Source organism: Piliocolobus tephrosceles, chromosome 1 (assembly GCF_002776525.5).
Source record: "Piliocolobus tephrosceles isolate RC106 chromosome 1, ASM277652v3, whole genome shotgun sequence".
Lineage (NCBI taxonomy): Eukaryota > Metazoa > Chordata > Mammalia > Primates > Cercopithecidae > Piliocolobus > Piliocolobus tephrosceles.
Window position 1 is genome coordinate 199,284,538 of NC_045434.1, and position 70,503 is coordinate 199,355,040.

Below are 70,503 nucleotides of genomic sequence, written 5' to 3' on the forward strand. Positions count from 1 at the left end.
AACTGCTAACATCTCAACTTGCCAGTTTTTGGGTGCTGCGCCCTGGCAGGAATGGGCCCAGCCAAGCAGGGGAGACCAGAGAGCACCAATGGCCAACACTGCTGCCTGGCTGTGGAGGCTGTGCTGTTCCCCCTGGAGACCTGACAAGTCTGTGGTTCCCACAGGAACAGGGTTGTCTTTTGAGCCCCCAGTGTCTGGTTTCATTCATCTCAGATTTGTTATTTCACTCATCTCTAATAAAGGATTGGGGGGTCAGTTTCCAGTGGTTTCATTTATGTGATCTAAAGAGCAACAGGGAGGGGAACGGAACCTTGGGGCTTGAAATTCTTTCTCTGGACCTGGCAAGGGAGATGGCCTGATGTGGAATAGTGGTTTGTAACCACAGTGTTTTGCCCTAGGGAACTTCTGATAAAGCAGAAAACAGTTTTGACTATTCCCAACTGGAGGGTGCTAGTGGCATTTAGTGAACAAAGGTCAGGGATGCTCCTAAACATCCTGTGGTGCACAGGTCAACCCTCCATAGCAATGCAGTATTCAGTCCAAAATGTTAGTAATGCCAAGGTTGAGAAACCCTGGAAAGAACACTGGACTAGGAGTCTGGAGACCTGAAATTCTAGCTCTCCCGTGGTCCTTTGCCACTGTCTCTGTTGACTGCCCCTGAGAGAAGGATTTGGGAGCAAGTAGCTTATCTGTGAAATGATCCCAGGAAGCATAATGAGGGAATAGAGAAGTGAAACAATGTCAAAGAGCAATAAAGAGCTAGGTGTGGTGGTGAGAACCTATAGTCCAGCTATTCGGGTGGGAGAATTGCTTGAACCCAGGAGTTCAAGGCTACAGTGAGCCATGATCGCGCTACTGCACTCCAGCCTGAGCAACAGAGCGAGTCTCTGTCTCTAACTCTTGATGAAGACCTGTGAGAAACAGTATTGACTACAACATGCCTTCACGTTGTCCCACTGAGAGTAAAGAAACTGGATGTTTTCCACCAACTCTGGTTTCTTGCTGGTTGGGGGTGTCCTTTCTGAGGGCATCAATTTCCTATCACCCCAAAGCTCCTAATCAGAGAAATGTGGGGAGCTGTCCAAGGTGTGTCCAGGAATTATCTTCCAGTGACCTGCAGGGTGGATAGGTAGGCAGAGGGGATATGATGGTATCAACAGGGTCCAACCCTGAGAGGATCATCACCCTCTTTAGGCCTCAGTCCTCCCATCTATACAATAAAGAGTTTGGACTCCATGTTTTCTTAGGGTCCTTCATACCCGGATGTTCTAGGTGACCAGCAGCGCACCATGCTCAGGTCACACAGCTTAGGGTGGGGACTGGGTAGAAGTTTGAGAAAAATTCTTTTTTTTTCTTTTTCTTTTCTTTCTTTTTTTTTATTTATTTTTTTATTTTTATGGCTCTGTCTCCCACACTGCAGTATAGTGGCGCAATCAGAGCTCACTGTAACCTTGAACTCCTGGGCTCAAGCAGTCCTCCTCCCTCAGCCTTCTGAGTAGCTGGGACTATAGGCCCATGCCACCGTGCCTGGCTTTTTAAAATATTTCATAGAGACGAGGTCTCTCTCTCTTGCCCAGACTAGTCTTGAACTCGGCTCAAGCAGTCCGCCTGCCTTCAAGCAGTCCTCCTGCCTTGGCCTCCCAAAGTGCTAGGATTACAGGCATGAGTCACCAGTCCTGGCCGGTTTTTTTTTTTTTTTTTTTTAAAGGCAATCCTAAGTAGCCTCAGGCTGCTGAGGTTGAGTCTCTTCAACCCAGAAGGGCTTGGCTGGGATTGGCCAAAAGGCCTCCCAAAATCCCAAACCATTAGAGTCTAACCTCCCAAATGTGACTGGCAGCGCTGCATGCTCAGGTCCCACCCACTGCCTCTCCCCAACACTCCTCACCTCTGTGCTGCAGCCACCCCAAATTTTCAGTTCCTCCAACACTGTCAGGCAGGCCAGGCACCCTCCCATCTCTAAGCTTTGCACATTTGGAACTCACTCCAAGAGAAGAGGACTGTTTTGTTCCTCTCTGGATATCCAGAACAAGAAATGACTGGCACATATTAGTTGCTCCATAAATATATGTTGAATGCCTCTTCCTTTCTTCCATGAACACTCTTCCTCCTCCCCTCCATGGCTGCTGTGTGCTTCAGCCCAACGTTTAAACTTCGTTTCTTCAGGGAAGACGACACCCTAAGTAGTGCAGGTCCCCTCAAATGTGTCCTTAAGGTCCTTCACTGCTTCCTGCCCTTCACCCCAGCTATGATAAATACATTCATTGACCATGTCTGTTTTTGTTTAAGGTTTCTCTTGCCCATAGACTGAGTCGCAAGCTTTCTGGGACTGGGTCTGTCTTGTTCATTGCTTGGACATTCAATATGTATTTGGTGAATGGATGAAAAAACCCACTCTGTCCTACCTTGATCCCAGTCACAAAGCAATTAGAAGACAGGTGTCCACACCAAGCTGCCTCTGCGGCCCAAGCTGAAATGGGGTTCGGTCAGGAAAATTGGGAGATTTCACTTGACACCCCAACCCCAGCTCCCGCTGTCCCAACCTGCACACCCTGTGGACCACTTTTCATGCCTTCCCTCCAGGTTCCTGAGCCCCACTCCCATCACAGGAAGATCATTTTCTGTCCATTAAACTCATTTAGCAAGAGAACTGGGTCTGTAGGAGATATGTGGAGATCACTGGAGATCATTCCATGGGAAGGCAGATCTGTGCATGGCTGGGGCAGGTAGACACAATTGTGTTTCCACCACTCCACCAAGATGACCCTTCTAAACCCAACCCCACTGAGGGGGCACTGGCCTGACCTGGCAGCGTTGCACCTGGAGGAGTATTTCTCAAAATTTGGTGCACTTAAGAATGAATTTTATCTGTAGTCACAGCACTTTAGGAGGCCAAGGCAGGAGGATCCCTTGAGACCAGGAGTTCCCAACCAGCCTGGGCAACATAGCAAGACTCAGTCTTTACAAAAAAATTTTAAAAATTAGCTGGGCATGATATATGACTCCCGCCTGTAGTCCTTGCTACTCAGGAGGCTGAGGCAGAAAGGATCACTTGAGCCGGGGAAGTTGAGGCAGCGAGCGTGATTGCTCCACTGCACTCTGGCCTCAACAACAGAGGGAGACCCTGTCTCAAATAAAAATAATCTCCCCGACAAACTCTCACTACTCAAGAGTGTAGTTCTGGGACCAGCAGCAAGCCCAGCACGTAGGAACTTGTTAAAAATACAAAGCCTTACTAACAAAACAGCCAGCAAACTAAGTTTTAGGTAGACAGAGGCAAACAGGAGCCTGGATACACGTGGCATGCACAGGCCGTGTGCAGGATGGAGTGAGTGCAGGTTAAAGCAGAGCTGGATTTAGTGATCTACACACACACACACACACACACACACACACACACACGGGATTCGAGCGCACCGAGTTGTCTCCACTTGGGCATAGGCGTGGAACTGAGTCCTCCCGTTTTGAGATGCAACGGTGCAGATACCCGGGAGCCCAGAACGCTTCCCGCGGCCCCTGGGACACCCTCGGGCGCCCCCGCGACCGCCGCCTGTGGCCAGGTCACAGCCTCCCAACTTGCCAGAGAACCCTCCTTCCCAAATCTCCCTTCGGTCCCCCGGCGTCCCTGGAAGCGCCGGAGGTGGAGGGTCCCCTCTCTCAGCCTCGTCCCTCCCCTGAGGCCCGACCGGCCGGCGCGGGCAATCAGTGCCCTGGCAAGTCCTTGAAGTCTATATTTAGTGCCCGCCACCCCTCCCCCGCACAGTTGGAAGGCGGGCGGTGGGGGGTGGGGGTGGGGAGAGCCCCGCCCCCGCCGGGCGTGTGTGTCGTGTGTGTTTGGGGCCCGCGCGGGTTGCGCGCCCTCCGCCTTCGCGCCTCCTGCCCCCGAGGCCCGACTGCTGCCCCTGCGCCCCTCGGCCCGCCGGGCGTCGCGGGCCAACATGGGCCAGGAAGAGGAGCTGCTGAGGATCGCCAAAAAGCTGGAGAAGATGGTGGCCAGGAAGAACACGGTGAGGCTGCAGAGTTTGGGCCACGGCCCCCGCTCCCGGGAGGCGCGGGCGAGCCCCGGATTCCGGGGTGGGGACGTACTGGCGGGGCGCGTACGGGACTCCAGGACCCGAGGGAGGAGCGGCTGGTGCAGGGCCCAAGGCCCCTTAGGGACCCTTGCTGAGTACCTCGAGGCGGGTGTGTGTGTGGCCCAGGACGCCAGGGGGATCTTGCGGGTCCCAGAGGCGCGACTTGTGCACGTCCCTTTGGACGTGTAGGGTTCACCCTGGGCAGCTAGTGCGGGGCCCAGGAAAGCGGCCGAAGAGAGCTGGACGTGGGAAAGGACTTTGGGAGTCCCAGGACTTGGCGTGTGCAAAGCCCGGGGAACAGCGGCGATGGCGGGGGCGGGGCTGGGGGCAAATCCTGGTGGCCCGAGAAGTGGCAGAGAAACTTGGACTGAGGAGGGTACTGAGCTGCATCCCTGCACCGCGGAGCGGGTCTGCGGGAGAGAAGTAAAAGGCTGTGGATCCTGCGACCCCACAGCTTGGGGCATCAGGAGCAGTTCTTTTGGCAACGTTCCCTTTCCTTGGCCTTGGGGTGCGGCCCGGACGGGCGGGGGCCGAACAGGTGCGGGGGCCCGCGGGGCGGGGGAAGGGGGCCGGGCTGGAGGCCTGTGCAGCGAGGGTGAGGGCAGAGGGAGGAGCGGGCTCGGTGGGAGGTTGGGAGGAGGGCTGACAGCCCTACCGGAGGGTCCTGGCCAGAGCGCAGATCCAACTGGAAGTTAATGTTTGATCTTCCCCGTGATCTTTGCCTGGAGTTGGCGGCCGACTGGTCGCCTGGCCAGAGCAAATTTGGCCTTGGGTCCTGGAGGGCCTGGGCTGGCCCTGGGAGGAAGAAAGGGAGCCTGGTGAGCATGACTATCCCACCTCCCCACCCTGTCCCAGGGTTCTCTTCCTCCCACCATGGGTAGCCATGTGCTGCAGCCACCTGCACTTCCAGGACCTAGGAGCCTGGGAAAGGAAGAGACCCTAAGAGAAGTTTTAGAGCCAGGAAGAGTAGCCAAGGCCCAGGGAAGGGTCGCTGGGACCATGGAGTGGCAGGGAGCCCTAGAGTGGACACTGGGCAGTCATGAGTTGGTGTCTATATAAAGGCCAGAGCCTCAGTTTCTCCATCTGTAAGAAAGAGATGAGATTATCTGCCTCTGGAGAAGGGATGTCACTAGATTCTTGTCTCTGCTGGCAGTGATGAGGATTGGAGAGATGAGACAGAGATGTAAACCCCTTAGTAGGACTCAGACCAGTGCTTGGTAAGAGCTGGCGAACAAGACCTGCTTCTACGCAGCCAGGTCCAACACAAAAAGGTACAACACAATCCTGCAGAGTGCTGGGAGCTTCTCACCCGACAATCCCAACCTCTATGCTTTCCCCATTCCAGACTCCTCCACAATACTCAGTACAACTGAACCTCAAGTCATGGGGGGCATTTTCTCAGCTGGGGTTGGCGGAGCCCAGCCAGAGATTCTGAGCCAAATTCCAGTTCGAATAGACAGGTTATCCCAGCCCAGCTCCTTACTGACCCCCAAGCTTGGGCCAGGAAAGAAATTCTGGGCCTCTGGGTAAGAGGGGTAGAGTGGGGATGCCTAGAGACCCGGGGACAGGCAGCCTGCTTGGGGTAGAGCTCTGGCTGAAGATGAAGGAACCTGCCATGGCCTCCCCCTCACTCCTTTTATGACCCTAGGCAAAAGCCACTCAACCTTCCCTCTCTGGGCCTCGAGTTTCCTCTTCTGTGAAGTGGGAAGAGGAAATGGTGTCTTTTGGAGATGGATTCCTGTGGAAGTGCCTAGAGCTGTCCCCAGAAAAGATGGAAGTCTGGCCGCAGGGTCCCTGCAGCGTGGAGCCAGTTTACAGCCACGTCTGCGCCTGGGCTCTTGGCAGCATCTGGGTGGGCACGGAGCTCTGGGCGTCTGGCCGAGAAAGGTGGGGCCTGCTCTGGGAGTGAAAGTGGACCCGCCCAGCGGTGGTTAGGCAGAGGAGGACATACTTCCTGTAATAAGACGGATCCTCCACGTTGCAGCTCAGGCCTGGGGTTTACTGCCAATTGCTGAAGTCTCAGCCACTTAGGGCTTTGTCACATCCTCTGAGCATGCACTAACAGAAGCAACTTCAAACATACAACAAAGTGCCTACGGTCACAGCTACACACACACACATAGCTATAATGTGCAGCTACAACACAGCAGTTAAACAAGCAACTGAACCTAACTGCATATGAGACACGGCTACTGACACCAACATGACAAGCATCCTGATCCATATGACCCACATTGACCATTAGAGTTACAGAATGATACACAAAGACAGCCACACACGTGCGCACGCAGCACAGCTACACCCAGACATGCAATGCTACAGACTTAGCAAACAGCCACATTTATACATTCAGATGTTATAACACAGGCATCATCCCACAAAGGCAAATAGACACAGCTGTGCCTGAAGCTGCATATTCACAGCTCCACACTTAGACCAGAGACATTGCTGGCTGCAGAACCCATATGTGTATTCAGAGAGATACACCCAGCAACATTTGCACAAGGCTTTGTGAACCCAGCTACAATCCAGGCTCATGGCTGTTCTCCTCCAATATGACCCAGTTATACAACCGTGACACACGAGGCATATACCCAGTGGGGAGGTGGAACTGGCATAACACTGATTGTTGCATTTTCAGGAATTTTGCAACCTGGTAGTTAAACACAGCAATTGTTTAAAAAAATTACATTAGCTGCTTACAATTAAATAAATTATATTAAAAACAAAGGTAATGAATCCTCCAAAATAATCACTTCCTGATTATTTTACTACGTTGTACTGTCATGTATGGTCAGAGGTAATTTACTTCTATTGTTATCTGTACGGTGGAAATGCTATAGAATGGCGTGGTACTGTACATCTCCTCCCAAAACTTCCTTCAGTTCAGTGACAGCGTGTTGGTAGCTTGAAATTGGCCATGGGATGAGTGTTTACACCACAAAAATTGGCAAACACTATAGGTCAGTTGTTTTTTTTTTCCCCCTTGAGAACTGGTTGTTAAACGTTGACCAGCACACCACTGCACTTACCCATGTTGATATTCCATGATTGTGTATGTGTAGACAGATCTATGCCTACGCTAACACAATTTGTATAGTGGTTAGAGCCCAAAAGGCCTGAGTTGGAATCCCTGCTTGGCTCCTTATAAAGCATGTGACCTTGAGAAAATTACTTAACCTCTCTGTTCCTTGGATTGCTCCTTGGTAAACATGGGATAATAATTCTGTAAAAATGGGAATAATACCCAGGACCCACCTGATAGGGTCATTGTGAAACTTAAATGAGATAATGCAGGTAAAATACTTAGAAGAGTACTCAGTACATAGCAAGTCTTTAATTAATGTTACACTTGGAGTTGTGCGCCCCCAAGTTCACATGCACACACATCTGCAGGTCACGCCTCTGAAAACATACCGCAAACCCAAGTTCTCAGGGAGGCTAAGGACTGACAGAGGGCAGCTCTTGGGACATGGTCCAGGTCCTGGCAGGGTGGGGATTGGCAGCTGGAACCATGAAGCATGGGCCAAGGATAGTAACATACAGGACACAGTCAGCTGGTGCTCCCCAGGGAACTGATCTCAGGACAGCAGGCAGGTATGGCTTCTAGGAAGGGGTTGGGGGAAAGGAGAAGGCTGAAATGGGTCAGAAGGTGTCCAGGGCCTGGCAGCTCACAGATTTTCAAACCTAAACCTTCTTTTTCTCCCTCCCGCCTTCTTTCTGCTTTAATCCTGCACAAGTTCATCCACTCAGGAAGCACTGGGCTCTCTGCTGAGCCCTAAGGTCTCAGAGATTAAAACGGTTCTCTTTACTTGAGAGAAGTCAAAGTATCTGTCCACACAAAGACTTGAAATGAATGCACCTAGAAGCTTTATTTTTAGCAGCCCCAAACTGGAACCTATCCATAAGTCCCATCAACCAGTGAATGAATTTAAAACATTGTGGTAGACTGAGCGTGGTGGCTCAAGCCTGTAATCCCAGTACTTGGGGAGGCCAAGGCAGGAGGATCACTTGAGACCAGAAGTTTGAGACCAGCTTGGGCGACATGGCAAAACCCCATCTCTACAAAACAATACAAAAAATTAGCCAGTTGGGGTGGTTCACACCTGTGGTCCCAGTTATTCGGGAGGCTGAGGTGGGAAGATCACCCGAGCCTGGAAAGTCAAAGCTGCAGTGATTGTGCCACTGCACTCCAGCCTGGGCAACAGGGTGAGATCTTGTCTAAAAAAAAAAAAAAATTTTTGGTACAATACATACAGTGGAAAACCACTCAGCAATAAAAGTGAACTACTGATCCACAAGACAACATAGATGAGTCTCAAAAATCATTATGCCGAAATAAGCCAGATAAAAAAGGGGTTTTGCCCTACATACTCTTTATATAAAATCCTTAAAGATACAAGGTCACCCATAGTAACAGAAGGCAGAATTGTGGTTGTTTAGGATTGGGGACGGGGAGGGATGGATTAGAAAGAGGACAGGAAGAAGCTTTTGGGGCTGGTGGCTGTGCTTTTATCTTGATTATGGTGAGGATTCCATGGGTGTACAGGTATGTTGAAACTCATCAAATTTTACGTTGTAAAATATGCAGTTATTGTATGTCAATTATACCTCAATAAAGCTGTTTTTTTGTTTTGTTTTGTTTTGTTTGAGTTGGAGTCTCGCTCTGTCACCCAGGCTGGAGTGCAGTGGCGCCGTCTTGGCTCACTGTAACCTCCATCTCCCGGGCTCAAGCGATTTTCCTGTCTAAGCCTCCTGAGTAACTGGGTCACTGGCATGCGCCACCACGCCTGGCTAATTTTTGTATTTTATTAGAGATGGGGCTTCACCATGTTGGCCAGGCTGGTCTTGAACTCCTGGCCTCAAGTGACCCACCCACCTCAGCCTGCCAAAGTGCTGGAATTATAGGTGTGAGCCACCGTGCAGGCCAAGCTGTTTTGTTTTGTTTTTTAAAAAGCCCCTAGTCCTCACCCTGCGAAGTTCACAGTGGGGAGGTAAGGGAAGGACGCTACAGGCACACGAGCAACAATAAGCCAGAAAGGAATTCATTTTGGAGGAAAGATGGGGAAAGGGGAGGGCATTCCTGGGAAGAGGCACAGCAGAACCAAAGGCTGGAGGTCAGGAGCCTGGCTCAGAGGGTTTGAACCCAGCAGGTGGCGGGGGATGAAGTTAGAGCATCGTCTAGGACAGAATGTTTCTTGTCTCTCTCCTTCCTTCTGCTCCTTGCCTGTCCTTCGGCCACGTGTCTGTATTCTCCTCCTCCATGTACCAAGACCACACAATAGTTAGAGAAGCCCGGGCAGGACCCGGGTCCCAGTCCTCACCTTGTGGTCTCCCACAGGAAGGGGCCCTGGACCTTCTGAAGAAGCTGCACAGCTGCCAGATGTCCATCCAGCTACTACAGGTGGGGTGGCGGCGGGAAGCCTTGGGGCAGTGCCTGGGAGGAGAGCTGGTGGGTGAGGGAAAGACGCCCAATGGGGGAAGGTGGAGTCTGGGAGGAATTTCTGAGGGGAGGCCGCGGGGGTGGGAATCTTGAGGTGCAGACCTCCCAGGGAGGGACTGAGGGGGACACAGGGGCATCTTGGCGGCAGAGAGGGTACCTTCTAGGTGTCAGGGACCTCTGGGCCTTGGAGCAAGACTGGTTTGCTTTTCTTGAATACTCCAATTCCCAAGGCCCTGGGCCTATGGGATCCAAGAGGCCAATGATCCAGGGAGAGGGAAAAGTCCCCCATTTAAAAATCCCTGTGTGGCCCTTAAAGTCCCCAAATTTACCAAAAGCTCCTGGCCATGAAAAATGAGCACACACAGATGCAAGGTCTCATAGCTGGAGCTGCTGTCTCAGTTGAAACTGGAACTCAAAGGCACTAGAGGGAGCTGGCCACGGTGGCTCTCGCCTGTAATCCCAGCACTTTGGGAGGCCAAGGCGGGCAGATCACCTGAGGTCAGGAGTTCAAGACCAGCCTGGCCAGCATGGTGAAACCCCGTTTCTACTAAAGATACAAAAATTAGCTGGGCATGGTGATGGACACCTGTAATCCCAGCTACTCGGGAGGCTGAGACACGAGAATCACTTGAACCTGGGAAGTGGAGGTTGCAGTGAACTGAGATTGCACCACTGCACTCCAGCCTGGGCAACACAGCGAGACTCCATCTAAAAAAAATAGACAATAGAGGGTTGGGAATAGGAGGGGTCCTGACAGTCAGCCAAGTGCCACCCCCAACCCTAGGTGCAGCCTTTCACCAAAGCCACAGGTATCCTCCATGTCAGGCTTAGCCCTGGGCCCTTGACCTCGTGCAGAGCAGGGCCTCAGTTATAGTAGTGGGGTTCTGATCTCAGCCAGGAGTTAGGGCTAGGACTCTGGGGATACAGGTTGGAAGGGGAGGTGGTGGTAGAGCTGGGGCAGGACCTGCCAATGAGGGCAGCCATTTCTGTGTATCCATTCCCCGATCATGCCTTAACCCTGTCACTTTGCAGACAACCAGGATTGGAGTTGCTGTTAATGGGGTCCGCAAGCACTGCTCAGACAAGGAGGTGGTGTCCTTGGCCAAAGTCCTCATCAAAAACTGGAAGCGGCTGCTAGGTGAGACAGGACAAGGTTGACTTGGGTCCTGTTTTTCTCCTAGCACTTGGGACAGGACTGGGCCTGACTTATAGCCAGCACTCAGTGTATGTCTGTTGAGTGACTTAATCAGTGACAGATGGCCTCTGGATCTGGGAGGTAGCTAGTGGGGGACTGCCAGTGTTTGTGTACATAAGTGCAAGATTCGTAGACTTGTGAGTTTTGTGTACATGGGACCCTTATGTGTTTGTGCTCTCACGCATTTGTCTATATAATACACATTGACATACATACATTTATCTGAATATGTGCAGAGGTGTGTTTGCCAATGTATTTATGTCCCCGTGTGAGAATGCATATTTGTACACACGGTTCTGTTGTACGTGCATTTGTGTGTAAATGTGTTTGTGTGTGTGTTGGGAGTGTGTGTGCAGCTGTCCTCGTCCCTGCCCTTTGCTCCCTGCCCACTAAAGTCATGCTGGATTCTGCTGAGACAGAGCTTAGCTGAGGGACAATGCCACCCTTTTGTTTTCAGACGCCCCTGGACCCCCAAAAGGAGAAAAAGGAGAGGAAAGAAAAAAAGCAAAAAAGAAGGAAAAAGGGCTTGACTGTTCAGACTGGAAGCCAGAAGCAGGTCTTTCTCCACCAAGGAAAAAACGAGAAGACCCCAAAACCAGGTATTCTTTTCTGGGATGGAGACAAGCTGACATTTTTCACATCCTCTGCCAGCAGTTCTGTATATATTATCTCATTTAAACCTCACATCCTGGGGAGGAAAATATTGGTATTATCTCATGCAGTGCCCCCTCTGGGGGTCTTCTTTGGCTCAACCAGACGTTAGACTCACAAGACCCAAATAGGCCATAAGTAGTACTGGCTTTGCCTAGAAGGATGCAGGGACAGGAAGGAGTGCGTCTGCAGGAGGGCCTCCAGCATTCCTCTACAGAGAGTTCCCATAGGAGACCACACAGCAGTCTAGAGCTCTTCTCTGGCCCACCCAGGCAACAGACTGGGTGCAGGGAAACAAGACCACAGTGGGTGTGTACCTCACATCCAAATCTTGTAATAGTCCCAAAGACAAAGTTTCCAAGACGCTAGCAAAGGCAATAGCCACTTATAAGATTCACTGCACCTGGTGTGGTGGCTCACACCTGTAATCCCAGCACTTTGGGAGGCTGAGGCAGGAGGATCACTTGAGCCCATGAGTTTGAGACAAGCCTGGGCAACATGGCAAAACTCTGCCTCTACAAAAAATACAAAAATTAGCCAGGTGTAGTGGTGCACACCTGTAATCCTAGCTGCTCTGGAGGCTGAGGTGGGAGAATCACTTGTGCCCGGGAGATGGAGATTGCAGTGAGTTGAGATTGCGCCACTGCACTCCAGCCTGAGCAACAGAGCAAGACCCTATCTCAAAAACAAACAAAAACCAAGACATATATTATAAATTAAAAGGATCTCTACTTTCTGTATTATACAATAAAAATTTTAAATCTGAATTGTTAGGGTTTTTTGCAATGATCCTGTACTGCTTTTGAAACAAAATAATAATAATAATGCGTTTAAAAACTAAACAAATAAGAATGATAAAAATCTGTTGTAGAAAATAATGGAAGGCCGGGCACGGTATCTCACCCCTGTAATCCCAGCACTTTGGGAGGCCAAGGTGGGTGGATCACCTGAGATCGGGAGTTCGAGACCAGCCTGACCAACATGAAGAAACCCCGTCTCTACTAAAAATACAAAATTAACTGGGCGTGGTGACAGATGCCTGTAATCGCAGCTACTCAGGAGGCTGAGGCAGGAGAATCACTTGAATCTGGAAGTTAGAGGTTGCAGTGAGCCGAGATTGCGCCATTGCACTCCAGCCTGGGCAACAAGAGTGAAACTCCATCAAAAAAACAAAAAAAAAAAAGGAAAATTTAGAAAAGTAGAAACAAAAATCACCCACATTCCCACCACCCAAAGACAATACCACTCTTGATGTGTTGGTGTGTGGCTTTTCTCTCTGTTCTCTCTTTGACTTGTTTTCTATAGTCATCCCCAATTTTAATAGCCTGCTTTTTAAAAGGTAATGCCTGTGAGATGGTTTTGGCACATTTTCTATGTTCCGTTCCTTTCCTTTGCTTATTTTGCAAGTGTATCCTACTTGGAAAAACCCTAACTGGCATCTAACTTTTCACACGAGTGTGTTTTCTTTACCCAAAGGGGTTAGAAGTGTGGCAGGGGGGAGCCCCTGACCATCTCCACAGTGCCTAGCACAGAGTGAACATTTACTGAATATTGCCAGCCCATTTGTAGCAGCATGGTCGCCCACCCTGTGGATTACCTCCCGTTCATGCCCTGGCTGGTCTGGCCATGTCTGGAGCACCTGTGTGGTTATGAGAACCGTGGCAAATAAAGGACCAGGAGCAGGAGAGCTCTTGTGAGATGAAGTTGAAGGACTAGAGGCTGAACTACTGGGGAGGGACCAAATGGGATTTGGGACTAATCTGTCATGTGGGGAGTGTAGGCATTGAGGTAAAGGTGGCAGCCTGAGCATATGCAGTTTTTGTTTTTGTTTGCTCCATCCCCAAGCCCCACTAAATGAACGGTAAAGAGGCTAGGCGCCATGGCTCATGCCTGTAATCCTGGCACTTTGGGAGGCCGAGGTGGATGGATCACCTGAGATGAGGAGTTTGAGGCCAGCCTGGCCAAGATGGTGAAACCCCATCCCTACTAAAAATACAAAAATTAACCAGGGGTGGTGGTGCACGCCTATAGTCCCAGCCACTCGGGAGGCTGAGGCAGGAGAATCGCTTGAACCCGGGAGCAGAGGTTGCAGTGAGCTGAGCTCCCGCCACCGCACTTAAGCCTGAGCAACAGAGCGAGACTCCATTAAAAAAAAAAGAAAAAAACAAAACAAAACAAAACAGTAAAGGAATTTCTTTTAAAGGCCTGTATGAGGACAACAGGTGTAGGAGAGGTAACAAAGGAAAAGCAGAAAGCCAAGTTCTGGGCTGAACTTGGTCACTTATGGCCTTCATCTCTGAGACTCAGTATTATGGCCTGAAACACAGACATCATTTTCTCAGTTCTTTTTTTTTTTTTTTTTTTTTTTTTTTTTTGAGGGGAGTCTCGCTCTTTCGCCCAGGCTGGAGTGCAGTGGCGCGATCTCGGCTCACTGCAAGCTCCGCCTCCCGGGTTTACGCCATTCTCCTGCCTCAGCCTCCCGAGTAGCTGGGACGACAGGCGCCCGCCATCTCGCCCGGCTAGTTTTTTGTATTTTTTAGTAGAGACAGGGGTTTCACCGTGTAGACCAGGATGGTCTCGATCTCCTGACCTCGTGATCCGCCCGTCTCGGCCTCCCAAAGTGCTGGGATTACAGGCTTGAGCCACCGCGCCCGGCCTCATTTTCTCAGTTCTTTCTTCTTAAAAATAAAATGTTTTATTTGTAATAGTCTTTAATTATATTTTAGTTGTTTTTGTTTAGCTATTTTGTGTTTTTTATAATACAGATAATTACTTGCTCATTGTAGAAAATTTTAAAAATACAAATAAATAAGAAAATAGGCCAGGCGCAGTGGCTTATGCTTGTAATCCCAGCACTTTGAGAGGCTGAGGCAGGTGGATCATGAGATCAGGAGTTCAAGACCAGCCTGGCCAACACAGTGAAACCCTGTCTCTACTAAAAATACAAAAATTAGCTGGGCCTGGTGGTGGGTGACCGTAATCCCAGCTACTCAGGAGGCTGAGGCAGGAAATTACTTGAACCTGGGAGGCAGAGGTGGCTGTGAGCCGAGATCGCGCCACTGCACTCCAGCCTGGGCGACAAGACTACACTCCGTCTGAAAAACAAAACAAAAAAAGAGATAAGGGCCAGGGTCTCTACCAAAACTACAAAAATTAGCTGGGCATGGTGGTGCGTGCCTGTAATTCCAGCTACTCGGGAGGCTGAGGCAGGATAATTGCTTGAACCGGGACCCGGGAGGCAGAGGTTTCAGTGAGCTGAGATTGCACCACTGCACTCCAGCCTGGGTTACAGAATGAGACTCTGTCTGAAGATATAAAATAAAATAAAGTAAAATAAAATAAACGAAATTATCATTTATTATCTAGAAACAAGCACTCACATGTAATTGTGTGTATATACATCCTGCTAGACTATTTCTATGCATTACTACCTGTAAATAGGTGTAAAATACCTATTTGTTTTAATAAAATTGAATTACACTCGTATACTATTTTGTAAACTTTTCACGTACATACATGTATTCATTTCACTAGCAAGGTGTGTTTAATGTAAAAAGTTTAGAAAATCAAACACAAGAAGAAAATAACAGAAATGACCATTGTTAACATTTTGATGTATATCTTTATAGTTTTTTAAGAACATATAGGCCAGGCCAGGCTCAGTGGTCACACCCTTGATCCCAGCACTTTGGGAGGCCAAGGCGGGCAGATCACTTAATGTCAGGAGTTTGAGACCAGCCTGGCCAATATGGTGAAACCCTGTCTCTACTGAAAATACAAATATTAGCTGGGCATGGTAGCGGGTGCCTGTAATCCCAGCTACCCGGAAGGCTGAGGCAGGAGGATCGCTTGAATTTGGGAGGCTGAGGTTGCAGTGAGCCAAGATCACCCCACTGCACTCCAGCCTGGACAACAGAGCGAGATTCTGTCTTAAAAAAAAAAAAAAAGAAGAACATACATATGGGCCAAGCAAGGTGGCTCACGCTTGTAATCCCAGCACTTAGGGAGGTGGAGGCAGGTAGATCACTTGAGCTCAGGAGTTAGAGACCAACGGCGAAACCCCATCTCTATTAAAAGTAAGAAAAATTAGCTGGACATGGTGGCATGCACCTGTGTTCCCAGCTACTTGGGAGGCTAAGGTGGGAGGATCACTTGAGCCTGGGAGGCGGATGTTACGGTGAGCAGAGATCACACCACTACATTCTGGCCTGGGTGAGAAGTGAGACTCCGTCTGAAAAAAAAAAAAAAAAATTCATATGTACATTGATATTTATATTTTGCTAATAAAATTTGAAGTGCGCTATACATTTTCAGGGACACTAAATTGTTATGCCCAGTCACTTTTCACAGCCATGGAGCTCTGAAATGAAGTTGTCGCTGTGGCTGAGCAGAAAATGGAGAGGTTTCTCCTCGTTCTGCTGGGAGAAGCCAGTTGTCAGGGGTCCTATTTCAGCTCAGTTAATTAATTTCCTTTCTTTTTAGTTTTCTTAATGATAATTCATTATACAAACACTGTAACCACATTAGTGAAACTTAGAATAAGCATGGGAAATATTTGTGCACATCAGACAAATTAAACAGCTTTTATTTTTCTTCCTCTCCTCTCCCAGGCCTGGTCTAACTGCATACATAATTTTTCTATTCCTTTAGGCAGAGTGTATTTTATTTTATTTTATTTTATTTTTGAGGCGGAATTTCACTCTTTTTGCTCAGGCTGGAGTGCACTGGTGCAACCTTGGCTCACTGCAACCTCTGCCTCCTGGGTTCAAGCGATTCTCCTGCCTCAGCCTCCTGAGTAGCTGGGATTACAGGTACTTGCCACCACGCCCAGCTAATTTTTTTTTTTTTTTTTTTTTTGAGGTGGAGTTTCACTCTTGTTGCCCAGGCTGGAGTGCAATGGCGCGATCTCAGCTCACTGCAACCTCCGCCTCCCAGGTTCAAGTGATTCTTCTACAGGCATGAACCACTGCGCCCAGCCTCTTTACTGCCTCCTGAGTAACTGGGATTACAGGCATGTGCCACCACGCCTGGCTAATTTTTGTATTTTTTTTAGTAGAGACAGAGTTTCTCCATGTTGCTCGTGCTGGTCTCGAACTCCCGACATCAGGTGATCTGCCCGCCTCAGCTTCCCAAAATGCTGGAATTATAGGCATGAGCCACCGCACCCAGCCTTTTTGTATTTTTAGTAGAGACAGGGTTTCACCATGTTTGACCAGGCTGGTCTTGAACTCCTGACCCCAGGTAATCCACCCACCTCAGCCTCCCAAAGTGCTGGGATTACAGATGTGAGCCACCATGCCCGGCCAATTTATTTTTTTCAGACAGAGTCTTTCTCTGTCACCCAGGCTGGAGTGCAGTGGTGCGATCTTGGCTCACTGCAAGCTCTGCCTCCCAGATTCACGCCATTCTCCTGTCTCAGCCTCCCGAGTAGCTGGGACTACAGGTGCTCACCACCACGCCTGGCTAATTTTTTGTATTTTTAGTAGAGGCGGGGTTTCACCATGTTGGCCAGGATGGTCTCGATCTCCTGACCTCGTGATCCACCCGCCTCGGCCTCCCAAAGTTCTGGGATTACAGGCGTGAGCCACTGTGCCTGACTTTTTTTTTTTTTGAGACAGCGTCTCACTGTGTTGCCCAGGCTGGAGTGCAGTAGCATGGTCACAGTTCACTGCAGCCTGCAACACCTAGGCTCAAGTGATCCTCTAACCTCAGCCTCCTGAGTAGCTGGGAGTGTGGGTGCAAATTACTTTTTTAAATATAAAGCAGTATTTGAATTTTTGTCCTTAGGAACTATAAAGATTATACATGATTTGGAAATGAGACTGTAGCAAACAATGGCCAAAGAAGAGTCACCCATTCTATGCCTTCTCCTTTCTCTGGTCACTCAGAAATATGCTACTATCAGCTATTGTTGTGGGAAACTGAAGACCAGAGAGACCAATAGGAGAACAGGAGGACTGTTTATTTAAGGTATGCACCGGCCCAGTGGATTCATATCTAAAAAACTGAGCATTTTAACAAAGACAGAGCAGGGTTTTTATAAGCAGTCGTACAGAAGCAAAGCAAAAGCAGTTAATTATATGATAGGTCACATAATCTACAGCATAGCATAACTTGTGGCCTTGCATAGCTGGTGGCCTTGTAGCTGTATTGAAAGAAAAAAAAGAACTGGCTAAATGCAGACATTTGTAAAACATAGTCATGCTTAAGAAGCCAGGGAAAGGAGTAATAGTAAAGGAATGTGTCTTTCTTTTTTTCCTTCAACCTTGCTCTGGAGAGGAGGGGGGTCTGGAGCCCATTCCTTTGGCCTTGGCTTCTCAAACAGCGTTATCTTATAACTGTCCTTGAAGTGAGCTTGCTAGGCAGAGGAAAATGTGTTCTTTTCTTTTAACCCTTGCCTTGCCTGTTACTTTTCTTGGAGTGAATGAATGCATATTTATTTTTTTTTATTTTTTATTTTTTTTTATTTTTTATTTTTTGAGACGGAGTCTCGCTCTGTCGCCCAGGCTGGAGTGCAGTGGCCCGATCTCGGCTCACTGCAAGCTCCGCCTCCCGGGTTCACGCCATTCTCCTGCCTCAGCCTCCCGAGTAGCTGGGACTACAGGCGCCCGCCATCTCGCCCGGCTAGTTTTTTGTATTTTTAGTAGAGACGGGGTTTCACCGTGTAGACCAGGATGGTCTCGATCTCCTGACCTCGTGATCCGCCCGTCTCGGCCTCCCAAAGTGCTGGGATTACAGGCTTGAGCCACCGCGCCCGGCGCGTATTTATTTTTAAATGTCTGCCTCACTATGATTGTTGTTGCTTGTCACCTCCCATTATTTTTATCCATGTATTCACCATAGTCCACTTTTTCTTCTGCATAAATTCGAGACCCCTGGCTGGGTGCAGTGGCTCATGCCTGTAATCCCAGCACTTTGGGAGGCCAAGATGGGCGGATCCCTTGGGGTCAGAAGTTTGAGACCAGCCTGGCCAACATGGCAAAACCCCATCTCTACTAAAAATACAAAAATTAGCTGAAAATGGTGGCACACACCTGTAATCCCAGCTACTTGGGAGGCTGAGGCATGGGAATCCCTTGAACCCAAGGGATGGTGGTTGCAGTGAGCTGAGATGGTACCATTCTATTCCAGCCTGAGTGACAGATTGAGACTCCATCTCAAAATAAATAAATAAAAATAAAAATAAATTCCAGACTCCTTTTTCACTGATGTGCCACATCTCCAAGGCCTGGCTAGAATGCTGATATTCTGTGCCATGTCATCTTGACAGACATCACCCATTTGACACACTTCCCTGTCCCCTGATCACCACATCTCATTTGCTCCTAGAGAAAATATTGTGCTGGAGTATTTCCTTCCATCTGTCTCATGATAGGGTCCTAACCCACTTGCCCGAGTAACTGCACACAATTCAGGGACATTTCGAGAAGCAAACTGCTAGCTGTTTTGGACTCATGCCTTACAAACTGATGAAGTACCTGTAATACAGGTCTTCGAAACATGGTTTCTATTTTCTTTCTTTTTTTATTGTTTATTTTTGAAACAGAGTCTCTTTCTGTCGCCTAGGCTGGCATGGTCTCAGCTCACTGGAACCACCATCTCCCAGGTTCAAGTGATTCTTCTGCCTCAGCCTCCGAGTAGCTGGGATTACAGAGCACGCCACCATGCCCGGCTAATTTTTGAATTTTTAGCAGAGATGGGGGTTTCAGCATATTGACCAGGCGGTTTCGAACTCCTGACTCAAGTGACCTTCCTCCTTTGGCCTCCCAAAGTGCTGGGATTACAGGTGTGAGCCACTGCGCCCAGCTGGTTTCTATTTTCTTACAGTCTAATCTTTTTTTTTTTTTTTTTTTGAGACAGAGTCCTGCTTTGTCGCCCGGGCTGGAGTGCAGTGGCCGTATCTCAGCTCACTGCAAGCTCTGCCTCCCGAGTTTACGCCATTCTCCTGCCTCAGCCTCCCGAGTAGCTGGGACTACAGGCGCCCGCCATCTCGCCCGGCTAGTTTTTTGTATTTTTAGTAGACACGGGGTTTCACCGTGTAGACCAGGATGGTCTCAATCTCCTGACCTCGTGATCCACCCGTCTCGGCCTCCCAAAGTGCTGGGATTACAGGCTTGAGCCACCGCGCCCGGCCATACAGTCTAATCTTTAGACTTTTCCTGATGCTCTAGCCCAGACCTGTATCAACTAATATGTCACCTTTTTATTTATCTTGCTATCGTATTCTAAGCATTTTTTCATGTTCCTGAATAGTTTTCATAAAAGTCATTTGCAATAACTACAGAGCATTTCTGATTTGTTCTAAAAAGAAAAGCAACGAGGAAGAGTCAGAAAGTGGTTCTCCAGGGTGGAGTCTCGTGCCTTCTCTCCCCTCTCCCACTGTAGGAATTCCAGCTTATGGTTCCTGCTTGCATTGTCTATCCACAAGGGGCACTAAGGAGAAACCCCACAGAAGAACTCCCAGGGCCTGTTGTGGGAGTGCAGGGGCATGTGAATGAGGACCTCTCTTCCCCTCTCCCATGTGTCTGGTGAAGGGCTGCTCCTGTTAGTGACCAGCACTTCCAGCCAGCCTAGCTGAGGGAGAGAACTCCCTCAAACAGAGGCCCTAGGGAGCTTGCAGGAGGCAGCTCTTGGGTCCAGAGGCCACTGAGAGAGTGACCACCCAAGGGGAAGTGGGCTGAGCACAGATAGTGTTCACCACAGTGACCAAAACCTGCCAAATGCTGCTCTTGTGGAATTTACATGGGGTGTCGGACAATAAATATAATTAAATATAAATAAGTAAATTGGCCGGGCGTGGTGGCTCACGCCTGTAATCCCAGCACTTTGGGAGGCCGAGGTGGGCAGATCACCTGATGTCAGGAGTTTGAGACCAGCCTGGCCAACATGGTGAAACCCCCTGTCTACTAAGAATATAAAAATTAGCTAGGCGTGGTGTCACGTGCCTGTCATCCCAGCTACCCGGGAGGCTGAGGCAGGAGAATCACTTGAACCCAGGAGGCAGAGGTCTCAGTGAGCCGCTGAGGTAGCACCACTGCACTCCAGCCTGGGCAACAGAGTGAGACTCTATCTCAAAGAAAAAAGAGTCAATTATACTAGTCAAATATGCTAGAAGGTGACATGTGCTGTGGAATTAAAAGGAGGGCAGGGTAAGTGAGATGGGGAGTGGGGTTTGCAATTAACAAACAGATTAATTTTTTAAAACCAGTATAAGGAAGAACTACATTATATATCATAAAAAGAATGTAGCTGCATGCGTTTTGGAAAAATTGGGGGAAAAATTCACTTTTTTTTTTTATTTTTTAGTTTTTGAGACGGAGTCTTGCTCTGTCACCCAGGCTGGAGTGCAGTGGCGCGATCTCGGATCACTGCAAGCTCCGCCTCCTGGGTTTATGCCATTCTCCTGCCTCAGCCTCCCGAGTAGCTGGGACTACAGGCGCCCACCACCTCACCCGGCTAGTTTTTTGTGTTTTTAGTAGAGATGGGGTTTCACCGTGTTAGGCAGGATGGTCTCGATCTCCTGACCTCGTGATCTGCCCGCCTCGGCCTCCCAAAGTGCTGGGATTACAGGCTTGAGCCACCGCGCCTGGTTGAAAAATTCACCTTTAAACCCATCACCCTAGCTGTAAACAGCATTTGAGTATATTTTCTTTAGATCTGCTTTTTCTCCTGTGCATTGGTTTTCTTGCGTGACTTTAGTCACAGTCCGCATCTAATTTTGTCTCTTGCTTTTTTGATTGCTATTTTAACCCAGCTCTTCTATCCCCAAGGCCCATGTGTTTCTCCTCTCCTCCTCCTAAAGTGCCTGCCAGGGAGGCTGAAGCTGATCTCTCTGTTTCTCTGGTTCCAGATGAGTACAGATAACTCCAGAAATCCAGTCTCTGTGGACTCCAGTTAGCTAAGGCCTGCCTGACAGCCAGGAGGACAGGGGCCTGCTGAGAATAGTTGTTAATAATGAGCAACACAACACATGTCACATACGCGTGACATGTGTTAGGCCCTTGGCAGATATCGACTTCCTTCCCTTGTATTGGTTCATTTGATGGAGGGTAGGTGAAGGTCATGACCAGCCGGCACCGCCTGGAGCTCCCTCTCCCCGGTGGCTGTGGTCCGGGTGGGCTTCCTTAGCCTCAATCCAGCTGGCCTTTTCCCAGGATGCTTTCTCCCCCACCTTCCTGTCAGCACCGATGCTAGCCTACAAAGCAGTCTCATCGCCAATTTCTCTTCTTTCAGGAGGGACTCTGTGGACTCCAAGTCTTCTGCCACCTCCTCTCCAAAAAGGCCATCAGTGGAAAGGTAAAGGAAGCCACAGCCTTCTCCATCCCAATGTCCTATTCAGCCTGTGTCCCCTTCTCTGTTTTTATGGAGGAAGCCTAAGGCAGAGGAAAGGAGGAAAGGAGGGAAGGAAGAAACCTCCTACGTTATGTTGCCCCCATATTCTAAGACCCACAAAGTCTTCCCACATTTCAGCCCTGGGGGACCCTCTGGATGTGCCTTTCATTTCTCTGTGGTCAGTTGCTCAATTCATCATGTATTCATTCACGTATTTATTCATCCATCCATTTAGCAAGTGGGCCCCCGAATCAGGTGTGTGGCTCCTTCCCTGGGGCGGCTGACTGGTTGCTGTTGCCCCATCACTGTCAGGGGACCAGTCTCAAGGTCTGATTGAACCCAGTGAGGACAGAGGTCTTGAAAGCCGATACCTAGGCTGGGCACAGTGGCTCATGCCTGTAATCCCAGCACTTTGGGAGGCCGAGGCAGGCAGATCACTTGAGGTCAGAATTCGAGACCAGCCTGGCCAACATGGCAAAACCCCGCCTCTACTAAAAATACAAAAATTCGCCAGGTATGATGGTAGGCACCTGTAATCCCAGCTACTCGGGAGGCTGAGGCAGGAGAATCGCTTGAACCCAGGAGGCAGATGTTGCAGTGAGTCGAGGTCACGCCACTGCACTCTAGCCTGGGTAACAGAGTGAGACTCTATCTCAAAAACAAAAACAAAACAATGGCCAGGCATAGTGGCTCACACCTGTAATCCCAGCACTTTGGGAGGCCGAGGTGGGCGGATCACGAGGTCAGGAGATTGAGACCATCCTGGCTAACATGGTGAAACCCTGTCTCTACTAAAAAAAAATACAAAAAAATTAGCTGGGCATGGTGGTGGGCACCTGTAATCCCAGCTACTTGGGAGGCTGATGCAGGAGAATGGCGTGAACCTGGGAGGTGGAGCTTGCAGTGAGCTGAGATCGCGCCACTGCTCTCCAGCCTGGGCTGCAGAGCAAAACTTGGAGAGAAACTCTGTCAAAAAAAAAAAAAAAAAAAAGCCTCTACCTGGAGTGGGCTCTCTCTGGATTTGGGCTGAACTGGTTAGGATGTCTACCCAAAAAATCATCCAGTCGTTTAGTCATCAAATATTTATTGAGGGCTTACTATGTGGTGAGAACTATTCTAGGTGCCAAGGATACAGAAATTCACAAAAGAGACAAAAAGCCCTGCAGTGATGGGGGGCCTTTAGTCTAAATAGGGGGCGACAGGTAAAGTTTAGAAGGTGACAAGTCCTATGGAAAACAAAAGCGGAGAGGGAAGAGGATTGGGGAAGGATATTCATGGAGCTGTCAGAAAAGGCCTCCAGGAAGTGACCATTAGGCAACAGCTTGAAAGAGGAATTTAGCCAAGCAGATATTGTGGTCATTCCAAGCCAAGCACCCTGAGGTTGGGGTGTCCCTGGCAGAATCAAGGAGCAGTGAGGTGGCCAAGGGCTGGAGTAGTTTAAGCAAGGGGGAGAGTTGGGGGAATGAGTAAAGCTGGAGCAATTGGAGGATACCGAGGGCGGGAATGATGTCACCAAACTTATCAGGATGGCTCTGGCTGCTGTGCCAGGAATGAAGGAGCAGCAACACCAGCCGGGAGGCTGTTGTGGTAATTCAGGCAAGAGATCACAGTGGCTTGGATCAGGGAGGTAATGGTGGAAGTGGGGTGAAGGGGTGGTTTCAGGATATATCTTGACAGGAAAGCTGACAGAACTTCCTGACAGATTGAATGTGGGGAATGAGAGAAACAGAGGAGTCGGGGATGAGTCCAAGATTTTTCACTTGAGCATCTGCAAGGATGGAGTTGCCATGAATTGGCATGGGGAAGACTGTGCTTATGCAAATCAGGCTTGGGGTGGAAAATTCAGAGTTCAGGTCTCGATGTGTTGGATTCGAGGCGTGTGTTAGTCATTCAGTTGGAGAAGTCGAATATGCAGTTGGATTATATGAGGCTACAATTCAGGAAGAAAGTCTCAGCTGGAAATATAAATTGCAGAGTCAAGGCCAGGTGCGGTGACTCATGCCTGTAATCCCAGCACTTCAGGAAGCCGAGGTGGGCAGATCGCTTAAAACCGGGAGTTCAAGACCAGCCTGGACAACATGGAGAAACCCCGTCTCTACATAAAAATACAACAGTCAGTGGGCATGGTGGCAGGTGCCTGTAATCCCAGCTACTCAGGAGGCTGAGACAAGAAAATCACTTAAACCTGGGAGGCGGAGGTTGCAGTGAGCTGAGATCGCGCCACTGCACTCAGCCTGGGGGACGGAACGAGACTCCATCTCAAAACAAAACAAAACAAAAATTGTAGTCATTAGTGTGTAACTGACATCTGAAGAACCTGGATGAGAGCACCAAGGAGAGATTGTGGATAAAGGAATGGGTGTGAAGTGTGGTCCAAGAGAGTGGTCAGAGGTCAGAGCAGGAGAAACAGGGCCAAGGAGAACAGGCCAGGCCAGGAAGTGGCCAAGCAGCAGATCAAGGAGAACGATTAGGGTCCATGGGGCCATATTGGGTTTTGGGGCACCCTGGTGGGAAGTTGCAGAATTATTTTAAGCCTAATGTATCAGTAAGATTGCCATTGGAAAGAAAAGTAGAGACACAAAAATTAGGTTGTTTAAGGTTTTATGAAGATTAAACAGGCCTAGGCTGTATTGCACACCTCCATCCAGCATGGCAGCCGCTCCAGCTGATGAGTGGAAGCTATCTGGAGTGCTGATTGGAGAGGGAATCTGAGGCTGTAGAAAAAGTTCTGCAGTCAATTAGCAATGTCTGATGTGGGTCAGGCCTAGAAATGGTGGCTCCAGTGTCATCCAGGTTCTAGACCAGTGGATCTCAGCAGGGGTCATTTAGAAATCTGTGGAGGCATTTTTGGTTGTCACTATGACTTGGGCCAAAGTAGGGGTAGGGCGAGAAGGAGGGGGATACTCCTGACATTTCGTGGCAGGAACCAGAGATGCCAAGTGTGAAGGCTTTCCTGGATAATGAAGGGTCATCTTATTGCCAGATGAAACACTGGCCACTTGTGACATTCTGGATTTGATACTGTAATAAAAACACTCGGGCGGGGTGTGGTGGCTCATGCCTGTAATCCCAGAACTTTGGGAGGCCAAGGCGGGTGGATCACGAGATCAGGAGATTGAGACCATTCCTGGCTAACACGGTGAAACCCCGTCTCTACTAAAAATATAAAAAATTAGCCGGGCATAGTGGCGAGCTCCTGTAGTCCCAGCTACTCGGAAGGCTGAGGCAGGAGAGTGGCGTGAACCTGGGAGGCGGAGCTTACAGTGAGCTGAGATCACGCCACGGCACTCCAGCCTGGGCTACAGAGCAAGACTCCGTCTCAAAAAATAAAAAAATAAAAAAATAAAAATAAAAACACTCGACATTCATGTAAGGATTTGAGCCTCCAGACTCCTCCTGACTTTGCCTTTATGGTCTGGAAATCTCCTACCTCCCTCCCATAATGCATTCTTTCTCTAAAGGTCAGTCAGACAGAATCTGTTTGTCCTTCCAGAAGCTGTGCCATTTCCTGCTGGTTCAGTATTGAGGATAGGAAACCAAAAGGGACACAAGCAAGTCTCATTATCATTGTTTTTTTGAGATGGAGTCTCACTCTGTCACCAGGTTGGAGTGCAGTGGAGTGGATGAATGAATAAATGAATGAATACATGATGAATTGAGGAACTGACCACAGAGAGATGAAAGGCACATCCAGAGGGTCCCCCAGGGCTGAAATGTGGAAAGAAGAAGGTCCTCTTTGGAAGGAGTGCAATGCAACCTCCACCTCCTGGGTTCAAGTGATTCTCCTGCCTCAGCCACCCAAGTAGCTGGGACTACAGGTGCGGCCCACCATGCCCAGCTAATTTTTTGTATTTTTAGTAGAGACGGGGTTTCACCATATTGGCCAGTATGGTCTCAATCTCTTGACCTCATGATCCACCTTCTTCGGCCCCCGCAAAGTGCTGGGATTACAGGCATGAGCCACCATGCCCGGCTGCAAATCTCATTAATTTATCTCCTACCCAGACTGTTTCCTGCACGATTTATTTCTCTATTTCATTTTTCTCTTTCATTCATTCATCCATTCATTGATTTGGCAAGCACATCTATTGAGCACTTCCTTGCAAATTCAACATTCTCCAGGGATCAAGGGCACATGCATATACTGGGTGACTAGTGGAGATCGTGGCAAACTAGAAAGTACACGCCTGTCTGGAGGGGGCAGCCACTGCCCCACCCCAGCGGATTGTTGCTTTGGGGAAATGCAGGTCCAGTGTGCCATGTCTTCCAATTACTTAAAGAAAAACCAGACACCTAGATTTTCATATGAGATTCCCCCCAACCACCTTTTTTGAGACAGGATCTCGCCCAGGCTGGAGTTCAGTGGTATAAACAGGGCTCACTGCAGCCTCAGACCCCCGGGTTCAAGTGATCCTCCTGCCCCAGCCTCCCATGTAGCTAGGACCACAGGTGCACACCACCACACCCGGCTAACTTAAAAAATATTTTTTTGTAGAGACAGAGTCTCACTTTGTTGCCCAGGCTGGTCTCGAACTCCTGGGCTCAAGCAGTCCTCCTGCCTCAACTACCCAAAGTGCTGGGATTACAGGTGTGAGCCACCATGCCCGACCAAAACTCCCAATTATCAATATCAGCAACATATTCACATTTTTCTGTGACACAGTAGGGAGACAAAACATATTTGTAGCCTACCTGTTTTCGACCTCTAAGGCCAGGCAAAGGTTAAAACTCATCACTTCTCCCTTCTTAGGGCTAACCATGAGTGCAGAGGCAGACACCAAAATGCATGTTTTTAGAAAGGGGTAGGTATAAAACACCGTGGGAGCATAGGAAGTGTGTCTCAGTATGACTATAAAAGTCAAAGGAGGCTTCATGGAAGAGAAAGTATTTGAGCTGGGAATGGAAAGTCTAATAGGAGGAGTTTTGGAGGCAAGTCAGGAGAGTCATTTCAAGCAGAAAGAAATGGCACATGCAAAGGTGTGGAAGTGGGAGTGAGCACGATGCTCTGGGAACTGTAGCTGGAGTACCAGGAAGAAGATCACGAAGGATACCATGGTGACAGGGGAGAAAGTTGACTGTTCTCAGTTGTCCTTTTACCTGGCTGTCAGAATGATTTGCCACTTGTAGAGCATACTCGCTGATGTAGTAACAGAAATGTCCTCGAGGTGGCGCACAGAAGCAGCGAGCCCGGCCTCCAGATGCCTCTACTCAGACCTGCGGTAGGAGGGTATTTAAAGGGCTAGTGCGGTGCAGGCCCATCCAGGGAGCAGAAGGAAGCTGTTGATAAATCCAACCCCCAATCCCACTCCGGCCGGTGATGCCCTCTCTGCAGTTTGGCTCAGTTCCCAGGCGTGTGCACTGAAAGTAAAATGAGTGTGGCTGCCTGAAATGCTGCCCAGACACGAATTCCAGCCAGCCAGCCAGCTTGCTCCTAACCGGGGAGGCGGGACCAGGGCTGGGTGTGCCCTGCCAGGAAGGTGGGAAGAAGTGCTCCAAACAGCCTAGTCTTGCTCAGGTCAGAGGACTCTGGAAACCTTTCTTTTAGAGACATAGTTGATGTGTTGAAAATAATTTGGAAGGGCGACAGACAGGTTCGTGGTCTGACTATACCCTTTGCTAACTGGATGGGTAACTTGGGACAGTAACTTGGACGGATAATTCAGTTCAGCTCTCTGAGCTTCAATCTATTGATCTGTAAAATGGAGACAATTATGAACCCCTCTCAAGGTCACTGTGAGGATTAAATGAGGTAATGAAATACCCAGCACTGTTCCCAAACCATGTAAGTGCTCAATGAACACATAATACTTTGTAATAATACTCACATGAAACCTGGTTATCTATGTAAACTGCGTAACACTTTGTCACTTAGTTACTTTCATCTGCCCCTTAAGATGGGTACTATTGTTTAACCTATTTTACGTGTGAAAAAACTGAGGCACCTAGGGGTTAAGGAACCCAACCAAGGTCACATAGCTACAAAGTATTGGTATCAGGCTGTGAACTTGGGAGTTTGACTCCAGAGCCTAGGTTCTTAATAAGTAAACTAACTCAGTGCAGTCATTTCAAAAATGCCCACCATTATTACTGTCACTCATTGGGGCTCCCTCAAAGCAGCATGCTGCAGGCTCCCCTGACGGTTTTCCTGTGGTGAGTCATAGCTGTTGAGAGTGTGCAAGGGTGCACACAGGTCGGCGAGGCACCATCCCAGCTGCAGGAGGTGGCGTTACCTGGGTGCTGGGAGTTGACGGAGGCTGGCTCTGAGAGAGATCCCTCTCGTACTCCCGATCCCTCTCTTAGGCCCAGAGAGTGGAGCCACTGTCCTTCCAAAGAGGACCTTCTTTCCACATTTCAGCCCTGGGGGACCCTCTGGATGTGCCTTTCGTCTCTCTGTGGTCAGTTCCTCAATTAATTCATCATGTATTCATCCATTTATTCATTCATCCATCCGTTTAGCAACGATGTATCAAGTGTCCACCTAGAGCACTGTTACAGGAGCTGGAATGCAGCGGTGAACCTGTGACAGGGTCCCAATACTCTGGAGCCTGTAATCTGGAGATGGAGGCAGACGATGTTTATAAACACATGAACAAGTCAATCATACACTTGGATAAGTGCTGTAAAAGATAGAAATCAGGTGATGTGCTAGGGGGTTACAGGACGGGGACTGTCAGCCTTGGCTGAGGTGGTGAGGGAAGGCCTCCCTCACGCCAGCTGAGACCTGGAGAAGGAAGAGCATTCCAGGAAGGAAGACCAGCCTGTGCAAAGGCCCGGCAGTGGGAGGACGGGTATGTTTAAGGAACAGAAAGAAGCAGTGCTGTGGGGGCCTTCCGTAAACCGTGAGAAGAGCATGGCATAAGATTACCTCAAAAAGCGGGTAGGGGCAGGAAGTGCAGTGGCTGGGAGGCTGTGGTGAGTTTTCTTGTTTTCTTTCTGTTTGTTTTTTTTTTGAGACGGAGTCTCGCTCTGTCGCCCAGGCTGGAGTGCAGTGGCCAGATCTCAGTTCACTGCAAGCTCTGCCTCCCGGGTTTACGCCATTTTCCTGCCTCAGACTCCCAAGTAGCTGGGACTACAGGCGCCCGCCACCTCGCCCGGCTAGTTTTTTTTTTTTGTATTTTTTAGTAGAGGGGTTTCACCATGTTAGCCAGGATGGTCTCGATCTCCTGACCTCGTGATCCGCCCGTCTCGGCCTCCCAAAGTGCTGGGATTACAGGCTTGAGCCACTGCGCCCGGCCTTTTGTTTGTTTTTTTGGAGACACAGTCTCGCTGTGTCGCTCAGACTGATGCGCAATGGTGTGATCTCGGCTCACTACAGCCTCAGCCTCCCGGGTTCAAGCGATTCTTGTGCCTCAGCCTTTTGAGTAACTGGGATTACAGGTGTGCGCCACCATACCCAGCTAATTTTTCTATGTGTAATACAGACAGGGTTTGGCCATGTTGGCCAGGCTGGTCTCGAACTCCTGACCACAAGTGATTCTCCCACCTCGATGTCCCAAAGTGCTGGGACTTTAGGCATGAGCCACTGCACCCGGCCAGGAGTTTTACTTTATGCTAAAAATAATTGGAAGCTGTTACACCACCAGTCCCCAACCTTTTTGGCACCAGGGACTGGTTTCATAGAAGACAGTTTTTCCAGGGACCAGGGCTTGTGGGGGATGGTTTCAAGATGAAACTGTTCCACCTCTGATCATCAGGCATTAGATTCTCGTAAGGAGTATGTAACCTAGATCCCTCACGTGCACAGTTCACAATAGGCCCACTTCCTGCTGTGTGGCCCGATTCCTAACAGGCCACAGACCGGTACTGGTCCATGGCCCCAGGGGGTGAGAACCCTGCGTTGGAGGGTTAGAAGCAGGGGAGTGACTTGATCAGTTGTGGATTTTTGAAAAGTCCCTCTGGCTGCCCTTTGGCAAATGGGTTGTAGTAGGGGAAGAGGACACAGGGAAACCAGTTTGGGGGCTGTTGTGACTGTTCAGGCGGGAACCCGGTGACCAGGACCAGGCTTGGGGGCAGGAACATCCATTTTTGGTTGCCGACAGCCCCAGTAGTTCACACCCTGTCCAGCCTTTCCTCACCCAAACCTCCTGCTGCAGTCTGACTCCAGGAAAAATCTGCTTGGATCTCAGCTTCCCTGTCCCTCCACCGTGCTGCCAGGCAACCCAGTTGTCAGGCAGGGTCGGGTAGAATCAAGGCTAGATTAATCTAGGACAGTAAGTTTCAAAACTGCATTAAAAATAAATAAATAAATAAAAGCTAGGAAATGAATCCCTTTGGACGAAATTTTTAGAAATTCAGAATGTAAACCTTATAAGAACAGAGCTTTGCATCCCCGGCCCACCTCACTGGTATGCACGGAGACGCCTTTGAGGAACCTCAAGTCTCTAGAGAATGCAAAAATCCCAAAGGTCCAGGGGTCTGGAGTGAAAGAGGGGATCCAAGGGCAGGCCAAACAGCAAGAGGTAGGGGACAGGGAGGTCACCAGCAGAGTCCACACTGAGCTGTGCCCAGCTGGATGTTGGATGGGATTCTCTGGTAACTCCAGGTTGTTGATCCTGAGAAGCCTGGGCTACTCAGTCAGCCTCACTCTCAGACACAACTCCCTGGGCCTGAAAGACTTTGTCAGAAGTCCAGAATCCTCTTCTTCCTGAAAGGAAGTAGCATGTCTACAGCCTGAAAGTGAACATGAGAAGCAGCTGTGGATCCAGGTCCCAAGGCTGCCTGGTGCAGCTGCCCAGGCTGTGCACTGTACAATTACAGGAGTTATCAAGCTAATAATGTGAATGGTGCCTCCTGGAGTGAGGAAATGCAGCAGCTCTCTGGGCACTTCCACAAGGGCTCAGTTTGGTAAGACCCTCGAGTGGGTCTTAATTTCACTCCAGGAGGGGACCTTAATTTTTTCAACTCTGATGAATCCACTTTTTTCTGAGCAGAGATATAGGGGCTGGCTGGCAGATTCTGATGGGTTATTGAAAAAGGAGGTGAGAAGAGCAGAGGAATGAAGACAGAGAGTTCCTGACTTCCTGGCTCCTACCCTAAGAATAGTGCAAAAACATCTCTGGAGGGAGGGAGTTGTGCAACTATCACAAAGTCATGCCAGGCACAGTGGCTCATGCCTGTAATCCCAGCACATCGGGAGGCCAAGGCGAGTGGATCATTTGAGGCCAGGAGTTTGAGTCCAGCCTGAGCAACATATTGAGAACCCCATTTCTACAGAAAAAAAAAAAAAAAAAAAATTGGCCTGGTGTGGCAGCATCTGCCCGGAGTCCTAGTTACTTGGGAGGCTGAGGCGGGAGGATCATTTGAGCCCAGGAGTTCGAGATTGCAGTAAGCTATGATTGACACACTTCACTTCTTCAAGGCTCCGTTCCATCATCTGTAAAATGGGCCCAGTAGTTTGTGACTTTTAGGGTTATCAAGAAGAATAAAGAGCAGACCTGTGGTAAATGGTGGCTTTTGTTTTACCATCCTTAACAAACCCCAGAGTCTGGTTAGATCTTTTCTCTCCAACTCCCTCTTCTTCTTACAAGCTCCCTCGCCCTCACACTCCAGCTACACTGAGCCCTTTGACATTGCCCATGCAAACCTTGGTCTTCCACACTTCCATGCATTTCTGGCACAAATGCATTTTTTGGCTGGGCACTGTAGCTCATGCCTGTAACCCCAGCACTTTGGGAGGCCAAGGCGGGTAGATCACCTGAGGTCAGGGGTTCAAGACCAGCCTGGCCAACATGGCGAAACCCCATCTCTACTAAAAATACAAAAATTATCTGGGCGTGGTGGCGCACGCCTGTAATCCCAGCTACTAGGGAGGCTGAGGCAGGAGAATCGCTCGAATCCAGGAAGTGGAGGTTACAGTGAGCCAAGATTGTGTCACTCTACTCCAGCCTGGATGACAGAGCGAGACTCCCTCTCAAAAAAAAAAAAAAAAAAAAAGTGTTTCTCACATCACAAAAGTAGATATGTTCTTTATAGAAGATTTAGCAAATAGGTATAAGCAAACGAAGAAAATCTATCATTCCACCTCAGAGAGATAATTGCTATTAACATGGTGTTACGGGCTGAATGTTTGTGACCCCCTAAAATTCATATGTTGAAATCCCAAACCCCATTGTGATTGTATTTGGGGATAGGGCCTTCATTAAGGTTAAATGAGGTCGTAAGGGTGGAGCCCTGATCCAATAGGATTACTGTCCCTATGAGAAGAGCCACCATGTGAATACAATGAGGAGATTGCCATTCGCAAGCAAAGAGAGAGCCCTCACCAGAAAGCAAATTGGCCAGCAACTTGATCTTGGGCTTCCCAGCCTTCAGAACCATGAGAAATAAATTCTGTTAGTGAAGCCACCCAGTCTGATATTTTGTTATGACAGCTTGAGCCACATAGTTAGCCTTCTAAATGTCTGTGCGTATATGCATATATATATATATATATATACACACACACACACATATATATACACTTTAAACAAAACCAGAATGAGATCATTCTTGGATAGTACATCATAGATTATAGCATAGGTGTTGACTGGGTGTGGTGGCTCACACCTGTAATCCCAGCACTTTGGAAGGCCAAGGCAGGTGGATTGCTTGAGCCCAGGAGTTTTAGATCAGCCTGAGCAACATGGTGAGATCCCATCTCCACAAAAAAATGTAAAAATTAGCCAGGTATGAGGCTGGGCGCGGTGGCTCAAGCCTGTAATCCCAGCACTTTGGGAGGCCGAGACGGGTGGATCACGAGGTCAGGAGATCGAGACCATCTTGGCTAACACGGTGAAACCCCGTCTCTACTAAAAATACAAAAACTAGCCGGGCAAGGTGGCGGGCGCCTGTAGTCCCAGCTACTCGGGAGGCTGAGGCAGGAGAATGGCCTAAACCCGGGAGGCGGAGCTTGCAGTGAGCTGAGATCCGGCCACTGCACTCCAGTCCGGGCTACAGAGCGAGACTCCGCCTCAAAAAAAAAAAAAAAAAAAAAATTAGCCAGGTATGATGGTGTGCTTCTGTGGTCCCAGCTCCTTGGAGATTGAGGTGGGAGGATTGTCTGAGCCCAGGAGGTTAAGGTTATAGTGAGCCATGATTGCACCACTGTACTCCAGCCTAGGTGACAGAGAGAGATCCTATCTCAAAAAATAAAATAAATGAATAAAAAGAGCATAGGTGTTGGAATTAGATAGATGTGGGTTCAAATCGTGGTGGTGTATAGCCTTAGGCAAATCTCAGTGGTGTACCTCTCTGGGTTTATTTCCTCATCTTTAAATGGGGATGATGAGAGTATCTACCTCCTGGGACAGGTATGAAGATTAAATTGGAAAATTCTTGTAAAGTGCCTGGCACAGTTCTGGCATCCAGTAAAGCCAGCCCTTTTAAATGGTGGTAGATAGTCGCTATTCACTAGACTGTGAGCCCCTTGAGGGAAGGAGCTTTGCTGACTTATCTGCATTATCCCTTGTTCTTGGCAAGTGCCTGGAGAATAAGTGTCTATAATATTTAGTGAATGAGTGAATAAGCAGTTCATACATTTAGGAGAGCATAGATAGCAGCTAGCAGAGTGCATAATCAATTGCATATAATTAATGGTGGCGTTACACTGTTCTACAATGAGGAAAGCACAGTGGCTGGTTAAGAGCCAACTGCCTGGATTTGAATTCTGTTTCTACTGGTTCGTCGATGTGTGACCTGAGCTTTAGATACATCTTTCTCTACCATGCACTTTAAAAGGCGTCTCTCAAATGGGGATAAGAATAGTATCAACCTCATGGGGTTGTCACGAGGATTAAATGAGATGATCCATGTCAAATGCCTGAAATAGTACCTACCTCATTGGGTTATGAGGATTATAGGAGATCATCCATCAAGACATCTAGAATGCTGCTCAATAAATGCTTTACTCTCTTAATGTCAAATGTCTGTTACTGATTGTCATCCTCAGATCAAACAGCAGCAAATCAAAAGCAGAGAGCCCCAGAACACCTAGCAGCCCCTTGACCCCCACGTTTGCCTCCTCCGTCTGTCTTCTGGCCCCCTGCTATCTCACAGGGGACTCTGTCCGGGACAAGTGTGTGGAGATGCTGTCAGCAGCCCTGAAGGCGGATGGTGAGAGAGCCTGGGCTAGGGATGAGGGAGGGAAGGGGTTCCTTTTCCCAATCTCACCAAGGGCAGATGAGATTCAGTCTTTCTCAGCACCCCTGGGGATGGTACAGGAACACTGTAGTTCCTCGTACAAGCGGGCTTCACTGCCTATGTTGTGTCTGGCTGATACCTGTATTTCTCGAATCTCTTTTAGATGATTACAAGGACTATGGAGTCAACTGTGACAAGATGGCATCAGAAATCGAAGATCATATCCTTGAACTGTGCCAGGGCTGTGGGTGTCTGGACCGTCTAGCAGCACCCCTCTGAGGTGCAAGTGAGCTGGGAGAGAGGAAGGAAAGGAAGGGCTCCGGGAACAGCCCCTGCTCTGCCCCTGAACCAGAGCTCTTAATTCTATCTGACATTCATTATTATTTTATACCTGCCAGCAAAACTTGAAAATGAGCAGTACCTCATTTAGTGTTGATAACAACCCCACAGGGTAGGTTCCCTGATTTATCCAGTTTCATGGGTGAAGTCACTGAGACTCAGAGAGGTCAAATCATTTCCCAAAGCACATACAGCTAACAGTAGTAGCAGAGATGGGATCTGAACCCCGAAAGTGTGACCCTGGAACCTGGAGGCTCAGCAGCTGTGCCAGCTAGGCTGTGTAATCGCGTGCCTCAGTTGGTCAAGTCGTTACCTCCAGGAACAGACTAGACCGAGAGGTCAGCATTTCTCATGCTCAGCCTTTTCCCTTCTCCCATCCTCTGATGTTAACAGCTCCCCTTTTTTTGTTGTTGTTGAGACGGAGTTTCGCTCTTGTTGCCCAGGCTGGAGTGCAATGGCGCAATCTCACCTCACTGCAACCTACAACTTCTGGGTTCAAGCAATTCTCCTGCCTCAGCCTCTCAAGTAGCTGGAATTACAGGCATGCACCATCATGCCTGGCTAATTTTGTATTTTTAGTAGAGATGGGGTTTCACGATGTTGATCAGGCTGGTCTCGGACTCCTGACCTCAGGTGATGCACCCCTGCTTTGCCTCCCAAAGTGCTGGGATTACTGGCATGAGCCACCATGCCCAGCACCCCCTGCCCCATTTTTTTACTCCCAAATATATATCAAGCACTGCGATGGCCAATTGACAATTCCTACCTCTGTTAGCTCTCACAGCATTCTCTGTGAGGTAGGGACGGTTCCCATTTTACGGAAGAGGAGTCTGAGGCTCAGAACTGCTCAGTGTCAAAGCGGGACTGGAGACTTTGTCTTTGGATTCCATCTACTGAACCCTTTCGATGTGCCCCCTGCTCCCCAACTTATCACCTGAAAGGGGCCTTGTGTAGACAGGAGAGGTGACCACCACTGGAATATATTAATAGATCTCTTACACCAAAAGATGTTTGGCTTGGGAGAAAAAAAGAAATCCCTCCTCACTTGGCCCCCATTGAATGAAAACATGGAGCTTCTTTTACTAGAGACAAAGGTTTGCGTGGTGTTGGAGCGGGGAGGCAATCAGGGGACAGGAAGTCTAAGTGTCACATCACAGCGAGGTGCGAGCGACCCTTTTGAGGGCTCCTGGGTTCTACCTGTGGAGTTCAGCAGGGTCTGTTGGGGAGGGTCGGGCCGATCTGCAGATGACGAATTTGCATTTCCATCTCCTACCCTAATTCCCTCTAACTCATTTTCTGGTGGTTTCTCTCTACCCTCATTTAATGATTAATCAGCAATACCTCAACAAGTCTGGAGCCATTCAGCACCTCAAAAAGTACGTTTTCATCATTTCCCATTAATTCAGGAAGGCAGAACACAAGGTATCAGAACTATCACTAGTTTCATCTTCATTTTCTCCTGAACAGTCATCCCTCCAAGCAGGTCCTTTCCACCTTTAAGCCCAGTCCTTTCCACCTTTAAGCCCAGTTTGAAACAACAGCAGATGGTCCAGTACAAAGTTCCACTCCCAGCCTTTCTTCCATCCACTTTTTTTGTTCCTCTTTTTTTTTTTTTTTGAGGTGGAGTCTTGCTCTGTTGCCCAAGCTGGAGTGCAGTGGCATGATCTCTGCTCACTACAACCTCTGCCTTCTGGGTTCAAGTGGTTCTTCTGCCTCAGCCTCCCAAGTAGCTGGGATTACAGGTGCCCACCACCACACTTGGCTAATTTTGTTGCATTTTTAGTAGAGATGGGGTTTCACCATGTTGCCCAGGCTGGTCTCGAACTTTTGACCTCAGGTGATCCGCCCTCCTCAGCCTCACAAAGTGCTGGGATTACAGATGTGAGCCACCGCGCCCGGCCTGAATGTCCCTGTTCTAAAGGAGAGGAAATCAAAACTGCATCAAACCCTTTAGCTCTTTGTTCTTAGCTAGCTGGAGGTCAGGGGGAGGGTACATTTGGGGGCTTGACTGCTCTGTGTCCTAAAATAGATCTGTGCTCTTTGGAGTGGCCCTGTGCTAACAATGCAGCCAAAAGTTCCTCTGAGGGACCGGTGCCCCCTGGTCTGCTCTCCACCTCGTCCCCTCCTGTGACCTTGGGGCATGGAGATGGAGTCAGAGACTGGTGAAATATCGCCAGCCCTGCTGGCTCCACATATCAATTCACACCCGAGGAATCCCAAGTGGCACATTTTAAAACATTTTTTTTGGCTTTCACATGCATTGTGGCATATTCTTTGCTTTTCACACTTTTATTGTACAAACAACATTAAAACAATAACAGAATAAAGAAAGAATACCACCTCCCCTCCCACCACTTCTAGCAAGTCATCTGTTTTCATTTTTCCACATTCCCTGCAGTCGCTTTCTTGTATATGGTTATTCCCAGCAACAGCTTTGTCTTCCTGATCTTCCTTGGCTCAGGAGACCAAGAAAATGAGGCTGTGATCCCCGAGCTCCTCCAGAGGGTGGAGGGAGTGGGAGGCTCGGAAGCCTGCCTAGGATGCAGTGTTTGGACAGAAACTCACTGTGGTTGGTGGCCAGGGGTGACTTCCTGCTGGGTGAGTGGAGAGAGTGTTACCGTCAGGAGGGGTCTGGCTTCCAGCCCTGTCTCTGCCGGGAATTTGCCCCATGGCCTTGAGCAAGGGCCTGCACCCTTTCTAAGCCTCAGCTGCCTCATCTATTAATGGGAGAAGTAACTCTGACCAGCAATTCCCAGCGTGGGTTCCATGGGATGGTAACAGGTCTTGTAGCGGAAAGGATGGAGGGGAAGGGGACTCTATAATCAAATGTATTGGGAACACCAGATTAAACAAAACTCAGTGGTTTCTTTTTTGCAATAAGGCTTCTTAGAACCTTAAACATGTGGCTCTTAATCTTTTCCTCTGACAGCAGGACTCACAACCTCCAGGGGCCCTTCCAAACTAGAAGTTCTCTGCATCCTTTTCATCATCTTAGCAGCCCATATATGTTGAGCATTTGATATATCCCAGACACCACACTACTGCACTGTGTGACTTAGTTCACAGAATCCTTGTATTTTATAAATAAGGAAACTCAGGCATGTAGAGGTTGTGTGACTCACCTGAGGTCACACAAGAGGCTCAGACAAACCCAGGGTCCTGGTGTCCCTGACACTATAGTGCTTGCTATGATCTGATCTTACCCCAGAGACTGTTTTCTGTCTCTGATACTTGGCTGACCACAAATGCCCAAGAGAGATCCCCACTTGGGGAGTCAGAGGTCACAAAAGAGGGGCCCAACCCCTGTAGAAATCCAGGGAGAGGAAGAGAGGGTCCTGGAGCTCCTCAGGCATCAGGGCCAGGCCTGCACCCTTCCGTGCCCCTCCACGAGTGGCTGGCTGGCCCTTGACTGTGTCACATATCTACCAAGAGCTCAAGGGCACAGACATGAAGTACCGGAACCGCGTGCGCAGCCGCATTAGCAACCTCAAGGACCCCAGGAACCCCGGCCTGCGACGGAATGTGCTCAGTGGGGCCATCTCTGCAGGGCTCATAGCCAAGATGACAGCAGAGGTGAGAGCAGGGCGTCTGCATGGTGGGGCAGGAAGCCAGGTCCCCCCAGCCCTGCCTAGTGCAGAGGGTCAGTGGCTCATGACTCAGCAGCAATGAGCCAGGGAGCTTTTCCAACCAGCCTCATCTCAGCCTCCCCACCGGGCTCTGGACTAGCAGAATCCTGAACACAGCTAATAGGTTCTAAGTGCTATGCTAAGCATGTTCAGCTAATTGGCCAAGTTTATGTTCACACCAACTGAGATAGCAAGTTGTATTATCCCCATTCTACAGATGAGAATCCTGAGGCTCAGAGGAGTGAACGGATTTGCCCATGCACACAGCTAGAAACAGCTGAGGCCAGGAGGCAAGCTGTCTGGCCCCAGAGCTAGATTGTGTAGAGTGTGTGGGGGCTGTACGTGTGCAGTGTGTGTCCGTGTGGTACATATGATGTGTGAGGTGTGTAGGGGTATATGTGGGGTACGTGTGTGGTGTGTTTATGTGGAGTGCATGTGTGGTGTGTGTTTGTGGAGTGTGTGTGGTATGTATATGTATGTATGTATGGAGCACGTGCGTATGGTATATATTAGGGATCCCCAACCCTCGGGCCACCGGCTGGTACCTGTTGGGAACCAGGCCACACAACAGGAGGTGAGCAGTGGGCAAGCGAGTGAAGCTTCATCTGTATTTGCAGCCTCTCCCTATCACTCGCATTTCCGCCTGAGCTCCGCCTCCTGTCAGATCAGTGGCGGCATTAGATTCTCATAGGAGCATGAACCCTATTGTGAACTGTGCATGCGAGGGATCTAGGTTGCATGCTCCTCATGAGAATCTAATGCCTGATAATCTGTCACTGTCTCCCAGCACCCCAAGTGGGGACCATCTAGTTGCAGGAAAACAAGGGATCTCAGGGCTCCCACTGATTCTACATTATGGTGAGTTGGAGAGTTATTTCATTATCTATATCACAATGTAAGAATAATAGAAATAAAGTGCACAATAAATGTGATGTACTTGAATCATCCTGAAACCATCCCCCACCCCGTCTATGGAAAAACTGTCTTCCAGGAAACCAGTCCCTGGTGCCAAAAAGGTTGGGGACCACTGGTGTATATGATGTGTGGAGTGTGGGGGCTGTGTATGTGTGGAGTGTGTGTGTGTGGTGTGTATGATGTGTGAGGTGTGTTTGGTGTTTAGTATATGTGTGTGGTATGTATGATGTGTGGAGTGTATGTGGTGTGTATGATGTGTGGAGTGTGTGCATTGTGTATGCTGTGTGGAGTATGTGTGCATTGTGTATGATGTGTGGAGTGTGTGTGTATGATGTGTGAAGTGTGTGTGGTATGTATGATGTGTGGAGTATGTGTGTATTGTCTATGATGTGTGGCGTGTGTGTATGATGTGTGGCGTGTGTGTGGTGTGTATGATGTGTGGAGTGTATGTGTTTTGTGTATGATGTGTGGAGTGTGTGTGTATGATGTGTGGAGTGTGTGTGGTGTGTATGATATGTGGAGTATGTGTGTATTGTGTATGATGTGTGAAGTGTGTGTGTTTTGTGTATGATGTGTGGAGTGTGTGTACATGACGTGTGGCGTGTGTATTGTGTATGATGTGTGGAGTGTATGTATGATGTGTCATGTGAAGTATGTGTGTGGTGTGTGGTTAGCATGTGTGGCATGTGTGGTGTGTGTATGTGTGGCATGTGGAAGTGTGTGTCTGTGTTATGTAGTGTGTGTACGTACATTCTTCTGAGGAGAGGGTTCACTGCTTTCCTCAAATACCCAAAACAAACGGCAAAGAGCCTTGGCATTAGGATAAGATGGGGAACTTGGCACAGGTAGACCAGGGTTATCTTTCTGCCTAATTTAAAGATCTGATCTTCTTGGGTAAATAGCAGCATTTGCCTGGAGTTATAAATTGCAACTTGGCTTTACAGTGTGCTTTCGTCAGTTCAGACTGCTATAACAAAATACCATCGCCTGGGTGGTTTATAAACAACAGGCATTTATTCCTCACATTTCTTTTGTTTGTTTGTTTGCTTGTTTTGTGTGTGTGTGTGTTTTTTTTTTTTTTGAGATGGAGTCTCACTCTTTTGCCCAGGCTGGAGTGTAGTGGCACAATCTGGGCTCACTGCAGGCTCCGCCTCCCAGGTTCAAGCGATTCTCCCGCCTCAGCCTCCCGAGTAGCTGGGATTACTACTACTTTAAATACAAAAGTTAGCCGGGATTAGCCACCACACCCGGCTAATTTTTGTATTTTTAGTAGAGATGGGGTTTCACCATGTTGGCCAGGCTGGTCTCGAACTCCTGACCTCAGATGATCCACCCGCCTCAGCTTCCCAAAGTGCTGGGTTATAGGCGTGAGCCACCGTGCCTGGCCTAGTTCTCACATCTCTAGAGATTGGACAGTCCAAGATCAGGGCACCAGCAGATTCAGTGTCTAGTGAGGGCCTGCTTCCTCATAGACAGCCATCTTCTCACTGTAACCTCACACGGTGGAGGGGTCTTTCTCAGGCTCCTATTAGAGGGGCACTAATCCCCTGCACCAGGGCTCTGCCCTTGAGAGCTAATCACCTCCCAAAGACCCCCTAATAACCCTTACCTGGGAGTTAGGATTTCAACAGGCCGGGTGAGGTGGCTCATGCTTGTAATCCCAGCACTTTGGGAGGCCAAGTTGGGCAGAACTCCTAAGCTCAGGAGATCAAGATGGCAAAACCCCGTCTCTACTAAAAATACAAAAATTAGCCAGGTGTGGTGGCACACACCTGTAGTCTCAGCTACTCTGGAGGCTGAGGCAGGAGAATCGCTTGAACCCAGGAGGCAGAGGTTGCAGTAAGCTGAGATCCTGCCACTGCACTCCCAGCCTGGGCGACAGAGTGAGACTCTGTCTCAAAAAAAAAGAAAAGAGAAAAAAAGAAAAAGAAAAATCTTAGCTTGGGCTTGAGCTGCCTGCTGCGCTGGGAAGCTCCCATCAGGACCCATGCGGACGGTGTCTCTCTCAGCATTCCCTTCCCCGACTCCCTTTTTATGCCTCTTTCCTTGTTCATCTGACTCCCTCATTCTTCCTTCTTCTCTTTTCTTCCGTACCCAGACATAGCAAAGAGTGGAGTAGGCTCTGAGACACCCATGAGCACTGCTGAGTGGACATACCATCCTGTCAGTGCCCCGAGAACCAGCATTCACAGTCCACCCAGCACTGACAACAGTGTCTGGTACATCACAGGGCTCAACAAATAGGGATCGAATTGTGGTCTCTGACTCTCATTTTCCTCATTTTCTACCTTATTTTCTACAGTGTTGTACCTATTATCATTCTAATGAGGCAGGGCAGAGAAGTAAATGGATTGGCGTGTGGCTGGATAGATTTTTCTGTTCTCTATTTCTCAGCTGGCACACAAGACCTTCCTTTCACAATCGGACTGCCAGCCACATCTCCCGTACTCGACTTGAACCTACCCCAAATACTTTTACCCAAACGTGCTATTCTTGTCCTCTGATCTTTTGTGCCTGCTGTTTTTTTTTGGGGGGGGGGTTGTTTGTTTTGTTTTGTTTTGTTTTTCTTTTGAGATGGAGACTGGCTGTCACCTAGGTTGGAGTGCAATGGCACAATCTCAGCTCACTGCAACCTCCACCTCCCAGGTTCAAGAGATTCTCCTGCCTCAGCCTCCCAAGTAGTTGGGACTACAGGCATGCACCTGTAACCATGTAACCATGTAACCTGGCTAATTTTTCTATTTTTAGTAGAGACGAAGTTTCGCCATGTTGGTCAGGTTGGTCTCAAACTCCTGACCTCAGGTGATCTGCCCGCCTCGGATCATGCTGGGATTACATGTGTGAGCCACTGCACCTGGCCCTGCTGTTTTATTTGTCTGGAATGTGCCACCACCCACCCCGGGAACTCCTACCTTTCAAGACTGGTTAAAGTACTAGCTTCTTCATGACCCACCAGACCCCAAACAGTTAACCACTATACCCTGCTGCTTTCCCCTGCACCTTATATACCTTCACTTTAATACTTCCTTCCCTCTCTTGCAATCCTATGTAAATGCTTGGCTACCCTACCAGATTAGCACTACTTGGGAGGAGGAACCAGATCTTCCTTTTTGAATCCGTTGGACTCAGAGGCAGTAGCATGCTTGAGCTAGCTCCTACCAGCTCAAGGGAGCTGGTGATGTGTAGCTCTTCCCAACTCTGCGTTCAGTTATATCACATTAGCAGCTTGAAATTGGCCATGGAATTTTGTCCCATTGACCATAGCATTTTGTCCCATGGAAGCTGACAAACGCTACAAATCAAGGCATCCCCACAACCAAAGCTGATTTACTGATTTAACTGATACAGTTAAAGGCATTCAATAAATTGGCATCCAGTAGATTTTGTTTTTGTTTTTTGAGAGGAGTCTCACTCTGTCGCCCAGGCTGGAGTGCAGTGACGCGATCTAGGCTCACTGCACCCTCCACCTCCCAGGTTCAAGCAATTCTCCTGCCTCAGCCTCCTGAATAGCTGAGATTACAGGCGTGCACCACCATGCCTGGCTTTTTTTTTTTTTTAAGATGGACTTTTGCTCTTGTTGCCCAGGCTGGAGTGCAATGGTGCGGTCTCAGCTCACTGCAACCTACACTTCCCAGGTTCAAGCAATTGTCCTGTCTCAGCCTCCCGAGTAGCTGGGATTACAGGTGCCCACCACCACGCCCAGCTAATTTTTTTGTATTTTTAGTACAGATGGGGTTTCACCATGTTGGCCTGGCTGGTCCTGAACTCCTGACCTCAGGTGATCCACCCGTCTCGGCCTCCCAAATTGCTGGGATTACAGGCGTAAGCCACTGCACCCAGCCACATCCAGTAAATTTTGAATGGGCAAATGCTTTGTGCTCTGGAAAATCCCCCCAAATTAAAGTCAGCTACTTTTTACTCATATGGGTAAATGCCTTTCATTGACTTGTTTTTCCATATTCTCCTGCCATTGGTTAGGGCCTAGCCTTTGAATTTAACACACTAGGACTTTAAAAATTAATATGTACCAGAATAACTTGAGGACACTAGTGAAAATGCATATTCTGGCCAGGCGCAGTGGCTCACGCCTGTAATCCCAGCACTTTGGGAGTCCAAAGTAGGCAGATAGCTTGAGCTCAGGAGACCAGCCTGGGCAACGTGGTAAAACCCCATCTCCACCAAAAAATACAAAAAAAAAAAAAAATTAACCAGGTTTGGTGGTGCATGCCTGTAGTCCCAGCTTCTTGGGAGACTGAGGTGGGAGAATCACTTGAGCCAGGGGAGGTTGAGGCTGCTGTGAGTCATTGCACCACTGCACTCCAGTCTAAGTGACAGCAAGACCCTGTCCCAAAAATAAATAAATAAATAAATGTCTTTAAAAAATGCATATTCCTGGGCCTGCCCTTAGCAATTCAGATTCATAGGAATCTGCATTTTATCAAGAAGCCTAAGTGGTTATCATGAAAGGTGTGCACACTAAAATGCTTTGACCTTTATGCCAGCGCCCTTCTCCACGGTTTAAGGAGTCAGGACAGATAGCAACAATGAAAAAGTTTAGGCCAGTCGTGGTGGTTCACACCTGTAATCCCAGCACTTTGGGAGGCCGAGGCAGGCGGATCACGAGGTCAGATGGAGACCATCCTGACCAACATGATGAAACTCCGTCTCTACTAAAAATACAAGAATTAGCTGGGGGTGGTGGCAGGTGCCTGTAGTCCCAGCTACTCAGGAGGCTGAGGCAGAATTGCTTGAACTCGGGGGGTGGAGGTTGCAGTGAGCTGAGATCACACCACTGCACTCCAGCCTGGTGGCAGAGTGAGACTCCATCTCAAAAAAAAAGGTTTAAAATCCTCATTTTGACATTTGCGTCAGCCACCCTCCTTCCCCTTCTACCAACCCTTAACTGGAGCTCTCTGCAGTTTGACTGACACCCTCTCTGCTCTCCTCTGGCAGAGGCTTAAGGGGAGACAAGTGGCCAGGGAGATGGACAGAGAAGGCAAAGGCGTGGGTGACGATGCTCACAGATGAGCAGTTGGTTGTTTGAGCCCAGGAGCTTCAGGGTGGGGGTAGCAGCAGCAAGTCATGGGTAGTTGTGCCAGGGTTCCCATGAAGCAGAACAGCAGGGCAGTGATCACAGCGTAAAAGAACACTGGGTCAAGTCCAGAGAGGAAGGCTAAGGGGAACATCATAGACCAGGTGGCAGTGATCAAGCAGCTCAAGCAGGAGGCTTCAGGCCAAGGCCAAGGTCCTGGCAGGCAGGATGAGCCCCAGATTTGAAGAAATGTACACAGGAGTGCTCGTCCTCGGGCAGAGGCTGTTTGCCTGCTGCTTTCCTAAATGTGCCTTATGACCTCCCAGTCGTGGGTGGCAGGGGACTCTGCGGGGACAGCTTTCTCCCAGCTGGGGCAGGACGTGGAATCCAGGCCTCCCTCCAGCTCCTTGCAGTCAGTAAAGCATGTTAGCTCCTCTTCTGTTCAGGCTCTCTAGAAACCGAGTGTGGGGCAGGGCCCCTGTGACCCCTCAGCCCTGAAGGGCAAGCTCTTTTTTTCTCCAGGAAATGGCCAGTGATGAACTGAGGGAGTTGAGGAATGCCATGACCCAGGAGGCCATCCGTGAGCACCAGATGGCCAAGACCGGCGGCACCACCACTGACCTCTTCCAGTGCAGCAAATGCAAGAAGAAGAACTGCACCTATAACCAGGTATGGACAGTGAGGGGATGGGCTGGAGGTGCAGGAGGACGCAGGGGCAGACAGATGGAAAATCAGAGAGAAGCTTAGGGAAGAGCCAGAGGGGAGAAAGGGTTAAAACTCTCTAAGCTTGGCCGGGTGCAGTGGCTCATGTCTGTAATCCCAGCACTTTGGGAGGCCAAGGTGAGTGGATCACCTGAGGTCAGGAGTTCGAGACCAGCCTGGCCAACATGGTGAAGCCCCATCTCTACTAAAAATACAAAAATTAGCCAGGCGTAGTGGCACATGCCTGTAATTCCAGTTACGCTGGAGGCTGAGGCAGGAGAATCACTGGAACCTGGGAGGCAGAGGCTACATTGAGCCAAGATTACACCACTGTACTCCAGCCTGGGCGACAGAGTGAGACTCTGTCTCAAAACAAACAAACAACAACAACAACAAAACCTCTCTAGGCTGGGCCAGCTCAGTGGCTCACACCTATAATCTCAGCACTTTTGAGAGGCTGTGAGGCAGGCAGACAGCTTGAACCTGGGAGTTTGAGTGCAGCCTGGGCAACATGGTGAAACGACATCTCTACTAAAAACACAAAAATTAGCCAGGCTTGGTGGTGCATGCCCGTAGTCCCAGCTACCGGATGCGAGGGGGAATGGGTGGTGATGAGGCATGAGAATCACTGGAGCCCAGGAGGTTGAGGCTCCAGTGAATTGAGGCTGCAGTGAGCCATGACTGCACCACTGCACTCCTGCCTGGGTGATAGAACGGGACTGTCTCAACAAAACAAAGAAAACCTTAAAAAGTCTCCAGGCTGCATAGAGAAGGGCGAGCCTTGGTACACTAACGTGATGCATCTGTGGCTTCTGGACAATGTTCTGAGTTTAGAATCATCCCACTATGTGTCTATGAGGCTTGTTCTCGTCTACCCTGAAGTGACAATCAGAAGAATCAGACTCACAGCAGCTGAAGAGTCCCAGATGGTTGAAAGGGAACTTGGCAATGTGAAACCCAGCTCCCTCATTACACACCCAGGGAAACTGAGGCCCACACAAGCCACAGATAGGCTTTTTAGCCTTGCCCAAGGTGGCAGAGCAGGCCAGTGTCAGAGATAGTAATAAACCAGATCCAGACCTTTCTGCCTGCAATCCAGCTAACTTGGTCAATAAAGCCTAAGGGCTTAGCTCTGATTCCTCCAGTTGAAGACAATTGCCCTGGCATGGGGAACTTGGGAAGGCTGTGGAGGCCCCTTCTCTTAAAACCAGAGAATGGCCTCCTCTTTCTGGGTTGCACGTGGTACGCCCTTACAGCACAAATATCCTTGGATTCTCACTGGTGTCTAGTTATTCTAGAACTCTATTCAGAGTTCTCTGTCTGTTTGGCACACACCATTTATCAAGGGCACCTTGCCTGCGGCACTCTGTGGCCAGGGCAGAAATGCAGTCAGCCTTGCCATTCTGGAGGAGTCCCTTGGAGAATTCCAGGTCTGGAATTCGGAGATGCTTGTGCAAGCTTCTGCTGTCTCCCAAGCACCTTTCCATGTGGAGCGATGCACTTCCTGTGCCTCACTCACTTCTTTCTAGAAGTAAACTGCCCACTGGCAAAGTTTTCTTTCTGTTTGTCACTGCTATCCAGTGACCAGGCTGCGCTAAGCTGTGTACGCCTGGCAGACTGCTGGGCTGCTGGGGCTCACTCAAGGAGGGTGGCGGGCATAACTCGTCCCACACCACAGATTCCCAGCTGACATCATTCATAGCTGATTGTCAGCAAAGTAATGACTTGCTACATGTCATGGCCAGCCAAAGTCGGCCTTAGAAAACCAGAACAGGAGCTGTTAAATCTGGAAATGCCAGGGCTTTACTGGGGATACCCGGTTCCTGCACCTGAATGATGAGGCTAAGAGGATGAGAAAACATAATATTAAATAGTCCCAAAGATATTTAGGTCCCTTTTCCTCTCTGGGCCTCAGGTCTTTCACCAGTAAAATAAGGAAGATGAACTAGACCACTAAGCCTGCTTGCAGCTCACTCTAGTGAGTGTGTCCGGTAGGGTGTGTTCAGAGGTGAGTCAGGGAATACTTCCTGTAGGAGATAAGTCTTGAGGCAAGAGAAGAGAGATCTGTTATGAAAGACCAACAAGAGTGATCAACAAGAGTGAAAGTCCAAATTAGCCGGGCATGGTGGTGGGCGCCTGTAATCCCAGCTATTCAGGAGGCTGAGGCAGGAGAATCACTTGAACCCAGGTGGCAGAGGTTGCAGTGAGCCGAGATGGCACCACTGCACTCCAGCCTGGGCAACAGAGCGAGACTGCAGTGTCAAAAACAAAACAAAACAAAAAACAAACAAAACAACAACAACAACAAAAACAAAGAGTGAAAGTACAAAAGGCCAGGTTAAGCCAGTAACATACTGGGAGTGAGCTGATGGACTGCCAGAGAGGAAAGCATGATACTAATATTATGGAGTTGTCAGTGATAAGGAAATTGCCAACATGGGGTGGGAATACCAGTGCCAACCTCTGGGATTTGGACCTACTCCCAAAGACAGTGGGAGCCATGGCAGGTCCTAGAACAGGGAAGTGACTTCATGAGTGATTCTTGTCTCTCTCAGGTGCAGACACGCAGTGCTGATGAGCCCATGACTACCTTTGTCTTATGCAATGAATGTGGCAATCGCTGGAAGGTTTGTTTGTTTATATATTTCCCCCTTCCCTGTCATCCACATACCTTGCCCGCATAAGGCGCAGTATACCCACAATCCAGAAGGGGCCTTGTGCATGGCAGCGCTTGCCAGCCTGCACAGAGTAGGCCTGCAGAGCCAGAGATAGTGGCGGACTGCTGTTGGGGAGGTGGGAAGAGTATACACATGCATGTTTTCATTTTAGAAGGGCACCAAGCTGGGGTGGGGGCAGCAGCCCACATTTTATCACAGGATGAGCAAGTCTGTCATTGGAGCACAGATGGAATTGGCTTCCTGAGATCCACAGAGGAGAGGAAAAACATTCTGCACTTGGACCACGCTTCTTTGGAAAGTGCTTCCACAGATGGTATTTCCTTTGAACCTGGCCACAGCCGGGGATGGGAAACAGGAAGGCTGAGCCCTGTCAGAAAGGAGTTGACCCTAAATGCCACCAGGTCATCCTTCCCTCCTAAGGAAGCTCTGGAAGTCTTACATTACCCAAGTCTGTAACTCAGACCGCCCCAGCTCCTGCAAAGGCAGAAGTTTTGTTTTCAGGCATGGGAGCCAAGCAAAGACTCCTCCCAGAGTGCTCCTTCCTGCCAAGTCTCCTGAAGGAACAGAGTGTGGTCACGTGACTAATGTCAGTTTCCAACTGCTATCTGACTTGTATGTGCACCATGTGATGTCTGGGCCACCAGGCAGGCTACAGGTGCTCCAGAAGTTCTAAGGTACTTAGCAAGGAGTACAAGACAAGTCAGGATCCCTGGCTTCAGGTGCCATTCTGCGCTACTCGCCCTGAGCGTGTTCCTCACCTCCTTGAGCGAAAGAGGAATAATAATGCCTTTATCCCAGGGTTGATGATGTGAGGATCATTTTGATATGAGGATTATTACGTATGCATAAACACTTTGCAAACAGCTACAAGAATTGTTCCTTTATAATGTTATTCTTACTTTCAGACAAGGAAATTGAAATACAGAAATAGTTAATAAGCATAAAGCCACAGTTTGGAGCACTGAAAGCTGATGCTCCAACTTCCTGATCAATTCTTTTTCTTACTAAGGACCTCAGTAGTCCTTACTGGGGCCTCATTAGAACTGCCATATTTTTAAAGGTAAAAACCAGATGATTATGTATTTTTTCTTTTTTCACTTATTGAGCACTTAGGGATGGGGTCAGTATAGTGGCCTACTGGTTTAGAGCATGGGATTTGGCATCAGGCTCGAATCCTAGCTTTACCCCTTACGAAGTGACTTAGCTCGGTGACTTGAACTCACTAAGCCTGGATTTCCTCATCTATAAAATGAGGGTATTCTTATCTAGCCCACAGAGCTGTTTGAGGATTAGAGAACGTAACACACGTAAAGCATTAACAGGGCCTTGAGAGCTCATATGGCATCTTTGTCAAATTAGGAAAAGGTGTCCCTTCCTCCAGGTGACACAGCCTCATGCCAGGGTACAGAGCAAATAGAGCAGGGGCTAAGTTTCAGCCTCAGCTTGCCCCTTTGGCCAGACTCTTTTGTGCAGTCAACAAATTATACAACCATACAAAAAAAAAAAACCCTGAGCACAGACATGCCTGGTACATAAAACCACTATTCTTACCATTTTGGGTATGTCATCTACTAGTATTATGGGAGTTTGAGCAAGTCGCTTAACCTCTCTGATCTGCTTCCTTACCTGTAAAATGGGAATGATAGGCCGGGCGCAGTGGCTCGTGCCTGTAATCCCAGCACTTTGGGAGGCCGGTGGATCACCTGAGGTCGGGAGTTCGAGACCAGCCTGACCAACATGGAGAAACTCTGTCTCAACTAAAAATACAAAATTAGCCAAGCGTGGTGACACATGCCTGTAATCCCAGCTACTCAGGAGACTGAGGCAGGAGAATCGCTTGACCTCGGGAGGCAGAGGTTGTGGTGAGCCAAGATCTTGCCATTGCACTCCAATCTGGGTGACAAGTGAAACTCCGTCTCAGAAAAAAAAAAAAAAAAAAATTGGGAGTGATATTAGTGCCTACCTCACAGAGTGATTGTAAGGGGGAAATGAGTTAATACGTGTTAATACTGCCTAGCACAGAGTAAATGCTCAATAAATGTAGCTCTTGTGATTTTGTTACGGTTAGAGAAAGGACATTCTGAATGCTCTAAATCCAGCTCCTCCTCCTTGATTCCTTGTAGTTGGAGGGACAGGATCCACTAGAGGTAACAACTACAGTCTTCTGAACATACTTCCAGATGGTCTCTGTTGCCACGTGGGAGACTGAAAGTCTAACCAAGTTAGTAGTAGACTGTTAGACTACTAACAGTCTAACCTGTTAGTAGTCATCCTAGTGATGTTCTTGATCATAAATTGAGAGCTCAGCACATTCCTGGCACCGAATCGCCATTCATTTATTACCTGATATCATTCTCACATTCACCAGCATTATGAGCTCATTTTACAGGTGAGTGATATGTTCAAGATCACACAGCTAATAATGGCAGAGCTGGGCTTTGGACTCTGGTCTGTGTGGCTCCAGACACCACCTTCTTTTTCATATTCCCCCACAGCCTCCTTGGAGGATGCTGAGAAACCTTTCAAATTTTGTTGCCTTTCTGGTTTTGTAGTTCTGCTGATGGAACAGCCAGGACCGCCATGAACAAGGTGAGGAAGAACAAAGAGGAAGCGCTGAACTGTCTGAACTGGAGAAGCAATACAAATTAAAGTGAAGGAAAATACTGAACTCTGACTGGGGTGGTATGAGTTGGAGGAAGAATTCTCTTGCAAATTAATAATCGGTCATTAGAAACAATTGGTTAAGTGGGGAGCCTAATTGAAGTATGATGCTGAGAATCTTATTGATGAACCTCTTGTAGAAACTGCAGAGGACCAGGCACAGTGGCTCATGGCTGTAATATGCAAACTCTTGGAGACTGAGGTGGGAGAATCGCTTGACCCCAGAAGTTTGAGTCCAGCCTCGGCAACATAGCAAGACCCCATCTCTACAAAAATAAAAGAAAAAGAAAAAATAAAGACACTGCAGCGCGTTAGACCTGAGGTGTCGTATCTTTGACGGTAGGCTGGCAGACCTTTGCCTTGAGTTCCTTCTCTCCCATCTGGATCTCCCAGCCTTTTCTGAATTGAAAAATGCCAGATCAACACAAAGCTTACCCGCCCCCCGACTTCAGAGTCACACGTGCAGAACAGCTGATACACCGTTTGGCTTCAGCAGATATTACTTCCATACTATATACTAGGTTGCAGCAAAAGTAATTGCGGTTTTTGCAATTACTTTTGCAGTAGCCTAATAGAAATATTTCTTCCCTACTCTTTCCTCATCTCTTCCCAAACTCTTTGCTATTCCCTGTTCACAGCTGGCTGTGGGGGCTTTTGAGGACTCCAGATCATATCCCCCTAGGCAGGGAACAAATCCTCTCGAGCTGGGCTTTCTGAGTGAAGATTACAGCAGCACTCTGACTTCCATGGCCCCTTGAAAGTCCTGAGCCTCAGAACCCACCCAGGCCCTAGCAATGTGTCCCTCACAGCTCCATCTGTGACCTGAGCTTCAGAAGACATCTGCAGAGCACAGAGACTTTGCCATGCTTCTCCCATGATAATTATTGGCTCGCTTTTTTGTTTTTGTTTTTCTTTTTTAGAGGCTGGAATGCAGTAGTGTGATCTCGGCTCACTGCAATTTCCACCTCCTAGGTTCAAGCAATTCTCCTGTCTCAGCCTCCTGAGTAGCTGGGACTATAGGCATGAGCCATCAACCCTGGCTAATTTTTTATATTTTTAGTAGAGATGGGTTTTTTGCCCTGATGGCCAGGCTAGTCTCGAATTCCTGGGCTCAAATGATCCACCCTCCTCGGCCTCCCAAAGTGGTGGGATTACAGGTGTGAGCCACCATGCCTGGCCTTGGCTTGCTTTTGATGCTGACAAGAACTTTCGGCAAAGCTAGAAACTTCTAGAAAAGCCTTGGGGAAGCTGTTGGAGCAACTATAACCCAAGTTCCTCATATACCCTGGACATCATTTACTTTAGAATTGGTTACTGTCTTCTTCCTTCCATCCATAAGTGCCTTCTCCTGTAGATGAAGCCGGGAAATAAACTAGGTACAGGAGTCTTCCACCATCTTTGACTTTTATTTATTTATTTCTATTTATTTATTTATTTATTTATTTTTGAGATAGGGTCTCTCTCTGTCACCCAGGCTGAAGTGCAGTGGCACAATCTTGGCTCACCGCAACCTCCGCCTCCCAGGTTCAAGTGATTCTCCTGCTTCAGTCTCCTGAGTAGCTGGGATTACAGGCGCGCACCATTACCACCGGTTAGTTTTTGTATTTTTATTACAGACAGGGTTTCACCATGTTGGCCAGGCTAGTCTTGAATTCCTGACCTCAAATGATCCACCCACTTTGGCCTCCCAAAGTTCTGGGATTTAGCCACTGTGCCTGGCCTCATCTTTGACTTTTTTTTTTTTTTGAGACGGAGTCTTGCTCTGTTGCCCGCTGGAGTGCAGTGGCCGGATCTCGGCTCACTGCAAGCTCCGCCTCCTGGGTTCCCGCCATTCTCCTGCCTCAGCCTCCCTAGTAGCTGGGACTACAGGCGCCGCCACCTCACCCGGCTAGTTTTTTTTTGTATTTTTTTTAGTAGAGACAGGGTTTCACCCGGTTAGCCAGGATGGTCTCGATATCCTGATCTCATGATCCGCCCGTCTCGGCCTCCCAAAGTGCTGGGATTACAGGCTTGAGCCACCACACCCGGCCTTCTTTGACATTTCTGTTTCTGTTTGAGACGGAGTTTCACTCTTGTTGCCCAGGTTGGAGTGAAATGGCATGATCTTGGCTCACTGCACCCTCCACCTCCTGGGTTCAAGCGATTCTCCTGCCTCAGCCTCCTGAGTAGCTGGGATTACAGGCCCCTGCCACCATACCTGGCTAATCTTTTTTTTTTTTTTTTTTTTTGTATTTTTAGTAGAGACGGGGTTTCACCATGTTGGCCAGGCTGGTCTCGAACTCCTGACCTCAGGTGATCCACCCACCTTGGCCTCCCAAAGTGCTGGGATTACAGGTGTGAGCCACTGTACCTGGTCTGTCTCTGAGTTTTAAACAGTTAGATTTGGGATGAATCCCTTCCTTGGAAAGATCAAAAATCCTCTCACAGATGATACAACACAAAGAGCTCATAAATGGCAGAGCCAGGACAGAGACCCAGGTCTTCTGCTTGCTGTCACTGTGCTATAAGACATCCAGAGCTGGCCGGGCACGGTGGCTCAAACCTGTAATCCCAGCACTCTGGGAGACCGAGACGGGTGGATCACGAGGTCAGGAGATCGAGACCATCCTGGCTAACACGGTGAAACCCCGTCTCTACTAAAAAAAAATAGCAAAAAACTAGCTGGGCGTGGTGGTGGGCGCCTGTAGTCCCAGCTACTTGGGAGGCTGAGGCAGGAGAATGGCGTAAACCAGGAGGCAGAGCTTACAGTGAGCTGAGATTGCGCCACTGGGCGACAGAGCGAGACTCTGTCTCAAAAAAAAAAAAAAAAAAAAAGAGAGATCCAGAGTTATACACAGCACTCAGCCCCTACCTTCCAGGAAGTCACAGCCTGGCAGGGAAAGAAACCATAGGCACAGATTTCCACACCAGATGGGATGCGATAAATGCCACATACATCTGAGGGACCGATATTATCCACAGCCGTGCAGGGGGATGTTGCTTAGAAACCCAGATGTTTCTTAAAGTTTAATACAGGTGAGAATTCACTGGGGATCGTACTGAAATGCAGATTCCAATTCAATGGGTCTGGGGTGGGCCTTGAGATTGTTCATTTTTTTCTTTCCTTTCTCTTTTTATTTTTTTTAAGACGGTCTCACTCTGTTGCCCAGACTCCAGACTGGAGTGCAGTAACGCCGTCATGGCTCACTGCGGACTTGACCTCCTAGGCTCAGGCGATCCTTCCACCTCAGCCTCTGGAGTATCTGGGGCTACAGGTGTGCACCACCACACCTGGCTAATTTTTTATTTTTTATAGAGATGGGGTCTCCCTATGTAGTCGAGGCTGGTCTCAAACTCCTGGGCTCAAGCAATCCTCCTGCCTCAGCCTCTCAAAGTGCTGGATTACAGGCATGAGCCACCGCACCCGGCTGATTTTTCATCTCTAACCCAATGCAGCTGGTCCACAGACCACACTTTGAGTAGGAAGGCCTTAGATGTCCAGATTTTCCTCTGTATTATCTAATCCTCCATGCAAATGTCTAGAAACCAAAAGCAGAACCAAAAGCAACCACTGTCAATTTAATAAGTCCAATAAAGGTTACTTTTGGGTGAGTTTTGTTTTGTTTTGTTTCGAGACAGAGTCTTGCTCTGATGCCTGGGCTGGAGTGCTCTGTCACCCAGGCTGGCGCGATCTCGGCTCACTGCAACCTCCATCTCCTGGGTTCAAGAGATTCTCCTGCCTCAGCCTCCCAAGTACTGGAACCACCACACCCGGCTAATTTTTGTACTTTTAATAGAGATGGGGTTTCACTATGTTGGCCAGGCTGGTCTCAAACTCCTGACCTCAGGGGATCCGCCCGCCTCGGCCTCCCAAAGTGCTGGGATTACAGGCGTGAACCACCATGCCTGGACTTGAGTGAGGTTTTTTTTTTTTTTTTTTTTTTTTTTTTGAGACAGAGTCTTGCACTGTCGCCGAGGCTGGAGTGCAGGGGCGCTATCCCGGCTCACTGCAACCTCCACCTCCCGGGTTCAAGCAATTTTCCTGCCGCAGCCTCCCAGGCAGCTGAGATTACAGGCGCCTGCCACCACGCCTGGCTAATTTTTTTTTTTTATTTTTAGTAGAGATGGGGTTTCACCATGTTGGTCAGGCTGGTCTCGAACTCCTGACCTCATGATCCGCCCGCCTCAGCCTCCCAAAGTGCTGGGATTACAGGTGTGAGCCACCGCGCCCAGCCAACCTTGGGTGAGTTTTTTAAACACAGCACCTTGGGGCGATTTTCAGTAGTCACAATCTAAATATCCATTGTGTTTCCTGTGTCGTAGCATAGGGATTTAGAGCATAGAAAAAAAAAAGAAAACTGATCTTCACCCTCAATAACCGTACTGTTTACAAAGGAGATGAGTCAGATTAAACAGCAAAAGAACAAGTCAGCTCAGGTCCACACATCTATACAGTATACATTCACATTCACAAAAGGACACAAAAGAGTATGAATAGGCTACAGACTGTCATCAGCAGGCGGCAAAACCCTTCCTGCGGGCCTTCCCGTGTCCACTCTGGATCCACTCCAATTCATGCTCTCCATGACAACTGACCAGAACTGGCTTTTCCACATTGTAGAACTGATCCTTAGAGTCTCCCACTCTACACTCCCATTTAAAACGTTCCTCACCCCCTCACCCCACCACTGCTCTTGGCAAGGTCTACAAGGCCCTGCAGGGCGGGCCTGTGCCTCGCCCCCGCACTTTGTGCTGCAATCACACTGGCCTTCTCTCAGTTCTTCACCACATGCTGTGTTCCTCCTTGTCACAGAGTCTTTCCACACGCTGTTGGCTGGAACACGTGGTTTAACCCCATCTCCTTCATAACCAAAGATGAAGAAGGTGCGAACTACAAGCGAGTTAGCATTCACTTCTGCCACCCAGGAGAGCTTCCGAGGGGAGGGGAGGGGAGGTGGTTATCATATGGAAGGAGTAAGACAAGGTCAAATGAGGCGAAACAGGCAACATGCTTGGAATGAAAGAGCTCACCAGAATGTTACGGCCAAAAGAACTTGAAAATAGGCTGGGTGCGGTGGCTCATGCCTGTAATCCCAGCACTTTAGGAGGCCAAGATGGGCAGATCACTTGAGGTCAGGAGTTTGAGACCAGCCTGGGCAACATGGTGAAACCCCATCCCTATTAAAAATACAAAAAAAAAAAAAAAATAGCTGGGCATAGTGGTGCACGCTCATAATCCCAGCTACTCTGGAGGCTGAGGCAGGAGAATCACTTGAACCCAGGAGGCAGAGGTTGCAATGAGCCGAGATTGCCACTGTACTCCAACCTGGGTGACAAGAGTGAGACTCTACCTCAAAAAAAAAAAAAATAAAAAATATGAAAAAAAAAAAAAAAAAGAGGCCGGGCACGGTGGCTCAAGCCTGTAATCCCAGCACTTTGGGAGGCCGAGACGGGCGGATCACGAGGTCAGGAGATCGAGACCATCCTGGCTAACATGGTGAAACCCCGTCTCTACTAAAAAATACAAAAAACTAGCCGGCGAGGTGGCGGGCACCTGTAGTCCCAGCTACTCAGGAGGCTGAGGCAGGAGAATGGCGTGAACCCGGGAGTCAGAGCTTGCAGTGAGCTGAGATCCAGCCACTGCACTCCAGTCTGGGCGGCAGAGCGAGACTCCGTCTCAAGAAAAAAAAAGAACTTGAAAATGGAAGAATGGAAGATCGTTCAAGATCCTATGGCCAATTTGGGTGTCTTCAAAAGGTTCCAGGAACCTAAAATACGTACAGGATAAGAAGTCTTTCTAAGTATTTTCATCCAGACTACCAAATCTCTCATTAGCCCCGGTTTTTCTTTAGTTCAAGACTTACATTGCCAAATGCCTATTTGCATACCTCTTTGCAAGCACCCCACTGACCCTCTCAATACTATAATACAGTTAATCTGAAACTGAACTCACATCTCTGTTTTTTAATTTAAAAATAATTTTTTTGAGATAGGGTGTCATCCCGTCACCCAGGCTGGAATGCAGTGGTGCAATCACAGCTCACCGAAGCCTTGATGTTTTAGGATCAAGTGATCCTACCACCTTTGCCTCCCAAGTAGCTAAAACCACAGGTGTACACCACCACCCCGACTAATTTTTTTTATTTGTAGAGATGAGATCTCACTGTGTTTTCCAGGTTGGTCTCAAACTCCTGTGCTTGAGTGATCCTCCCACCTCAGCCTCCCAAAGTGCTGGGATTACAGGTGTGAGCCACCATACTCCACCATTTTGTTTGTTTGTTTTTTGAGGGACAGGGTCTCACTCTGTTGCCTGGGCTAGAGTGCAGTGGTGTGATCATAGCTCACTGCAGTCTTGAACTCCTTAGGCTTAAGTGATCCTTCCACCTCAGCTTCCTGAGTAACTGGGACTACAGGCACATGCTACCACATCTGGTTAATTTTTTTTTTCTTTTGTCAGGCACGGTGGCTCATGCCTGTAATCCCAGCACTTTGGGAGGCTGAGGCGGGCAGATCACCTGAGGTCAGGAGTTCGAGAACAGCCTGGCCAACGTGTACTAAACATCTACTAAAAATACAAAAATTGGCCGGGCGCGGTGGCTCAAGCCTGTAATCCCAGCACTTTGGGAGGCCGAGACGGGTGGATCACGAGGTCAGGAGATCGAGACCATCCTGGCTAACACGGTGAAACCCCGTCTCTACTAAAAAATACAAAAAAAACTAGCCAGGCAAGGTGGCAGGCGCCTGTAGTCCCAGCTACTCGGGAGGCTGAGGCAGGAGAATGGCATGAACCCGGGAGGCGGAGCTTGCAGTGAGCTGAGATCCAGCCACTGCACTCCAGCCTGGGCGACAGAGCAAGACTCCGTCTCAAAAAAAAAAAAAAAAAAAAAAAAATACAAAAATTACTCAGACACAGTGGTGCATGCCTGTAATCCCAGCTACTCAGAAGGCCGAGGCACAAGAATCGCTTGAACCCGGGAGGTGGAGGTTGCAGTGAAGTGCCACTGCACTCCAGCCTGGGCAACAGAGTGAGACACTGTCTCAAAAAAAAAAAAAAAATCTGTAGAGATGGGCACTCGGCGGGGGGGTCTCCCTATGTTACCAAGCCTGGTCTCCAACTCCTGACCTTAAGCGATCCTCCCGCCTAGGCCTCCCAAAGTGTTGAGATCACAGGTGTGAGCCACTGAGCCACTGAGCCACCGAGCCACTGCACCCCATGCATCTTTTCTTTCTTTGGTCCCCTCTTCTGTCTTTCCTATTTGTCAGCTAATTCATTCCTTAAAACCATCTATGACCCTTTCCTCTTGTCCTCTTCACTTATTTCCCAATTCTAGAGTCTCTCCCTTGACCAACCCTTATCTCCATTCCCATCACTGTCATTATGGCCTTTCAGGTTTTCTTTTTTTTTTTTTGAGATGGAGTCTTGCTCTCGCCCAGGCTGGAGTGCAGCGGTGCGGTCTCCGCTCACTGCAAGCTCCGCCTCCTGGGTTCACGCCATTCTCCTGCCTCAGCCTCCCGAGTAGCTGGGACTACAGCTGCCCGTCATCACGCTTGGCTAATTTTTTTTTTGTATTTTTTTTTTTTTTTTTAGTAGAGACATGGTTTCACTGTGTTAGTCAAGATGGAGGTTTTCTTTTTCCTAGGACTGGTGCAAAGGTCTTCTACTGATCCCCCACTCAGAGCACTATCTTCCCTGCATCTACCCTGCCTGGCTCTGAGCGTCATTCCCTGTCCTCAGCAGGTTCCACCAGCTATCAAAATCCAACTATTTGGTTTGATTTTCAAAGCTCTGTCTGCCCTCTGCCTTTTTGGGGGAAGGGGGGTGCCTAGAGGCTTTTATGTCCGACTGTGCCAATGGGCCCTTGCCCTCTGCTTGGCTTTGGTGGTTCATCATCCATCTCTGTTGTCCCTTATGCTCCAGGCGAAAGGAGACATTTGCCCTGTGTTTGAATACCCAATGGGCCTTCTCATGTGTGACTGCCTATATTGCTTCCTTTTCCCCAGCCTGATCCAAATCTTATCCATTCTTCAAGGCTCACCTCAGATGCACATCTTCTTATGAGGTCTCTAATCCCCTAGCAACACGAGATGGTTCCTCAGAACTCCCCTGGCATCGAGGAATTCTCATGGCACACATTGCATTCAATCATGATGATGATGATGATGATTCCTTTAAAATGTTTGTATGACAGTGTGAGTAATAGCTATTAATCACCGAGCATTTACTAGCTGAATATCTTGGGCACATTATACAATTTCTGCATGCTTCTGGTTTCATCGGTAAATTTTAGTGGTAATAACAGCTCCTAGCTCAGAGGATTGTTGTGAGGATTCATTTAGTTAATACGAACAGAGCAGCAGAATCAAGCCTCACACACAGTGACTGATTAGTTGTTACTAATATTAGCTATGGTTGTTACTATGAGTGCAGGGTAGCACTTTACATTGATCGCCTCAGTGAGCGCTCTGACCTCATGAACTAGGTTACTATTATTATACTCTTTTTAAAAAATTGTAGTAAACTACACATAACATAAACCATCTTAGCAGTTTTTTAAAAATTTACTTTGAGACGTCTGTGTCGCCCAGACAGGAGAGCAGTGGCATGATCTCGGCTCATTACAACCTCTGCCTCCTGGGTTCAAGTGATTCTCGTGCCTCAGCCTTCTGAGTAGCTGAGATTACAGGTGCACACCACCGGGCCTAGCTAACTTTTGTATTTTTAGTAGAGATGGGGTTTCAACATGTTGGCCAGGCTGGTCTGGAACTCTCAGCTTCACGTGATCCACCCGCCTCAGCCTCCCAAAGTGCTCAGATTACAGGCATGTGCCACCGCGCCCAGTCCATCTTAATAATGTTTAAGTATATAGCTCAGTAGGGTTAAGTACATTCATATTGTCGTACAACCAGTCTCTAGGACTCTTCATCTTGCAAACTGAACCTTTACACTCCTTAAATAACTCATTTCCTCCTCCCCTCAAGCCCTGGAAAGCACTATTCTACTTTCTATGAATTTGTATTATTTTAGTCTTTACAGACTGAGAAAACCAAGGTTCTGAGAGTAATTTTTTTTTTTTTTTTTTTTGAGACGGAATACGGAGTCTCACTCTGTCGTCCAGGCTGGAGTACAGTGGCACAACCTTGCCTCACTGCAACCTCCACCTCCTGGGTTCAAGCAATTCTCCTGCCTCAGTCTCCTGAGTAGCTGGGATTACAGGCCCACGCCACCATGCCCAGTTAATTTTTGTATTTTTAGTAGATACAGGTTTCACCATGTTGGTCAGGCTTGTCTCGAACTCCCGACTTCATGATCTGCCCACCTTGGCCTCCCAAAGTGCTAAGATTACAGGTGTGAGTCAAGTAATTTGTTTTTAGAGAAAGAACCTGGATTTGAACCCAGAGCCCAGGTCATGCTTTGAGCCACTTTGCAATATGTTCACCTCACAGAACATGTGTGATGTGTTTTCCCTCCCCCGTAATAGTGATGGCCATGGTATGCCAAGGCCCTCCTCTATACCATTCTCACATTTAGTCCATGCAGCAGCCCTGCAGTCATTGTGAGGGGTGGTGTCCTATTTCCCAGCTCAGTAGCTGGTATAGAATAGGGTTCAGTGAGTATGGGTCTGTTTGACGTCTTTAAGTAGGCTAAATAATACTAAATAAGTTTGTATTGCATTTTTAATGCAATTGTCTATATATTTGGAAAATATTGATTCTTTTTGGAGAAAACTAGTTGAAATGTATGAGGTCATAAAGGGCTTCCCAATCACCTCCATTTCCCCCTCCTCTGCAGAGTCAATCTGCTCTCCTCACCCCAGGCCAGTCCCCAGGCCGCCCCCCATCTTTACCTCATCACTAGCATTGCAACTCACAGCCAAAGGCAGAGACAAACAGGCAGACAGGCAAGGGGACTAGGAGATTCTCCGTGCTCTGCTTCCTCCCCCTGCTGCTCCACCCCCACACTATTCCCTCTAGCCAAAACCAATCCTGACCAGCCTGGAACATGCTCTGGCCTTTCACGCCTCCGTGCCTTCGCACATGCTGTTCTTGAAGACTGGAATGCTTTCCCTCCCACCTTCTCCACCTCCAAACTCCTACAGTCTTACCAGCTCAGATGTCACCTCCTCTGTGAAGCCTCCCCACCCTGCTCCCCGCCAGCTAGGAATCCACCCCCTCCTGGGTACAGACGAGCACACCCCTTATTATAGCACTTGGACTGCAATGGCTGTTTGCAAGTCAGTGTGTCCCCCATGTCCCCAACTCCTTGTGCAGTGATGAGCCTTTATGCAGCCCAAGTCACTTTGATTTTCTGAGGTGCCCATCTGTCTGAAAATGAAGAGACGACAAAACAGGATTACACACATCAAGCAGGCTTTAAAATGTTTAACAAATTAATGTTTTTGATACAAAAATACTATGACAACTGTGCTGCTCACAAGATAATTATAAAATTTATTAAAATATAAGAACTTACAGTGCTCCACAGGCACAGTGGCCTGGTAATAGAGTACAGGTTTAAGGATATACAAGGAGGGTCTTTGATCCCATCAGCCAGTGGAGCCAACATAATGTATAACCTTACTTAGAGATAATGTTGAAAGCCTAAATTGGAGACCCTGGCCAAATGGCTCTTCTGGCCTCTTTCCCAGTGATGACAGGCTGTCCTGTTGCCTCTGCACATAGTAGGTACTCATTGTTTGCTGAATCATGGGAACGAATACAGCTTTCCAATTTGGTTACCGAAAACCCACATACAGTAAGTATTCCCAAGAAACACTGCAGTCTAGAACAATGGGGCAGGAAGCCACCTCCTCCTCCAATGACCCCAACCCTGAGTCTAGCTGAAGGCTGCAACAGGAAGCCCCTCAGCCACTGTCCTTCCACTCCCTCTTCCCCACTGCCCCCAGGGGCTCCAGATGCAGTCATGCTTTCCATCCGCTCCCAGCCTCTCTTCTCTTTCCAACCTCTAGAGGGTCCCAGGTGAAGAAAGAAAAAAGCACTTACAGAAGGAGGCAGGCAGCCAAGCTGAGCCCAGAGAGCCGTCCTGGGCGCCACCCCGCCCCCGCCCCGCAGGCCTGAGGAATAAAAGAAACAGCAAGAAGACAAAGAAGGGCTTAAAGCACTGGGGCAAAGGGGTGGGGGGAAGGCCTAAGGAAGTTTACAAAGCAATCTGTCAGAGAAGGGATGAAAAGGGAGCCCCGCTGGGCTGAGGGGCTCAAGCCCTCAGCTCACCTTAGGCCCAGTTAGAAACCTGCAATTACTTCAGCTAGTCGGAAAGACTCCCCTCCTCCTCGCTCCAAGAAGCGTGATTATTAACCTCTGAACCAGAAGTTTCCCTGAGCGTGAAGCCTCAACTTGCTGGGGTTTTGGCAGCCCCAAGTACCGATGCTCTACTAGGCTCAGCACACCGCTCAATGGAGCCCACCAAACTGGCCCAACCTCTGTTGCGTCTGAATTTCTGGAAGAAACACAATGTGAGGATAAGGTCACCCACGGTTTCTCACAGCTGTTGAGCCACTTTGATTTCCCAGATTTTCTGAGCTATCCAATATACCCACAAGCAGTTCTGGAAGTTTCCCTTACCACCAAAGCCAGGGTTAATAAAAAGTAACGGCTATCATCCAAGAGCGCACTCTCTGGAGCGCTTTAATCATCTCACCCACGCCTCACAATATCCTTAGGTATGATGACCCTCATTTTAGAGAAAAGGAAATGGGCCTGGATTCAATGACTTTCCAAAGGATACACAGCCTGGATTCCGAACCCGGTCTGTCTGACCTTGAGGCCCACGCTCTTTCCACTGGGGATACCGCCTCTCAGGAATCCTCCAGGATTCCATTTTATATGGTGCTCGGATCAATTTTATTTTTACAGCCAGTCTAATTTAGCAATGGGGAGCTGTATACTAACTTTAGTGATATTAATGTTACTAAGTCTGGTAACCCACTACAATCGGACCAGCCCCGGATCGATTTTAGATGAGGTAGGATGGTATAATTCTGTGACATCTGAAGAATTCCTAGCCCCACAGTTGCGGGTGGAAAGAGAAGGAATGGGAAAGTCTGCATTATGGCTGGGTCGGGTCCTTCTAGTTCTTTTTAGACACTTGAGTAATTTAATCATAAATGACCGGGCACTGGGAACAGGACACTCACTAATAAAAGCATGGCCTGGAGTTATGTTTGAAAAAAAATTTCAAGTTCCTCAGTGGGTGGATCTATCTGCAAAACAAAAGAAAGGCCCCTTTCCCAGCCCAGGCAGAGAAGTCTCCTGTACAGTTAGAGACAACAGGCTTCCGGGCACGTAGCCAAGGTTCTGGGGATATTTATAACTTGAAGAGGGTGGGAGTCCCTAATAAGCTGCTATATTCTTTTTCCATCACTTCCCTCTCCAAGGCTACAGCGAGCTCGGAGCTCTTCCCCACGCAGAATGCCTGCTTTCCTCAGTGCTGGACTTCCATTGTCTAATTCCCTCATACTGGCTGGGGAAAGGGAAAGCTGCGAGTGCTCCAGTTCCGAGGAACTCCAGCTGAATGCACTTTAGTTGCTGGTGGTTTCTTGGCCAACCTCTGTGGTCTCAGGGATCTGCCTATGAGCCTGTGGTTTCTTTGAGCTGCCTGCGAGTCTGAGGCCTCGGGAATCTGAGTCTTCAGGATCAGCCTACGACATCTGGGTTTCGCCTGCAAGTCTACAGATTCAAGATCTGCCTGCGGGTCTGAGACCTCCGGGACCTGCCAGTGCTAAAATCTTTCTGAACGCCAGGTCTGAGAGAACGCTGCGGCTCTGGGATCCGTTCGCGGTCTCAGGTTTTGGAGACGACGATCTAGTAGATCTTTTGCGCGACAGGAGGTAAGTCTGTTCGTCCCCCACTCGGGTTTTCGGCTTCCTACCTTCAACCGAACAGGGACTACTAACATCCTGAAGGCCTGCCCGGATCAGGGCCTCAGACGCCCAGGGTCCCTTCGGTGCGGGAGGCCGCCGGGAGCGCCGGTAGCAGACTAGCCCTCGGGGACTATAAGGAGGGCCCGCCCCCGCCCAGGGGCCTGGCTATCTCCTCCTTACACGCCCTACACCGCCACCCGCTTCTGAGTTCCCCGGGGTTTTCGCCTCCCCGCCGATGGACGCCACTCAGTCCGCCGCTCGAGGGGCGCCCTCTTGAGAAGGACGCAGTCGCACGCCCCTACAGGGTTAAAGCGCCGGAGCCGAGACACCGCCAGGCTCTGCTGCCGACCGCACTCCCGAGTCGCCCGGGCGGCGCGGGGCCTCACGGGAGTTGTATTCCGCATGGAGCCGCGCGGCCGCAGGCACTGCTGGGAGATGTAGTGCGTGGGCGGGGCTCAAAGTTCCAGCGCGGCCTCCGAGTCTCCCCTGGGGAGTGGGCGGCTGCCGCTTCCCTCTCCAGCCTATGCTGTCAAGCAGGGGCTAATTCTAGCTCTGCTCAACACAGACCAGCGCCTAAATTAGGCCTGACTTCGCAGATAATAAGGCCCGACTCAAGAGACGCTTCTAGGGACGTGAGGCGAAGCAGGGCAGCCTCCCTGGCTTAATCGTGCTGCAGTCTCCATGAAAAGAAAGCGAGAATACTCCGCCCTGACAGGGAGGACGCGCTTACTTCTTCACCCTTTTGTTCTTTTCCCTCCTCGGCTTTTGGCCTCTGGTGGGCTTTTGTACGCGGGAGTGGAACTCCAACTCCCGGCAGGCCATGGGGGCAGGCACAGGCGCACTAGAGGCTCTTGGCCACGCTGTGGGAGGCGGGCCTGGTGTTCCGCTTCTGATTGGTAGAGTGTTTCACGAACTTTGCTCACTGATTGGCTGAGGCAGCTGCCGGAAAGGACCCGGCCTCGAGACGGCAGAGCGGAGGCGTTCCCTGGGCTGGGCTGAGCGCCTCCTCTTGGAAACAGCATCGGTCTAACCCCCGGCGCGGGAGGGACCCAGCCAGGGGGCTGTCCTAGTAGATTCCGGCATTGCCTCCACCCCGCTGTGGCGGAGACACAGAGGGCGGGTCGCGCTCGAGGGTCAGGGAGGAGAGTGACACGGCCCTGGTCCAGGGCCCTCCCTGCCCGCCTTGGGGCCAGAACTCCAGCCCTGGGGAGTGGGCAGGGCCTGTTTTCCGTGCCTCACACCCTGCTTTTCGCCTCCTTCAGCGCTGTCTGCTAGCTGCTTTTCCTGCTCTCTCTCCCTGGAGGCGAACCCTTGTGCTGGAGATGGCAGCCACCCTGCTCATGGCTGGGTCCCAGGTAAGCCGGGGGTGGCTTTTCGGACCTTGTCTCTTCTTACCCACCTCGTCCGGCGTTTCTCTGCTCTGCAAGTCCCTGTGGGAAATTCCCTGGGATTAGTAATTCGCTGGCTTCGATATTCTGCCTCCAGGGGCCTAGTACCAAGCCAGTATTGTCACAAACAAGCATATATCGAACACCTGCTGTATGCCTTTAAATACTGGGGAGATAAAAGATGGACGAGATGGGCGCTACCTTTTGGCTCACAGTTCACAATCTGTAGGGAGAAAGGCGGATCCACTTAAGCGTGGCACAACGTAATAAGTGCTCTATTTGCTGTAGGAACAAAGTGCTGTAGTGTGGGAATCACTCCCAAGAAGTGGGAGTGATTAAGTCTATCGGGGGCATCCGAGGGGAGTGGAGTAGTGCAGAGGGGTAGGGGGCATTGAAGAACAGTTGGTACTGGAGCGGGACCTTAAAAAGCAGTAGAATTTCACTAGTGTGAGAAGGATATTCCAGGCAAAGAAGGACATTATGAGTAAAGGTATGGAGCGATGCAAGTGCCAGATAGGTCCTGAGAAAAGCACAGCCAGAGGATAAAGTTCCTGAGTGGGGCAGGGATAGCTGGCCATGGGACCAGAACAATCAGCTCATAAATTGCTGCCTTTACCACATCTCTTTTTTGCTTGAATATTTCTTCTTTGGACTCTATAGATCACATTTAATATCTTTTTCCTCCTGAATATTTCTAACTGTTTCTAATTTCAAGAAGTCCTAAATACAGAATAGTAGGGAAGCGTTGTGTGATTTCAGGCACCTGTGACGTTTGAAGATATGGCCATGTATCTCACCCGGGAAGAATGGAGACCTCTGGACCCTGCACAAAGGGACCTTTACAGGGATGTTATGCAGGAGAATTACGGAAATGTTGTCTCACTAGGTAAGTAAGGAGTCTACCTTTCTTTGCCTCCACGTTTTTGAGATCATGTCAAAATGACTTAGTTATTTCAATGCAGCCTAGTGGTTTGATGTTTTAAAGCACTTAATTGCATATTGGCTTGACTTCAGTCCTCAGGCAGATCTTTGAATGTGGGAACATCCAGGTCATATTGTCTTAAAAAGAAAAAAAAACTGCTTCTGCACATTTTAGAAACGTTCAGATTTCTTGTGCCCTGAGTCATTTTCCAATCTCCAGCCTGTTTGTACAGATCACTGACCAAACAGGTCTGGCATAATAGTGCTTGCCAGAATATAAATGCCCCTGTAAGTAGTGCTTTTACTCTAGGGTGCTAAAAAATGAGGGGATTCTAACCCAGGTTCATGGGAGGGCGAAAGCCACCTTTTTGTGTTTGTTTTGGCTTCAGAACCCTAGCTTTGACTCAAGTTCCTTAGCTGAGTAGGTTGCCATCTAGAAATGTTTCAGTGTTGATGATGACAGATTTCTGCTGTTCCAGAAGAATGCTGAAATAGATCACAAATTCTATTCGAGAGGGCAGCTGATTTTTTTTTACATGGTCTGCAAGCAAGCCTGTCTTCTCTCTTTGCTGTACTTTGGTCTGGGTGTAACTAGAATAAACAGTATATTCTTGAGCTGAACGGTCTTTTGACTCACTCTGCCTCCTGTCAAGACTTGACAGACATTAGCAAGTGTGTGTGGGTCACTAGGTCATCTGCCACTCATTAAGACTAATCCTTTTTTTGAAATCTTTATTCCCATAGCCTTTCTCAGAACAAAAGGCAACTCTGAGGGCTTTCCTTTTTAACTTGAGCTTTCTCTGATATCCCTAGTTTCTTGAATCCTTTCTTTATAAAAGTAACCATAAATAGTTATCTACCCAGATCTATTGCAGTTTGTAACCCAAATATTCCACTTAATCCAACAAAAGCAAAAAATGACAATCATTTTAAAATGTGAATTTACATTTCTATAGTTTAGCCCTAAAAGCACTTGTTAGAAGGATGGAAGCACCAAAAAACTGGTTTCTTGCCGAAATAAGTTTGGGAATGGGAATGGGTTTTAAAATGATTACAAGACGACCTTTTTCTTTTCTTTTCTTTTCTTTTTCTTTTCTTTTCTTTTTTTTTTTTTTGAGACAGGATCTTGTTCTGTTGCCCAGGCTGGAGTGCAGTGGCATGATCACAACTTATTGCAGCCTTGACCTCCCAGGCCCAGGGCATCCTCCCATCTCAAGTTCCTGAGTAGCTGTGATCACAGATGCGTACCACCTTGCCCAGCTAATTCTTTTTATTTTTAAAAACTTTTTTAATTAAAAAAGATTTTTTTTTGAGACAGAGTCTCACTCTGTTGCCCTGACTGGAGTGCTGAGTTCAAGCGATTCTCCTGCCTCAGCCTCCCAAGTAGCTGGGATTACAGGCACATGCCACTATGCTTAGCTAATTTTTGTATTTTTAATAGAGATAGGGTTTCACTATGTTGGTCAGGCTGGTCTTGAACTCCTGACCTCAAGTGATCCACCCACCTCGGCCTCGGAAAGTGCTAAGATTACAGGCATGAGCCACCACACCCAGCCTCTTTTTATTTTTAATAGAAGAGAGACCTCCCTGTGTTGCACAGGCTGGTCTCAGAAACTCCTAGGCTCAAGTGGTCCTCCTGTATCAGCCTCCCAAAGTGCTGGGATTAGAGGCCTGAGCTACTGCATCTGGCCTTATAAGGCCTTTTTACCTTAGGATTCCTTAGAACCTTTAGTGTGTTATTAGGCATTGTGAATTTTGAAGGAAACGATATTGTATGTACCATTTACCAACCTAGTTTATCCATGAACCCTTTTCTCCTGAAATGCATACTTTCTTTCTGAAGAGTGTACTAAGAAATCCAATTTGGAGAATGCAGTGTCTAGTATAAAACTTCTTGTAGACAGTGGTTATGTATTTTGATCTTCATTTGAAGACTGCATGTGAAATAGACAATGCCAAGAATGTTCTCAGGCAGACATCTTTTTTGCCTTCTTCAACCTTCCCACTTCTATGTTCATTAAAAGGTCACTGAAAAGTAGGAAGTGACATTTGTCAGTCACTTTTCTGTCAACTATGACATAGGTAAAGATTTGTTTTCTCCATGTTAACATAGTTGGTTCTAGCTGGGCACAGTGGCTCACGCCTGTAATCCTAGCACTTTGGGAGGCCAAGACGGGCGGATCACCTGAAGGTCAGGAGTTCAAGACCAGCTTGGCCAACGTGGTGAAACCCTGTCTCTACTAAAAATACAAAAGAAATAACTGGGTGTGGTGGTGGGCACCTCTAATGCCATCTACTCGGGAAGCTGAAGCAGGAGAATCACTTGAACCCAGGAGGCAGAGGTTGCAGTGAATGGAGATTGTGCCATTGCACTCCAGCGCCATTGCACTCCAGACTGGGCAACAAAAGTGAAACTCTGTCTCAAAAAACAAAACAAAACAAACAAACAAAACAACTGTAGTGAGTTCTTAGTAAATATTTCATGATGCTACTAATGATGAAGGCTTGGCAAGTTAAAAAATACACACTCACAAAATATCTGGACGCTTGCCTTTTAGATATTCTAATTTAGAGTCTCATATTTTCTGCTTCCAATTTTCTTTCAAAACATGAGGAATATATATAGTTTTCTTTTTTTTTTTTTTAAGAGACAGGGTATCGTTCTGTCACCCAGACTGGTGTGCAGTGGCATAATCACAGCTTATTGCAGCCTTGAACTCCTGGGCTCAGGTGATCCTCTTACCTCAGCCTCCTGAGTAGCTGGAACTACAGTTGCATGCCACCACACCCACCTAATTTTTAAAATTTTTTGTAGAGATAGGGTCTCCCTGTATTGCCCAGCCTGGTCTTGAACTCCTGGCCTTAAGTGATCCTCCTGACTTGGCCTCCTGAAGTGTTAGGATTACATGCGTGAGCCACAGCACCTGGCCTGTATAGTTTTATTAAGGAATCATTAATTATAGCGATACAGAACATGAATTTTGACAGACCTGAGTTTGAATACTGGCTTTACCATTTACTGTGGCGTTGAACAAGTCAATTCACTTGTCTGGGTCTTGAATTTCTCATTAATGAAGTAGAAATAATCACAATTCCTGACCCTCAGAATAGCTGTGGTAAAGAATATAGTAATTCATATAAATAATTTAGGCTGGGCACAGTGGCTCAGGAGTTCAAGACCAGCCTGACCAATATGGTGAAACCCTGTGTCTACTAAAAAGAAAAAAATTAGCTGGGCATGGTGGCATGCACCTGTAGTCCCAGCTACTAAGGAGGCTGAGACAGGAGAATTGCTTGAACCTGGGAGGCGGAGGTTGCAGTGAACCAAGATCATGCCACTGCACTCCAACTAGGGCAACAGAGTGCAACTCTGTCTCAAAAAAAAAAAAATTTTTTTCTATAGTGCCTGGCACATAATAGGTAATTTTTGTTCTTACTAGCCTTATTGTTTACTTTTTATTACAGATTTTGAGATCAGGAGTGAGAATGAGGTAAATCCCAAGCAAGAGATTGGTGAAGATGTACAATTTGGGACATCTGAAAGACCTGCTGAGAATGCTGAGGAAAATCCTGAAAGTGAAGAGGGCTTTGAAAGCGGAGATAGGTCAGAAAGACAATGGGGAGATTTAACAGCAGAAGAGTGGGTAAGCTATCCTCTCCAACAAGTCACCGATCTGCTTGTCCACAAAGAAGTCCACACAGGTATCCGCTATCATATATGTTCTCATTGTGGAAAGGCCTTCAGTCAGATCTCAGACCTTAATCGACATCAGAAGACCCACACTGGAGACAGACCCTATAAATGTTATGAATGTGGAAAGGGCTTCAGTCGCAGCTCACACCTTATTCAGCATCAAAGAACACATACTGGGGAGAGGCCTTATGACTGTAACGAGTGTGGGAAAAGTTTTGGAAGAAGTTCTCACCTGATTCAGCATCAGACAATCCACACTGGAGAGAAGCCTCACAAATGCAATGAGTGTGGAAAAAGTTTCTGCCGTCTCTCTCACCTAATCCAACACCAAAGGACCCACAGTGGGGAGAAACCCTATGAGTGTGAGGAGTGTGGGAAAAGCTTCAGCAGGAGCTCTCACCTAGCTCAGCACCAGAGGACCCACACAGGTGAGAAACCTTATGAATGTAACGAATGTGGCCGAGGCTTCAGTGAGAGATCTGATCTCATCAAACACTATCGAGTCCACACGGGGGAGAGGCCCTACAAGTGTGATGAGTGTGGGAAGAATTTCAGTCAGAACTCCGACCTTGTGCGTCATCGCAGAGCCCACACGGGAGAGAAGCCGTACCACTGTAATGAATGTGGGGAGAATTTCAGCCGCATCTCACACTTGGTTCAGCACCAGAGAACTCACACTGGAGAGAAGCCATATGAATGCAATGCTTGTGGGAAAAGCTTCAGCCGGAGCTCTCATCTCATCACGCACCAGAAAATTCACACTGGAGAGAAGCCTTATGAGTGTAATGAGTGTTGGCGAAGCTTTGGTGAAAGGTCAGATCTAATTAAGCATCAGAGAACCCACACAGGGGAGAAGCCCTATGAGTGTGTACAGTGTGGAAAAGGTTTCACCCAGAGCTCCAACCTCATCACACATCAAAGAGTTCACACGGGCGAGAAGCCTTATGAATGTACTGAATGTGAGAAGAGTTTCAGCAGGAGCTCAGCTCTTATTAAACATAAGAGAGTTCATACAGACTAAGTCCTGTAATTATGATGGCTGAGAAATGATTCATTTGAAGATACAATTTTATTTGATATCAATGAACGCCCTCAAGACTGAGCTGCTTTTATCATACTCTTCTAGTAGTCGTGGGCCACAATTTAAACCGTCAGAGATGACAAGCCATTTGAAATTCTGACCCGCAGCTTTGGGAATGTTATCTCCTCCAAAATGGTGATTTTTATTCACTCAGTGGGTTACTTCATTAAAATCAGCCCCACAAGTAACTGGAAAATGGAAGACCAGGGGACAAATGCTGGTGAATGCCCAGGCCTGGAAATGGAGTAAATCTTTCAATGTTATTTTCTCCCATCCTTGGCCCAAAGAACCATGCTAAGTGAAATGTGGGACTGTAATAGGGTGGTCATGGCTGCTTTGGAAAAAGGCAACTAGAGACTCTGCCTGAATTGCCACACCTATTCACACACCATAGTAGTTGGGCACACACATCTTCCCCTCCAAAGGGCTTTTTCCTTGAGTTGCTCATGCTTTTGTATCTTTTCCATCTTCCTGAGGGCAAGATTTTGCACGATGAAGGCAATAATTGTAACTTTTCTCCTCACTGTTTCTAATTAGCTCATTTGAAACTTGCATCTTTGTGAAAGCTAACTGAAGATACAGTTGGAAAGGAAAAATGAGACACAGTTTTGGGGACCAAGGAACCATCAATGATGGTGACTTTAGCAGAAGATGCCCACAGTTATTACTGCCATTAATCAGATTTATGAATTTTCTTTGGGGATCACTATAGGGAACATTGTAGGGAAAATATCTTCAAGGAAAGATAGGACCATCAGTGACAGTTAAGTTTGAGGAGCAAGTGGAATTGACTCCTTCAGG

The 70,503-nt window shown here is 48.5% G+C and overlaps 3 protein-coding genes across 7 annotated transcripts in view; all 3 read left to right on the forward strand.

The window, feature by feature from the left end:
• The window catches only part of ASAP3 (ArfGAP with SH3 domain, ankyrin repeat and PH domain 3), a 54,810-nt gene extending 54,552 nt beyond the window's left edge, over positions 1–258 (forward strand). For both annotated transcript variants that reach the window (XM_023219694.1, XM_023219693.1), the window contains exon 25: positions 1–258. This exon is cut by the window's left edge and continues 1,098 nt beyond it. The gene's annotated coding sequence lies outside the window, so the exon portion shown is untranslated.
• Positions 259–3,795: 3,537 nt separating this feature from the next.
• Positions 3,796–50,077, forward strand: TCEA3 (transcription elongation factor A3). Of its 4 annotated transcripts, XM_023219856.1 has the most exons (12): positions 3,796–4,004; positions 9,412–9,474; positions 10,546–10,651; positions 11,166–11,307; positions 21,593–21,655; positions 33,618–33,781; positions 33,972–34,028; positions 37,566–37,720; positions 44,243–44,389; positions 46,978–47,049; positions 49,653–49,689; positions 49,902–49,930. In XM_023219856.1, the coding sequence occupies exons 1-11, from the start codon at positions 3,936–3,938 to the stop codon at positions 49,659–49,661; spliced, it is 1,047 nt and encodes a 348-aa protein (XP_023075624.1). In that variant the 5' UTR covers positions 3,796–3,935; the 3' UTR covers positions 49,662–49,689; positions 49,902–49,930. The 4 variants fall into 4 exon arrangements, with proteins under 4 accessions (XP_023075624.1, XP_023075623.1, XP_023075622.1 ...); XM_023219855.1 differs by having other exon boundaries at positions 49,653–50,077; XM_023219854.1 differs by lacking the exons at positions 49,653–49,689; positions 49,902–49,930 and having other exon boundaries at positions 46,978–47,126.
• A 13,623-nt stretch (positions 50,078–63,700) lies between these two features.
• Positions 63,701–70,503, forward strand: part of ZNF436 (zinc finger protein 436) — an 8,438-nt gene continuing 1,635 nt past the window's right edge. Inside the window, exons 1-3 of the mRNA XM_023219695.1 lie at positions 63,701–63,973; positions 64,766–64,892; positions 68,393–70,503. The exon at positions 68,393–70,503 is cut by the window's right edge and continues 1,635 nt beyond it. Of these exons, the coding sequence (XP_023075463.1) occupies positions 63,941–63,973; positions 64,766–64,892; positions 68,393–69,642 (1,410 nt within the window). The 5' untranslated portion in view covers positions 63,701–63,940 and the 3' untranslated portion in view covers positions 69,643–70,503. The remainder of the gene's footprint in view (positions 63,974–64,765; positions 64,893–68,392) is intronic.

Bases quoted from the DNA above. Each gene is read 5' to 3' on its own strand.
- TCEA3 (XM_023219854.1), top strand. From the start codon at position 3,936: ATGGGCCAGGAAGAGGAGCTGCTGAGGATCGCCAAAAAGCTGGAGAAG. The intron at 34,029-37,565 runs ATATCCTTGAAC...TGACTGTGTCAC, and splicing joins GGCATCAGAAATCGAAGATC to ATATCTACCAAGAGCTCAAG. The intron at 44,390-46,977 runs GTATGGACAGTG...TGTCTCTCTCAG, and splicing joins AGAACTGCACCTATAACCAG to GTGCAGACACGCAGTGCTGA.